Below are 72,089 nucleotides of genomic sequence, written 5' to 3'. Positions count from 1 at the left end.
TTCTCTTCCCCACACACATCCCTTGCAAATATATTCAGGTTGATTCTTGACAAAACAATTCCAAAGTAGCCCTCAGGTTCTAGTGACTATTTCAAACCTGAACTCAGACAAATGGGAGGGTTTTTTAATGGTCACAATCAAGGCCAGCCCACAGTATTTTGGCACATGAGGCGGGGAGCTCAAATGATGCCCCCATACCTCCTCGTTCGGGCCAAAACTTTGAAAGATCTCAATTCTGCCTTCTTCCTGTTCTACTCCTCTCATGGTACTGCTCTGCTACCTACCCCAATAAAGGAGAACTAACAACTTAAAATGCCTTGTTCAAAAATTTTAAGTAACACTTAACTTTCAAATGCCTGAACAACAAAGGCAACTTTTCTTGTCTGCATAGTAAACACTGGCATTTTTATCTGTCTCAATAATCAAAGTGGTGTTCTCTGTGTCTTCTTGGTTGCAAAGATTTGAACTGCTTTCTGCTGAAGGTCCACAGTCTAGGCCAGCTCATGCTCTGTTGAGATGGCTGCAAGGCCGGTCAGCCTCGCCTGTGTCATTGTGGAACGTAGATGTGTTTTTATTAACTTCAGCTTGGAGAAGCTGTGTTCTCCACTGACAACTGTTACCGGAAGTGTTAGAAGTATGCACAGAGCAACAAAAGCGTTTGGAAAGAGGGTGGTCATCTTATTTATGCACATATATTCCAGAACAGCCTTTGGAGTTAATCCTGCTGAAATGTATCTTGAAAGGGCTTTCAGTTCATCACCTAAATCGTTTGCATCAATATTGCACCTGTCATCATGTGTAAATACTGTCTCTAATGCCCTGCATTGCTGGTGTAGGTCTTCTTCAGTTATAGTGAGGTGTTTTGGAATATCATACATCATCCCAAATATACTGCTGTGTTCTTTGAGCTGCATGAAATGTTCTTCAACTGACTGTATTGCACAATCTAGCACCTGGTTAAAGAATTCAACTTTGAATTGTTGTTTAGGGTCTCTTATGGGATTATCCCGAGCCTCGCAATCAAAATGTCTTCTTCTTTGGTGACTCTTGTATTCTTGAATGGGTGGGAAAATAGCTTTAGTGTGAAGTTCCTCTGCCAACTTCTGTGCACTCTTCAGAACATTCTGAAATCCCTCATCTGAACAGTATGTCATGCCACACAGAAATTTGAAATTATGTATGTTTCCGGTGATTCCATTTCCCTCTGCCCCTGTTCTCCCATTAACAGCTCCTGTCATAGCATTATCCTCCAAAATGGCAATTATGGCATCATCTATCTTCCCAATTAGGCTTTATCGCCTCCACTCAACTTTCTGATCATGTGGCACTCAATAGTTCCAATGTCAGAGAGGATGTTCCCTGATGTTGCTTCAAAATTTGCCATTGATGAGTTGATGCAGAGAAAAATACATAGATGCTTTTGAATTACATTACACTAGAAACTGATGCTGCATCAGTGATCACCAAGTTCAATGAATGAGAACTGTATGGGACAAAAAAAGCTCGAAAGTTTAACTCTCGGATCCGTGTCTGCACTCTTTTTCTCTTTCCTCTCATGTTGGCACCATTATCATAGCCCTGACCTCTCACGATAGATATCGCAATTCCCGTATCTTCCAGCTTTTTAAGAAGCATGTTTGTCATACAAGCTCCTGTAGTATCATCAATGCAATAAATTCTAAAAAATGCTTTCTGACAGTCATCATTGCAGGGACATTTTCACTAGGTTCTGTTGTTACAAAACGCACCATTAAAGTCATTTGTTTCATATGGCTGATGTCAGCTGTGCAATCGAGAATAACAGAGTAATATTTTGCTGACTTCAGATCTGTCACAATCTTCTGTTTGAGTTTTGTTGCCAGTAACTATATGACCTCATTTTGAATCGTTTTTCCAAGATAGTGGTGTGTGTACATTTCTTGGGTGGTGACTCTTCTTAGATGCTCCTAGAGCTCAGCATCAAACTCAGCCATCAGCTCCACAATTTTAAGGAAGTTTCCATTGTTTGGCACATACAGCTGATCTGAAATGCCACACAGTGCTAGATTTTGGGTAGCAAGCATTCTCACAATGGCAATGAGCCTTTCCAGAACATTTTGCCAGTGAAGAGACTCTGAAGCAATCTTCACTTAATGCTGATCATCTATGGTGGCCTTTAATCTTAGCCTCATCTCAAGCTCTTTCCACCTGTGGAATGCTCTCTGGTGATTTGCTGCCTTCTCATGGCATGCCAGATTTCTAGCCAGATTTTTCCAGTCCTTTGTTCTTGTAGAACCCAGTGTGGCTGGAGCATTAGACTGGAAGAGTTTGCAACAAAAACAGTATGCAGTATTCTGGGTTTTTGAGTACATAAGCCTTGGCCTTTCCACTTTGTCACCATTGGGGATTTCACGCCAGTAATGTGTTGGATAGAAACTTCTATTTTCATAGTCTTTGGAGAACATGAAGTTTTTCACATGATGTGGCCCATGCAGTACAAAGAAGTTCCTCAGGCTACTGCTCAAGTGGGTCCACAGTCCTGGATCTTCTCGATTTAAGGAACTGAACTCAGCAGCAGCTGTTTCTTGCAGCTCTGCCACACTCTTCTCTGATCTACACTTTTCTTCAGGAATGTGCACGGTTACATCCATTTGAGATGGAGATATAGATCCTGCAGTACCTGCCAGGTCACCTGCACTCTGACTAATTGGAACAGGACCGCCCAGAGGATTCAGGGGGCCTGGGGTCTTCGGTGGAGAGGGGCCCCACCGCCAAATTACTCCCAAAGACCTGGCACTTCGGCACTTCGGCAGTGGGTCCAGGGGCAGAAGGACCGCCCGCTGTGGGTCTTGGGGGCACTTTGGCAGTGGGTCCCAGTGTGCCGCCAAATTGCCACAGAAGACCTGGAGTGGAAGAAGCTCCGGGGGCCCAGGCCCCGTGACAGTTTTCCAGGGCCCCCAGAGCGAGTGAAGGACCCTGCTCCAGGGGCCCTGAAAAACTCTTGTGGGGGCCCCTGTGGGGCCCAGGGCAAATTGCCCCACTTGCCCCTGCCTCTGGGTGGCCCTGAACTGGAAGATCAAGCATCTCCTCCCCACTCACAGCCTCACTGGGGCCGGAAGGCTCACTGTGAACATTTGTCTCTATGTATCACAGGAGAGCTCCTTCCTGCTTAGATAGAAAAGCTTCCTTTACTTTCTTTCTTTTTCTGAATGCTGCCCCAGAGGGGCATTTTCTCCTTTCACTCATGACTGCTGTTCTGTGCCAGCTATAGTGGCTCTCAACACTCAGTTGAAGGGGACAAAGAAACAGGCTGGTAGCAGGGCCTGAGTGAGGGAAGATATCAGCTTTTTAAGGGCCTAACTGGCTCCTACTACTTCAGTTGACTGCCTGTTCTCCTCAAGTGGGTTCAGGGAAGCAGCAGGAAACAGGAAGCTCCCTGAGAAGCTGATGTTAATCGGTCCAGGCTCATGGGGGTGCTAGAGAGGTGCATAAGAGGCTCCTCCTCCTCCTCTCTCTCCCTGCAGCTCCTGCTGCTTTCGGTTATTCCCTCTCACCTTTTCTCCTGCCTGCCTGTTATGTCTCTTGTGCCCTCCTTCCCCCAGCGCAGCACTCCACCATCTCTGTGTCTGCTGCTGGTGCATATGTATTGTCTCTGCTATAGATGCAGAATTTTCTACACTTTGGGTCCTAGTGCCCCCCGCCCCCCCCAACACACACACAGAGTCTAGCACCTGAGGCAGCTGCCTCAGTTTGCCTCCTGATAAGGCCAGCCCTGGTCACAATTAAAAACAACCAAACAACAAAGGAAGGTACTTGCTTAGAATTCTGTCTGATGAGAGGTGATGAGGAAGCTGGATTTGGATAATTTAAATTTATGAAAGAAATCAGTAGATTGTCTTTTAAACATGTCAGCAGGCTGTCACAAATCATTCTGGGTAAAATAGCCCTTTGCAGAAGGCCTGTGACCAATCTTGGTTATCTTTAAACTCTGTAGTGAGGATTTAAATGATGCATGGCCCTTTTACTGGGGTAAGGCTTTTCTTTTTTTCCTCCTTCCCTATTTCTCTCTCCCTCCCCAACTTCTATGTCATGCTACTGGATGTCACCAGATGATGGTGCTATAAATTCTGATAACCTGAATGTTTAGCCAGGTGCTGTTGATTAAATGGTTATTGTTAGTTTTGATTTTAGTTTTTTTTCAATGCAGAGCATAGTGTAAGTAAAGCTATAGGTTCCGTATCTGAATCGCTCTGCCTTATTCCCCCACGTTTTAGGTGTAGATGTTGCCTACGGGCTTTGCCTACAAATAAAACCATGTTGCAAGCATGTTACAAAATGAAATCCCACCCACCAGGCTAAGTCCAGGTCGAGGGTTATATTGTGGGTCCACACAGATGCAGGGGGCTGGCCACAAGGCACCTGTTGTAGGACTGGGCTCTGCATATGTCTCTTAATCAACACTGCATAGGGAGTTAATTCCCTGCTTAGTTCTTGCCAGTCTGTACAGGGTGGCGTTACCAGGGAAGGTTGGAGACTGAAGACCCAGTCAGGAGACAAGGAAACATAAATAGCTCCCTGGGAAGCAACAGAGAGAAGTTGCTGGAGTGTTGAGCCTGAGTTGGAGTTGTCCCCATTTTTAAGTCTCTGCTTGTATAAAGCTTTTGTCTTTTATTGCAGTATGTGCATACAAGTGTCATGAATTGAGGCTTGGACACAACAGTACTTGATGTTCTGTTGCAGTTGTTGATCTGATTGGCCTATTCCAATACTTCACACGTGGATCATCTGTTCCTCTAAGGCACAGATTTTTTTTCCACGAGTTCTTAAAGAGCTGGGTGTGATATGGAAAGGTTGGACTCAGTTCCTTGAGTCTGGGTATGTGCAGGCCACAGGAGTGTGTACAAAAATGACAAGATCTTTTTCTCATCTCTTGTGCTTCCTGGAGCACTCATGGATTTGAGGTGTGCCTTGAACAAAGCTGAACTATGACATCCTTACGAAGCAGGGATTGACCAAAGGCTTTATCTAATATCTTAAGACAATGCTGACAGGAAAAGTACCTGTTGACTTTGGCACGAAAGCTATCACCTGCATCGGTGCAGATTCAGAGGATGGTGGGGACAGTGTAATGGTTAATAGTGAAGGTTTCACTGCTTCTCTCACTTTTAGAGGAAGGATGGTCCGGGGCTAGGGCACTAACCTAGAACTCGAGAGATCTAGGTTCACTTCCTTGGTTGCCACAAGCTTCCTGTGTGACTGTGGATAAGTCACTTAACTTCTCTGTTTCTCACTTCCCCTTCTGCAAAATAGGGGAGAGCTATTAGCCTAATCTCAGATGAGCACTGTGAGGAGAAATACTTTAAAGATTGTGAAGTGCTTTGAGATGTTGTGATGAATACAAATGCCATAGAGTGGCAGACCAGGTGGTATAAAAGTGGGGGGACGTTCAAGGGAGAAAGTGTACAGCTGGTTTCCACTCATCCTAGTGTCAATTGAGAATAGCTCTATTTATTTAGGTCAATGGAGAATTGGGCTCCATCTCTCCTGAGCTACAGCCATGGGCTGGGTGAACTAGCCACTTTCTCGCCCTTGTGTAAAAGTGCAGTCATAGGATGGGAGAACCTCACAAGCTACAAATCAGCTGATTGGGGTTGTGCCTGCCAGACACTCCTGAGTGTACAATAAAACCCAAATCTACAGCAGTATGTGGTGGTTGACTATCTACTTCAGCATTCAGCAGAAGCTGATGAGACTGTCGAGATAATGCCCTGAGAAATCTAATTGGCCAATACACAGCGGCATTAATTCCCTGCAAATACTCACTGAAAGTGCGTCACCCATTTAAACAAAATCAATAGTGTATTTATTTTATAGTTGTCTGATAATAGCAATAATGATCTCAGTTGAGGGTGTTTTTGGAGCACTAATGGCCAGTGAGGGTTAATAGCCCCTAGCTGAACCTCAGGATGTCAGTCCCTCCAAGTCAGCCATTAATCCCCATGAAAAGCCTTGTGCCTTGATTGTTTACTGCTCGAGTCTAAAAGTAATTGGACCTATCAATGACTTCTAATAAATTAGCTCTAGTCTTCCGTCATCCCCAAACTGCCTTCCTTTGATGTGGCAACACGTAATTTTCACACAAATTCATTTCCTCTCTGCTTTAGTATAGTTGAACAGTCTGTCTTCCACACTTGCAGGGGTTAATCCTAAGGGGAAAGTGCCAGTCCTCTTCCTCTGATAATAGCAGAGGGTTAGCTGGCTTTCTGTCTCTGGGTTAGATAAGCTGAGCTCCTTTGCAGCTCCCTCTTCTGTTTCAATCCACTTGAATAACAGCAATAGAAGCAAATGGTAAGTGCCTGGCTTATCAGATTGGAGACACGATTCTACTTGCTCATGTTGCTTTTCCATTGGGGCAGCTCCACTGCCTCTATGGAGTCTCTCTCTTGATTTGCTGCAGTGCTCAAAGGAGCAGAATCAGGCCCAGTAAGCAGAGATGTAAATAATACAGACCTAACATTAATGAAAGCAGCATTTTTGCAGCAATGCTAGTCATTGTTAATGAATTTGTTTTTGTTTTTAAGGCTTGACTAGGATTTTGAACTGACCAAGGAAAACTGGCACAAGGAATTAAGAATCTGAGCTTTTCATAACATACTATCTCAACATATTCCTGGTGTTGCTATTGGGATGTTTTAGCTGGGGCCAGACACTTATCAGACAAATATCTCTTAATACACAGACATCAGCTAGTCACTTGCTAAGCCCTGTAACTGAAGAGTAAACAAAACTCAATGCAAAATAAAACAACGTCCTGCACAAGCAAAGGATCTATTTGATACTGTTTCCTAGCCCGACACAGTGTCTCCATTAAGGTTCCAATGACAGCAGATGGAAGACTGGAAGCAGGGAGGCCTCTAAGAAGGCTTCTTCGAGGCAGTGCTAAAGGTGCTTTTAGCTGCAATTACAAACTCAATTAGAAAGTCATTTTGGCACTAATGATACAACGAATGGCCGATGGTTAATGGACTTGGCAGGCCAGCCAGCCAGTACTGAACACAGCCAAACAAAAAACAAATCAAAAGTTACAGGAGGTCAACAGTATCAGTTCTGCAGTCTCATCTGGTGGGCACAAATGTGAAATACGGCCATTCAAAATGAGCAAACCCTCTCAGCCAAAGGCCTGTCCTTAGGATCAAACCAAAGATGGGGTGCTGGGTGGAAAATTCAGCTCTAGATCACCATCTGGATTTTACATGCCTCGAAGTCTGGGCGTGTTCATACGTAGGGTTGTGGTTTGGCTCACCACAGTTTGAAATCAGGACCTGAGATTTCAGTTTAGAGCTATCTCCAGGTAGGAATGCATTTGCCTTCTGGGAGGTGAGGACGAGGGAAGCATATAGCATATTTTTAGTTATCTATACCAGAGAGAAGCCAATACATTAGCCTCTTGTCTGGCCCCCTCCCCTCTCTGGATTTAAAAGCTGTGTTGATATGTGGTAGAATCCCGGTAGTGTTTTTTCCCTACAAATTGAGTCCCAGATTAGATTAGAAATTCTCTCCTCTGCTTGAGAACCCCTGGGGATTCAGACTAAGTCATGTTGATGAGATAGGAAGGGGGTGACTGGGTTCATTCAGAAGAAGGAAATCTCAAATTTCAGTTGCATGCTGGGAGTCTCTTCCTTCAACGTACAGTACAAAAGCCTCTTGCCAGACTCACAGAACTAAGCTACTATATGCTTTTGTACCTTAACTCTCTAGTATCAGCTGAGACAGGAAACACCAAATCAAGCTGGATCTCTATTTGCACTGCATAATCTACATTAAGATGGTCTCCTGACGCATAATACTCAAATATTTTGCATGTGAGCATCATGACTGCAGATACAGAAAGGGGGAAATAATACAATAGTTCTCAAACTTTTGTACTGGTGACCCCTTTCACATAGCAAACCTCTGAGTGTGACACCCCCCCCTTATAGATTAAAAACACTTTTAAATATATTTAACACCATTATAAATGCTGGATGCAAAGCAGGGTTTGGGATGGATGCTGACAGGTCACGACCCCTCCCATGTAATAACCTTGTGACCCCCTGAGTGGTCCTGACCCCCAGTTTGAGAATCCCTGAGATAATATGCTTTATTATAATCTAGCAGGGTTTTGTTTACTTCTTACCAGGACTTTCCTTGGCTTTTCCAATATTGCCGGTGAAACACTATTACCCAGCAGCCCTTTTTGCTGGCAAAATGAAAGCTTCAGGATTTCTTTTCATTTCCAGTGTAAAATACCCAGGGCCAGATCAAGATCAATTACACTGGTGTAAATCCAGAGTATTTCCACTGAATATGATAAATGTACTTTTCTTTTATTATGAGCCAGAGGTGCTGGTATAATTTTTCTATTACACTAGTGCTTAGGGGGCAGGATCAGAGGTCAGAATTCCATTATTCTAGGCCTTGGATACACATTAAAAAGACAACACTCTCTCTAAAGAGCTCCGTCTATACACTTTAAACATCTTTAGTGGCTTCAGTCTGAGGTTCTCAAAGGGCATTGTAAATATGAATTAACACTTGTATTGAACAACACGCTCGTGAGGTAGGTGGGTATTTTACTTATGGGAAAACTGAGGCACAAAGCTGGATTGTCTTACTCGATGATATGTTCAGTATCAGAGTTGTAAATAGCATGTAGATATGCTAGCTAGAAGTGCTGTGCTCTCAGACCATGCTCTCCTTCATCAGCATAGGGCAGCCTGCATTCTGGAACTCTGTGACCAAAGACCTAGCTTTTAAATGAAAAGACTTAGACTAGGGTTGCTAACTCTGAGGTATAAAAGCCCTGAATGTAGATAATAAAACATCTTCCTTCCTCTTAGAGCACGTGACCCTGAATTTTTCATAACATGCTTGGCCTGTCTCCAGAGAGACTGCTGTAAAATATGTGTGCTGATTCCATCTCCAGCTCACCCATGCTAATTAAACACCTTTGGTTCATCCCTCTTTTAAAAAAAACAAAAAATTGGCTGGTTCCAAGAGGATATTATTTTTAGCTCCAGAGAGTTAACGGGGAAGGGAATTGTGCCAGATTCAGGTTGTTAGGAGATGGGGGTAGAGGAAGAAACTCAGAGGGGGATCTGTAATGATTAAAATTCCATTTAATAATAAGACGGAGCCCCTGTGCATGGGCCTGGCCTAAATTAAGCGCTTGAGTTGGGAGCTCTTTCCAAAACTCCTCTCTAGATGATTTAATTAGGTGACAGCTATTTCCGGACCCACACGGCTCCACTCGACAATCAATAAAGGCTCAAGAATTTACCCTAGAATCTGATGAAGAAAACAAAGATATTCAGCATGAGACAAATGGCGCAGTGCGGGACTGACCTGGCTAAGCACTCAGCTGGCATGCTTTCTGCTTAGCAGCCTGACCCACACCCAGCCATTGTAATAAATGGTGTACTAGCACAATTCCGATTAGGAGGCCAGGAGGTTAATCTCCAGGTCTCTGTCTGATAAAGTCCATATCCAGACATCATACTCTGCGGTCTATTGATAATCTCAGGCTTGCCATTATTTAATGTCAGTGCTGGATTGAGGTGTACAGTCTGGGCCTGACTCAAGCCATGCAATCAATCTAAGTCAGTTTTGCTCTTTTCTTATTCTGCTTCTCTCCACAGGCCCCTCCTCCCTCTCTGTTCCAGTGATTAAAGATGCAGGATCCCTAGCTGTTTACTGACAGTGCTGAATGTTGTCGGAGGCAAGGAAAGTCTGTCATGTTAGGCAGTCTGGAGGAGAAACGTGGGAGAACGTTCCCACCAACCACTAAACTCTTTAGTCTTAATTCACACAGAACAAAATGAGGCACCTTAATTTTATGGCTCAGCTTTTTATGGAGTTAATAGAGCTGTCTACTTTTCCCCACAGGAGAAACCAAAACTTTGTGTTGCTGTGAGCCCCATAGCAATGGGTTCATGCAGCAACTTCATCTGAAATCCTCCTCTGGTTTTATTTTGGGTGTGATAGATGGTGTGGCCGGAGTTGCAGAGATTATAGCTACCTTGGACAGGAGTGAGTCAAAAACCCCGGGATCCCTCCCATCTCACTGCTTCCTCCCAACCCCCCAGGTTCCATGATCCACTTCCCTGTCCTCACCCCCTTAGCTTTTCTCCTCCTCCCCTTCCTCTACTAGCCTTTGGATAGAATGTTAAGTGTCTGCTGCTGTGTTAGGCTCTGTTGGAGCAACTACCCTGGATCACAAGGATATTCTTTAAGTCAACCCCATTGCTGGAAAGTGGGCTTTCCAAGCAGGGTGGCCCAGAGGATTCAGGGGGGCTGGGGCAAAGCTGGGGAACTGCGGTGCTTGTACTCACCCGGCAGCAGTTCAGGTCTCCGGCAGCATTTCGGTGGCTGGGGGCCCTTCAGTCGCTCTGCATCTTCAGCAGCATTGAAGGGCCTCCTGCTGCCAAAATGCTGCCCAAAATCTGCACTGCCGCCAGGCCAGGACTTGTCGGGCCCCTGCGGGGCTCAGGGCCTGAGGCAAATTGCCCCACTCCCCCCTCTTCTGGTCAGCCCTTTTTCCAAGGGAGCTTCAGGGAGTGAGGGACCTTCCTTCACTGAATTTCAATGGGGGTAATGTGCTTAAATCCATTAGGTGCCTCTGAACACGCCAGCAGGAGGCTAAAATTAAGGAACCTCTAAGATTTGGGTGCCCATCTTCAGATACATAGGGCTTGTTTTTTGTTTTTTTTCCCCAGAGGTGCTGAGGAGCCACAACTCCAATTTAGTCCCTTAAAATCAGTGGACACTTTGAAAATGTTGGTTTAACTAAATAACCAGCTGATCAATAACACCCCTGTAAAGATCACTTGCTTGTTAGATAACTAACCATTAACTGTGATTGCCAATAATCCTTGTTTATTACAAAGCAGCATTATAGACTGATTTGAGCATGTGGCCAGGAGTTCTCAGTTCTACAGCTGGCTCTACTACTGATTTATTAAGTTACCTTGACCAAGTTACCTTGATCCATCAAGGAACTAAGCCACTCCCACTAACTTCAGTGGGGATTTGAGTGGTCAGCACTTCACAGCAGGATTGAATTCATGTGTGCTACAGACTCCTTTGCTTGTCCATCAAAGCAGGAAGATTGGTTTTTATTATTGTTTGTATGAACTTGAAATCCTCAAGAGTGTATATTCTTATTAAATATATAATAATTGACTAAATCTGATGGGAACCATCTAGTTATCACACTGCTAATTAAATATCACTTGAGTGTTTTAAAAATACTTACTGAGGTTTTCCAGTGATATAAAATGTGGATCCATTATTGGATACTTGTTAATCCTCAAATTGCATTTAACAGTGGGTAAGTAGTTAATATTTAACAAAGATTTATTAACTAAATTATAATCAGGTCTATTAGAGAGTAGAAGAATTCACTGGAAGTAGCAAATGTCTAATTGCTGGTCATTTTAAAATTGGACTGACCAAAGCAAGATAACATAGGGCTCATTCCTTCTTGCATTAAATTCAGTAGCACTGTTTGCCACTGACTTCATTGGAACAGTCTTGTTACGTGCCATAGTTTAGGAAACCATTTTGTGCTGGCAGCAGGATACGCTACATTGGGTTTCTGAAACTTCATTGCACTGCAACCCGCTTCTGATCACAAAAATTAATACTCAACCCGGGGAAGAGGGATTGAAGCCTGAGCCCTGCTACCCTGGCAGGGCCCGAAGCCCAAGCTGCTTCAGCACTGGGTTGGGGGAGAGGGGCTGTAACCCTGAGCCCTGCTGCCCAAGACTGAAGCCCTTAGGGATCGGCTTCAGCCCTGGGCAATGGGGCTCAGACTCTGGCTTGAGCCCTGGGCCCCAGCAAGTCTAATGCCCTGGAGACCCTACTAAAATGAGGTCGTGACCCACTTTGAGGTCCCAACCTACAGTTTGAGAACCGCTGGAAGGGAGTTTTCCAATCTATGCTACTGTGGAATTAAGCTACTCTTATTTGAATTACTCAGGGTGACATTTTTAAAGAGGTCATAGCTTACCTTCCAATGTTGTGGGTCCAAAACTGTTGTGGTAATTGATGGGTACAAATGCTACAGTAGCATTTAGAGAGAGACAGTGGGTGAGGTAATATCTTCTGTTGGTGAGAGAGACAAGCTTTTGAGCCACCCAGAACTTTTCACTAATAGAAGTTGGTCCAATAAAAGATACAGCCTCAGCCATCTGGTACATCTAACAGCCTGGGGCCGACATGGCTACAACAACACTGAATACATCAGCAGCATTTACACATTTAAATACCTGATTTGCAGCCACAGTGAAGTAGTTAGAAATCTAGGCCCTGATCTTACAGTGATGTCCTCAGAAGCAAACCAGTGGCATTTGTGCTACTATGAATTGTGCTTACAATTAAAATTGGGTGCAAAGTTAGGGGTCAGTTTAAAAAAAAAAATCAAGTCCTTCATCCGATGGGTGTTTTTTACTCAAACTCATTAGAAATATTTGTAATGCTTTGAATAAATGTGTCTACAAGGGAAACATGGAGGTCTTGTATCTATATAGCCAAGAGTTTAAAATGCTATTTGGAGCAGTTGCTAAGTCTGAGAGTCAAAGGTGGAAAACCCCAGCACTGAGGATGTATTTAATACTCTGCTATGGACTTTAAAATCGCTGCCAGAAAAAGAGTGGGAAGACAAGGAGAGGAAGGGAGAGAGAGAGAAAAAAGAGCTCAGCTCTCACTTACCTGACTTCCAGCTTCATTCCACTGTGTTCACCATATGCATCCAAGTGCTGGGTTTCCCCTGGTGCTGCCAATCTGGAGAGCTAAATATGAAGACATGAGGAGAAAAAAAATCCCAATGAATTCTGTCCATTAATTGCTGGGATTTTTTATTTGGTTTCTGTCTAGCACAATATCTTCCATCTGAGAAAGTCATTAGTGTGGGGAAGACGGGCTCTGAATAAGCATTTAACTGGAAATGGGACATGTTTGCTTTCTTTGGAAAGTGAAGGACTGGAAGAAATAAAATCTGACAAAAGGGTGAAACTGCAAAAATAGAGCATGTGTTCCTCACCATAAAACCTTCTTCAAGGATTTTCATGTATACATACCCCATACATCTAACAGCTGCCTCAAAATGCCACAATTGGGGTATAATGTTACCTGTGCCTGGCCTCTGAGAATTTTCCATATGCTTTTATCATATTGTTTATACTGCTAAATTTGGATTTCATGTAAAGTTAAGCCTAATAGAAGTTGAACTATACTGCCTATAGCGCCCCAGACTTGGGTGATGTGCAATTTTCTCAATACAGCTCTCCCAAGCACCTCTTCAACCCTTTCAGTGCTATTGCAACATGTTTCTGGGAGTAGCCCTTTTGTCTTGCCCTGGGTAAGTACTGTGGGGAAAAACTATCCCTTGCAAACTCATGTTCATATTCAAGTGAAACATGGTTCTACGCTCGTGTCCCTTTTTCATCATTGCTTTCTGCAACCATTTGGGCTAATCAGGTTTCACTGCTATGGGAGCTGATGATGACAAACATTAAGGCTATGCATGCACACAGTATAGTTTGCACTGGTTTTTGACCTTAGCCACAGTTCCTGAGAAAGGGGTGGTATGGAAGCTGCAGCCACTGAGGAATGGCCATGGATGGCATTTTGCTTCATACACCCTTTGGAGGGCCAGTTCCTCCCCTACTTCTTCCTCTCCATGTGGGGCAGGAATTTACCTCTGAGTACAGAGGTGGACCCAGGACTCCAACTACCCCCTGCCCACCTTCTTCTGTGTGCCAGTGCCTAAAGTTGAGGTAACCTACATCAGATGTACGGGAGCTTCTTACTCCTTGTGTAAGTCTGTAGCCTCTGCCAGAATCTAGCCCTTTGGGTCAAACGATGAGAGAAAGCAAAACAGAAACTCTGCACCCAATTAAGAAATAAGTTGCCTAATTTTTGCAAGAAGATGGTCCAAAGAAAAGGTACAAAACTCTCTAAAACTCCTTTATCCTATTTATCTGCTCCTTCTCCCTGAGAGATCCAATGCCCCAGGGCTTTCTTCCAGTCCTCTTCTGGATTACAAGAACAATATCCAATCACAGAACAGAAATTATACCATGTGATTTTCAGCCAGGTGCTAGCCAAGACAGACTGAATTTTGATTTTTTAATTTTAAATCCACACAGTGGATCATGAGCAACCTTACTTTTTTTTTTAAAATAAGGAGAGGGGAAAAATTAAAAAAAAACAGTGAATTTGAATAACTGATACATTTGAGGAAAGTGCAATCAGTCAGTGGAACATTCTGCAAACAAACAAGAGACTTAATCAATTGATTAAATTATTTGTGGCAAATGTCTCACTCGGCTGTGATCCTGTATTCATTCCTGCAGCGGGCCCCTACACAGCTCTGGCAGTATACATTAAGTCTGACCTGCAATATTCTTTGCTTTTCCAGGTCGTTCTTTATCCAAGACACTCTGCTCAGTTTAAACTTTTTTTTTTTATTGGTAGGCAAACGATCGTTCGGGAGTAGGCTGAGACTATATAAATCTTATTTTCACTTGCAAACAAAGTAGGTCTTCAGCGGCAATAGGCTAATGCATTTAACCCTGTGCATCACCTGGTTTCTCCAACCCACCCTCCACCACCCAATATGTTTTCCATAACTATTGGCTGTTAGTTTCTATTTTCTGCCTGCTTTGAAAGTACTAGTAACATCCTAATCTACTAAGTTTAACCTACTGAGAGCCAGATACAGAGGGAGAGTTTTGGGAGAAAATTAGAAATGGGAATGTCTCTCTGAACAAGAATAGTATTAAATATTGGTACTCACTGAGTCAGAGCCTACTTTCCCCAGAATTTGTCAAGGTAATCACTATGGATCTTCTCAAGTTGCCTCTTAGGCCGGAAAGTACCTGCCATTCTACTCACCAACTTGATTGTATTGGCCAAGGTAGTCATCAAATTGAAATTGTTTTCTGTTATTTCAGTACTTCACAATTCAACTAAAAGCTCATCAGAAGGAAGAAAGGAAGAGAGCATGTCCTACTATTCTGCACTCCCTTACATTGCAGCTAGATCCTCTCTGTTTTAAATTTGCTCCAGAAAATCTTGTTCAATTGCTGGAAAAGCATCAGGACCCATATTTGGCCATTCCACATGCCCCGCTTCTCCATTTGCAATCCAGCTGAAGGGAGAGGCTCAATAAGGCTTTCTGGAGCTCTGTCATGCCTGCCTGCAGCAGCTGTCAGTTGTAATCCTCACCATGCAAGTGCCTGGCCAGTTCAGCAATTCACTTATTATGCAAAGCATTCCCAGGGCCTGATCCTGAGATCTTTACTCATTCCTCACTCTGATTTTTAAAGGCATTTTTCCTGAGTGAGGACTTCAGGATTTGATCTATAGACTGTGATGGCTTTCACACTGTGGGTGTATGTATGGTGGGGTAGGATGAGACTAAATTGCACAGAAAAAAGATAGGAAGAAAGTCTTCACTGGAAAAAAAAAAAACATGCCAGGACCACTGCCCTCATCTCGTTTGTGCAGGGAGCAGTAGAGATGCTTCTGTAAAAGCAAGCAGCACATCCACATCTGTTGTGCCCTGTTGGAAGGAAAGCTGATCCTGAGTTCTCTGTAGTAGAGGATGAGGAAATAGACAAAAAGGAGAACTCAGGAACTTAATGTCAACTCAAGAACATATTCAGTTCAAATATGCACCTTGCGTCTATCCTGTATACTTCTCACTTACCTCTCCACTTGCCTTTTTGAGCCAAAAAGGGAACAATAACTCCCTCTTGGAATGCACAGGGTTGGTTTGATTTGGTTCACTGAGCTGCTGAGCCTCAGAGTGTGAATTATGGGCAGTTTTGTGTAAACCACTTCAGGTGAAGAAGGAGGCGGTTGTGACTGATGCCAAGAACTTACTGAGCTGAGGTGAAAACTGTTTGCATAACTCAATGTGGTGTGACATATCAGCCCTTCATGTTGGAAGGTGCTAGCTAGTACAACTCCAGCAGAAGGGCTATTCTTTCATAGTGTTGACCTACGATCTGAAAGTTTCATCCTCACCTAGAATGTTTTTGCCCTGAATTTTCATTACATCCTCTTACCCAGGCCTCTCTCCTCCAGCATGGAATGCAAAATGATGGCAAAAGGCTAAACCCATCCCAGTGAATTGACCTTGACACTAGTAAGTGATTCTGCAATACAGACCTGGCTACACACAACAGCTGGATCATTGACAGTGCCTGTCCTGGGCCATCATTCTACAGCGATTTATGCACGCTTAACTTAAGCTCATGAGTGGTCCCATAGGGTTTCAGGGCTACAGTCGTTAGTTTTTTGCTGAGTCATCACCGGCAATGGATACAGGCAGAGGTAGGTCAGTCTTCAGATGGATTTGGGTCTACAACCTGGTCCTGACTCTTGCAGTAGGACTCATCCCTTGGGAATGTCTCTAACAAAGCTTGGAAGAAAGACATCACATGCAGACACTGAACCTGCCCTTTCCAACTCTGAAACCTGAAGAGACAATAACTAAAAAGCCATGTATTTGTGTTGTATCAGCATAACAGCAAAAGCTGATACTGTCTTTTTGAATACCCAGAACAAGGGGCAGAAGATATACATGCAAAATAGGAATGGCTCAAAGGGATAGATGTCTGAGGCACATCAGCCTTCAAATGGATGTTTTGGAAGAAAACCTTGCATTTGGGAACAAACAACTCTATAGCAAGAAAACACAGACTGAAGTGCAGAGCATTCAAGTCAGGAATACAAAAGGTTACAAGACAATACCAGAGTTTACTTACAGATTTTATTGAGAATAAAAATAACTCTTAACCAGAATGCCTGCTGTACTGATGTCCAACATCTGCCTTAGAAATATAATGCAGTAAGTACACACTAAAATCTCTGTTTGAAGACTTCTATTAACCAAAGTGATCATCAAGGCTTTTAACATTCTTTAAGGCTGAGTCTAAGCCAGTGTTTCTCAATCTGGGGTAGTCGCTTGTGTAAGGAAAGCCCCTGGCGGGCCAGGCCAGTTTGTTTACCTGCCTCGTTCACAGGTCCGGCCGATCGCGGCTCCCACGGGCTGCGGTTTGCCGGTGCAGGCCAATGGGAGTTGCTGGAAGCGGCAGCCAGTATGTCCCTCAGCCCACGCCGCTTGCAGCAGCCCCCATTGACCCAGGGCAGTGAATTGCAGCCAGTGAGAGCCACAATCAGCTGGACCTGTGGACGGGGCAGGTAAACAAACCGGCCCAGCCCACCAGGGGCTTTCCCTACACAAGCAGCAACCACACTTTGAGAAACACTGGTCTAAGCCATGAAATTCAGATAGCGAATCAGAGCAAGGTCTCAAATTCCCCAGATTTCCAGGGGTTCCTCTTTAGCTCCATCCTGTAGAGATACACCTGTGTAGTAAGGTTAGGATCTAAAATTTGAAATGTCCTAGAGTTCAATAGGGTTCTGATTTACTCTTCTAGTTTGGGCATATCTCCAAAAATTAATTACGGGTGGAAATGATTGTGTTTGTCTTACATAAAAATACTGCCTCTGATGTGACTAAAGCTTTGCTTCCTCAAACTCTGTTTAAACTGTTAGTAACATTAGTTTAGCTTTCGTAAGACATAACCTCAGCTGTTTCCATAATTCAGTGAACAGGTGTGAATGACATACTTCTACCAACTCTTCAGTATTAACTGTGAAAAATTTCCAGTTTGGGGATTCACCAGCATGGGTACAGACAGGCACATGGCAATATTTCTGATGACAATTGACAGGTTTGGGGTCTTCATGAGGGTTGTTAACAAAGCACTGTGTCATGTCTTCATCGGACTGCGCTTATTAAATATTATTAATATTATTACTATTCATATCATTTATATAATACTGAAAAGGGCTAGGAGCTTAAGAGATGTAGGAAGATAGGACTGTATCTGGATAGTTTGCAGTTTAAATAAACATACAGATTTCCTTCCTTGGGTGTTTTGGTTTTTACCCTTTATGATTTATTTTTGTATAATAAACATATGCATTCTGTATCAGCCCAGAGTCACCCAAGCTGGTGCACAGATGTGTAAGGCTGCAGCTCTCTGGGAGCTCTGAGCCTATTGAAAGATTGAATATGAGTCTGTCACTGCCCATCTTTGGGATTTACGTACAAGGAAGGCAGCTTTGATTTAAGGTACATCCTTTGGCTCTGCCCTGAGTGCATGTAGTGGTTACAGAAGAGGGCCCCTAGTGGTGATTATGGGTATGCTACAGGGTGCTGGAGTGGGGCCTCCTAGTCTCCCACACATTTGTGGAAAGCTTCTTGAATAGCATTGCTCAGTTCTCCTCCCCTAGAGAACTCTCTAGAAATGAGACCCTTCTCATCCACATTCTCTGTTACTTGGAATCTGGAATTCCTCAGTGCTTTACTATCAAATATTCTATATAGGCGACAGTGGGTTTCCCTTCTTGCTTTCCTTTCTTCACAGGACACTACAATATGAATGCTGCTGTTTGTCATCTCTTGTATGCACTTCCAACGACCTCAGTCTTGAGACTGTCCCCTCTATGCAGCATTAGCCAGCGGTTCACGTTCTTGAGGCACAGACTATGATACCAGTACAAAACACATTCTTAACATCACTCTTAACTTCTCTTATTACACATGTGATCTTGTATAGACAGTTTTCTGAGCACAAGATCTTGCCTTTGAGAATATAGTTGGAAAACTAAAAAGCTCTTCGGGAGCCTGCTTGACTATCTTGTGATGTTAGTACAACTCTACATGAGAAAAGAAATGTCTGGTGTCTTTTTTGTTTTGTTTAAACATAGCAAGAAGATCATGGTGGTTTTCTGTTGTCAGTTGCTCCACAAATGACAGGTGAGCAGAATGATTAGTACATAGTTACATTTATACTGTTCAATGAGCATGTATGCCACTCAGAAATCTGTTTCTATCTAAAACATTTCTATAAAGACAGTACTTATTTTTAGGAAGGGGATAAATCCACTAACAAAATCAAGCAGAAAAGGGAAACAGAACTATTCACTGATTCAGGTAATTTGATTCATACCAGCATTGAGAAAAAAAGTCCGTTTTCAGCCAAGTTTAATTTGTGAAGTCAGAAATATAAATGTAAAGAATCTATTACAGAAATTAAAACCCATACTCTATCAGCATTATAGCTCACCTTTGTTAAGACAGTTTGAGGCCAGTTCATATGAAAGACAGGATACGGCACATAAATAAGTAAAAATAAAGCATGAAATATTAGAATATTAATTTACGTTCTTCTAGAAAGCTATTCTACAACAGCTATATTCACAAACTGTCAGGGTATTTCTCCAATGTGCAATTCTTGACCCACTTCAATAATAAATTACTCTCCAAGGTGAATGTGTCCCAAAACATCCAGTTATGAGGCCTAATTCTATTCTCTTTTGAACTAATATAGATCTGGAGTATGATAACGCCACTGAAATTAATAGTTATATTGATGTAACAGTAGTGTGAGATCAGAATCTGGCTCTGTGTAGGCTGACAAAATAATCAACATACAAATTGTTTTACAGAAAACTGAACTACCCCCCAGAAAGAAGAAAACAATCTGAAAAACAATCCAGCATAGCTAAGATGTTAAAAGAACTTTCCCCTGATATGCAATTTGGGAACTCTGAATACATGAATGTATGAATGGCCAGACAAGAACTCCTCAGACTAATAGGAGCTAGAGGTCACATCATAAGTAACTGGAAAAGTAATTTCCCCTAGATTTGCAATATGGCCTTGAATTTGACCTCTGATCTCTCAGTTGACCTCAGGTGATCCGACTTCAGCTTCTTCTACACTATTAGGAGTTTAATGTCATACCTTGTCCTTCCACATTTCCAAGATCAAGTGTTATTATAGCCCACTTTGTAAATCTACAGAAAATTACCTATTGAACAACATTGCTTGACCATAAACTCACAATTGTTTGTGATTCCAGAGTAATCTATAGGCAAACCTCCAGTGGTTTTGTTTGCTGAGGATTTATTAATTTACAGCCATGGAATGAATCAGTATAGTATAGTTCATTAATTTCAGAAAATATTGCATTTACCGGGTGTTGAAAAAGCTTGCTCTTCATATGATTGTCTCCACAAGTCAGGCTCTAATTAATGAAGATGGGCTTTGGTCATGATATTCTGAACATACATATTATCCAGAATGTTTAGACTCAAGGTTTTTGGACAGGTCCATTACAGAGATAGACTCCTGGTGCAAGGATCAGCACAAGGGGCCTGATCCAAAGCTCATTGAAGTACATCAGAGTCTTTTTATCAGTTTAATGAACATTGCATCGGGTCCAGGATTCAAATCCATCTTTTCCCAAAGTTCAAGGAGGATTCAGGCATAGGAGAGGCAAATCTGGGACTTTGTCTAGAGTGATAAAACTTCTGGCCCAAACCACCTCTATGCTCAGTTATAATGCATCATGTCTTTTCAGCAATTTGTTAATGAAGAAATTCTAGCCTCTTATCAGCAATCACCAGTTTGGTGCTATAATCTATAGTATAATTTCTCCAACAGATTTGGTGCTGCACTTCAGGTATTTAAACACTCTAGCTACAACTAGCAAATTGGAAATTTAGTTAATAATTCAGTATAAACTATAGTCATTAGATGTGAAAGAGAGATTTTCAGGGTGTGGCTCTAAAGAGGCTTTGAAGTCAATTGAGTTGCCTTTGTCTACACCAGGGCTGAATATGATCCACAAAGTGGATTGGGCAGGACACATGCAGGGCCTGTTCTGGTCTCAGTTATGCTTATGAGAATCAAAAGTAACTCTGTTAAAGCCTATGTACAGGTATCTCTGTGAGCAGAATTTTACATGGAGATCAGCGTTTCTCAAAGTGGGGTCCCCAGACCCCTGGGGCTCTCTGAGGGACTCCAGGTGATCTGCAGGTCCGGCTGATCAACTCCTCCCCATCCCTCTCATTGCCTCCTGCACACCAAGGAACAGCTGTTCAGCAGTGGGCAGGAGGGGTTTAGAGAGATGGAGAGGAGTGTGGATATGGGGGAGGAGAGGGGACAGGGTACACTCAATGGAGGGGGTGGAAAGAGGTGGAGAAGAGGAGGGGCAGGGGTGGAATGTGGGTGGGCAGAGCTGGGGCAGGGTTGTGGCCTGGAGGGAAGGGGTGGGGGTGAGGCCTGTGACTGAGCGGGGAGGTTGGGGGTCCAGGAAAATTTTTAAATCAAAATGGGGGTCTTCAGGTTGTTAAATTTTGATAACTGCTGCTATAGATAAATATATATTTGCCATATTTCTAGGAAGCCATCCTCAAACCTGCCAGGATTAAAATTCATTACAGGGACTAGTAGTAGAAGCACATACTGACCATGATTTTTAAAAATGGCTAGTGATTCTGAGTGCCTCTGTTTTTGGGGGTCCAACATGAGAAGCCTTAAATGGCGCTGATTTTTTTGAGGTTGTGTGTTGAGCGTATTCTGAAAATCAAACTCTCATATGATGTCTCAAATGAGGTCTCCAAAAATCAAAGCATTCAAAATCACTATTTCCTTTTAAAAATCTCAGCCATAATGCTTATGTTATTCCCTTGAATAACATGCTATCCCATCTTTTTTCTTTCACTTATTTATTGTTCTCTAACTACTCCTCGAAAAAACACCCTGAATCAAGAAAATGAAAGTTACTTGAGTCTCCTTGTCCCCCAGATGAGGCTTTTCCAATATCACACTTTCCTGAAAGAGCATTGCTGGATGCTAAAAATGCACATGAGTAGCAAGCATGCCGTGTCTGTCCCTCCTTGTGACTTGTGACTAATACTGAAGGGCAACAAATCAAAGGACTTCTGCTGGCAGATGTGAAAATACAAGGGAGGGGGGAAATGAGAGGCAGGTTTTAGTGCTGAGTTTGTGGACTATGTTGCTTCATTGTTGCTCATGGGTCACCAATTGATGACTCAGCATCATAAGGGGAAACGATGATGCTGCAGTTCTGGCAACCCCTGTCTGGCAGACCTTCCTTTCCACATGAGACGTGGGTTTTTTTGCAGTTGTAGCCAGTTTGACACCCAGCTTTGATACTCCCTGATGTGGTGCTCACATTGGTTGTTAGTATTTATTATTTGGACTGTGCAAGTGCCTAGAGCAGGGATTCTCAGGACAAAATTTTTAGTGGCCTCAGAGTGCGGCCACCAACTCTTGCTGGTGGCCGCTCTCACACTTTTTCCTAAAATACTTAATTCACTTTCGGAAAACCAAATTAATATGCACATATATGCATCCAAATCACTATAATTTATTTATTGTTAGCTAGTAAGTTGGTTGCGAAAAGTGATATTAACAAACATAGAAGTATCACTTTTCACACTGGGCTTAATCAGCCCTGCCAAGCCTGGGGACAAATTAAGCCCTGGATGGAGGGTTGGGGAGACATTGGGGGCCAGGGGAGATGGGGCTTGGGGAGGCAGTAGGGGGGGGAGCCTGAAGCCCCACAGCCGGAGGACGGGGTCCAGGGATGGATCCTGAAGCTGTGTGGATGGAGCCTGGGGCCTGCCTTTGCACAGCCAGAGCCCAGGGCTGAAGCCCAAAGCCCGACAGCCAGAGCTTGCTGTCCCGCCACTCCAAGGCTAAAGCCCAAACCCTGAGCCCCACTGTCCATGGGAATGTGGTGAACTCACTGGCTGCCTGCTTCTACAGCGTTGTGCCCCAGGTGACTCCTGAGGGGGGCAGGACCCAACCCCTGCTGCTAGCCCCAGCAACTGACACCAGGACAGTGTATACAGGAGCAACACGGATGGGGAGGGGGCTCTAGTTTGCCTACCCCCTCCACCCCAACACCATCACAGCCCAGGAGGCTATGGCCACAAGAAAAAACATTGGTGGCTGCATGCGAGAAACGCTGGCCTAGAGGCTCCATGGTGCTGGGACCTGTACAGACAAACACATAGCAATAGAGGTAAGTCCTGCCTTGAAACTTTACAATCTAAGTAAGACAAAACCCAGCTATATCCTGGGGTGTGCTGAGATTGCTGTCTGCTGTGCTGCCCGCAGTAGTTGACCATAAAGTCAGTGTAACTAGACCTGGGGGAGCCAGTCAGTGTGAGGAAATGCTATGGTGGCATAGATCCATCAAGGTGAGCACTCCGTCTTCTTCCCTCCCTGTCCCCAGTGTCAGGAGCATGGCCACAGGCAGGGGTAGGGGATGCCCCTGGGCTGCATTTAAAGTGAAACAAGTGCATATGTGCTTTATGGAATCAAGCCTCAAGAAGGGGAAAATGTCATGCAAGTTAGGACTCTACTCATTGTGCCATTCCTGGTGCAAGGTCTGAAGTATTTATTTGCTGATTATACCATGCACTATAGTTACAATTTGAGCCAGATCTTGACCTGCTCTATTGTCCTGTGTCACACATATTCTACATTAATGATAGCCTCAAACAAAAGATCTCTGCAGCAACATCCGTAAACCAGTCCATTCAAAACAGGCTCAGAAATGAAACAGATGGGGATGCACCACTAGGCTCTGCTCTAGGGGACATATGGAGTAGAGGCCTCAAGCCACTAGTGTCCTATCAGCTCCTGTTGCCCTGTGTATGCTTCCCCCATAGCACAGACGGCTTCCCTTTCTGAGACACGTGGCCTCCGTTGTGTTGTTATCTTTCCCATGCCTATCCCTCTCATACACTTGTTGAACTTCCCTAGGGAGACAACTACCCCCAGGAGATAAATTCCTCTTGTGAGACTCATGTCCTTCCTCAGTCACACTGGCCCTGTGTGCCGTTGCACTCAGGATACATGGAAATGAGAAGTGGCCTGGTTGAAGAAAGGAAATGGGGCTCATCTCCCTACACACAGTGAAGAGGAGAAATGGAGGCTTCTCCTGGCCTGATCCTTCCTCCTCTATGAAGAAGAGTAATGGGAGAGCTCACCTCTTCCTGCCCCTGAAGAGGAATAGGAAGGGGCAGCCTCTCTCCACCTAGCCCTTATAGCCACCTTGAAGAACCAAGTCACTTCCAGTTCTCCGCTGTTCTCCTATTGAGGGAGAAAGAAAGGAGGGAGGCCTGGCAGGTGTTTCCTACTTGAAAGACAGAGGGGGAACTGAGGCACAGCTCATGTCAAAGTCAAGGTAAGATGATCATGAGAAACAATTGTTTTTGTTTGTTTTTAAAAGGACTATTTTGCATGAGTAGGTGGAAGAACACCAACATAACAAGGATCTCCAACTGTCACAGTGTAAACCATCTAGCAAAGAGTGTAACAGTAACCCAGGCCTGGCTACTGCAGCACAAGCATGACACACTAGTATGAGGCAAGCAGGTTGGTTCCTGCATGTGACAGCTGCCATCTTTGCCAACCCACTAGGGATTCAAATGGGGACCTCTGGAGCTGAAAGCATTAGTCTCTGCTCCTTGAGCTCATGAGCCAGACTCTTTCTGATGCTTGAACAGATTCACATCCATTGTGGATTAGGCACAAAGGAAAACACACTGACCAGTGGGTTACATGTGCTTGGTATGAGTCCAGCTCATAAGCCCCAGACAAGTATAGGAAATGAAGGTTTTTGCTACAGGATCATGAAAATGGAGGAAAAAGAGAGAAGAGATTATTGGCAGAGCCAAAGCTTGCAAATTTATACCAGTGATTAAAGCATTTTACATTGTCTACAGGCTTCAGCAGATTTCACTGACAAAAGATTTCTCTCTCTCTCTCTCTCTCACACACACACACAAAGAATGAAATAAGCCATTAAGAAATATTTCCGCATAATGCAATTATTACAGCTGTATAATTGAATGGGGAAACCATTGATCTGTAGTAGAAAGGAAATTGCTCTTTTCATTGTGTTCCTATGAATATGTGAACATTAATCTCAATCTATAATCAACGTTCATTTCAAATCTGATTGCGTGCCACTAAACACCCGTAGCTATGCTAACATTATGTTAATATGGTTCAACATCATAGCTCCCAGCTTCACAGCCCAAATATTTTTCTTTGGCAATCAATAGTAATTTCAGCTGAGTGGATGGAAGTCACGTTTTAATAGTAATCTTTCCTCCAAGCCTCCAGTGGAAACTCGACTGGTGCCTTAACACGTCTGCAGTGTGTTGCATGTAATCAGATAAGTTAACCTAAAAGAGAGAGAGAGTGAAAAAAACACAGATCAGAAATATAAAGCAGTGCCAAGAAGCTCTACATTTTCCTGATAGATTAAAGTGCTCATTACCATGAGAGAGAGAGAGGATTTCAAGAGAAAGTTGAATTCCTTTGGCTCTGAGCCACGGCTGTACAACAGGCAGGTCATACAGTGGTGAATGCAGTATAGAGTAGGAAACTGGGACTATTCTGTAAGGAATGGGATGCCAGAAAAATCAGGCAGAGTTAATGATAATTCAGCTTCCTAGGGTTGTGGTCTCCAAGGGGAAGGATAGCCTAGTGGCTAGAATTCTAGTCTGGGAATCAGGGGACAAAGGTTAAATCACCTGCTGTGTCACAGGCTTTTGGTGTGACCTTGGGCACATCACTTCATTTCTCTGTGCCTCATCTGTACAATGGAGAAACAGCTCTTCCCTACCTGATGGGGGAAGGGAGGGTAAATATATAAGCGATTATAAGGTGTTCAGATACTATGGTAATAGGGCCATATAAATACCTTAACTAGACACATATCTGTTGGTTTTGCTCTTTCATGAAGGTGATGTAGGACCTCTTAGTCTGTACATTGTTGCTTCAAACAAGTTTTTTGGGGGGGGATTGTTTTTAAGGCCTCCTAACCCCTTTTGTTTGATTTGAGAGACTGTGGAGAAATGGACTGGAATCAGGAGACATGGACTGGACTCAGCAGGCTTGGTTTCGAGTTGTATGTCTATCACTGGCCTGCTGGGTGATGTTGGGCAAATCACTTCCCTGCTCTGTAAAACAGGGATAATGATACTGAATTTTTTTCATAGTGTGTTGAGGTCTGTGGATGCCACATGCTCTCTAAGATACAAATACCAGATTTACACAAGGTGTTTAGGTGCCTAAAGATGTAGAGAGGAGATTTTCAAAAACTTTGTGTGTTAGGTGCCTAAATCACCTAGTTGCTCATGTAAAACTTCCTAGGGGCCTATATACAGCTTTAGCTGCCAAAATACCTGTGTGAGTTATTATTTTATTGTTCTATTAAAATTCAACTTGTAAATCAGGATGGGCAAATCAGCTCACACTGGAAAAAATACACCCCCCCCCGCCACACACACACACAAATCCTTCAGGAACATTCACCTGCTTTTATAACCAGATTCAAACCAACTCTTTTTTGAAGATCTGAAATGTATCTAACTTTTCTTTGGTATTCACTGCCATGAACCTTTTTACCACCATCTTCTTGTTAGGACTGGATCTGATGAAGTAATATTTGAAAGTAATATTTTCTCACGGTTCAGTATGTTTGGCTGGGACCACAGGCAGAAGTGCTGGAAAACTCACATATACAAAAGTGTTCTTATACACTTTCTAGCTCACTGTTGCAGATTCAAGAAGTCAGGTGCTTATCTGAACCAAGATCTAACTCTGCACAATTCTGAAGTTTGCATAACTACTTTGAAGTCTTTCTGGAAGTTCTTGATGGTCCAATCCCTGTACATTCCTTCTCTGTCACATAGACTACTGGTCCCAGCCAGAATGCAGTTCTCCATCTTGAACTAAGCAGTTTGCAAAACCCAGTGGCCAGAATCCATGTTACCCATTTGCCATCTTTGTGCAGGTATCCTAAGAACACCTGACTGACGTATTTAATACTGTAAAGAATCAACCTCAGAAAAGTGGTATTGGTCTTCATGACCTCACCAGTTCACTATGACTGATGCAGCAATGTCCTTATCAGAAGTAATACCGTCAAAGACTAAAATTCTGGGAGTATGTGCCAGGAAAATGGTTGTTTTTTCTCAGAATGACAACTCGGGAATTGCTCGTTTGTCCCTGGTTGTGGGGAGTTCCTCCAATCAAAGCAATGAGTCATAATAATGAGATGCATTACTTTGGGCATTTTTTGATTTTGTCAAGTTTTTCAAAAGTAGCCAGTGGTTTGGGGGGGACTTTAATTTAAGGGTGACTAAATTGAGACACCTTAAAGGAACCCAAATTTCAAAAGTTTTCAGTACCTCCCCTTGAAAACCAGGCCCCTGTATTGTTACTCAGCACCCAAAAATGGAGGTTCCCAGAATCCCTGGTCACTTCTGAAAATCTGCCACCATCATTCACCTGACACTGATTAAAGTCCTGTCCCAATATTCATTAAGCTCAACCGTGAGAGATTCTCTAGGGGACGCCCTCTCTTTTGGATGTTCTAAAGTCCTAGTCAAGAAGCTGATGGAAGGTTCACAGAACATCAGGACAAGGGCAAAGTTCAAACCAGGAAAGGCCATCTCTACATTGGCTGTAACATTTAAGAGAACTAGTTCCACTTGTTGAACTGAAGCACTTTTTGTAGAGTATAACATTTATCTCTCCTATATAGCACAAACAAGCTTATTTGCGTCCAATGATAGCCTCAGGTTTATTTGTGAGCATGCTTGAAGAGGCTGGAAGGCTCAGCTCATAGAAGTGCCAGAAGCTTGGATCTTTATCAAAACTCTCAAAACCTCTTGATCTGCAAACTGAACAGGAATTAGAGGCAGCACTACAATTAAAAACATAATTGTTTTTAAATGCTTTCTTCCATATGAGTTCGCTTGACCCTAGTTCTGTGCCCCCTGTTTGCTGGAGATGAAATGTTAAACTGAATTAGAAAATGGTTTTGCTAATACAATTTAGCTGTTTAGTGAAACTGCATTTAATTCAAAACTCAACACATCCTCACTTCCTGACTGGAAGGCATGCTAGCCACAGCACAGGTCCGAGATGGACAGTGAACTAAGTCAAGTCAGAACTGGGTGTAAGATATGTGACACATCTAGAAGGTCTGGCATATGATTCAGGGACATGACTGTAGCTGGATTAGCATGAAACAGTTTATAAACCAAAGTTTACATGATTTTAAATGGTTTTGTTGTATTGTTATCCAGCATACAAAGCAATTGGCCATTCTCACTTTGCCATCAGGGATGAATATACCTCAATATTTATCATACTGTAGACATGCAATAGGATCTGGACTAACAGTGTATGTAGTGCCTGACTCTACAATCACACAAGTGTGAAACAGGAGTAACTCTACTGACCTCAATGGAAATATCCTGCTACAAATCTGGAATAAGTGAGACTGGAATAAGTCCCATGGAGTGAACTGTGAAAAAAAGTAGCAGGCCATGCTCTTCATCCTCCTATGGCCTCTCAGGGCCACCCAGAGGATTCAGGGGGCCTGGGGTCTTCGGCAGTGGGGGGGCCCCCGCTTCATTGGCTATTCGGGGGGTCCTTCCGCTCTGGGACCCGCAACTGAAGTGCCTCGAAGACCTGCAGCGGGGGGTCCTTCCACTCCGGGACCCGCAGCCGAAGTGCCCCAAAGACCCATGGCGGGGCCCTCTGCCGCCAAATTGCCGCCAAAGACCCGGCAATTCAGTAGCGGGTCCTGGGGTGGAAGGACCCCCCGCTGCAGGTCTTCGAGGCACTTCAGTTGCGGGTCCCAGAGCGGAAGGACTCCCCGCCACCGAATTGCCACCAAAGACCTGGAGCAGAAGAAGCTCTGGGAGCCCAGGCCCCGCGAGAGTTTTCTGGGGCCCTGGGAGCAAGTGAAGGACCCCACTTCAGGGGCCCCAAAAAACTCTCATGGGGGCCCCTGCAGGGCCCAGGGCCTGGGGAAAATTGCTCCACTTGCCCCCCCAGGCAGCCTGTGGCCTCTTTGTTCTAATTGGGCATTGCAAAGGGGCTGTAAAGCTGGTATAAAGCCAGGCTACCTGGGGATTCTCCTTGCATAGGGGAAATCCACAGCTACTGTATACTACCACCCTCTTGAAATCTTGGTGTAAGAGAGATTCCCAGGTGAAATGGGCCACAGCTGGGCAATCTGTAAAACTTAATGGCCTGTGATATACGGGAGGTCAGACTAGATGATTTAATGGTCCTTTCTGGTTTTAAACTCTATAAATTGTATTAAGCCTTTATCATTGGGTCATCCCTGGATACCAAAAAAAAAAAAAAAAAAAAAAAAAACCAACCTGGAGCCATAGACAGCCAGGTGTAACTTGGAGCAACCCCAGTGCTATTCTAAATTGTGCAAAGGGATGAACTGGTCCCTAATGTTCCTCTGCAAAGCTGGTCAAAAGCCACCATGGTCACTGTCACCTATTCAAATCCCATGCTCTGCACAGTTCAGATGGAACAGACGATCTCATCCATAACCTCCTGCCACTAATAATGTAGAGTCAGATGTATATATGACTACAATATGATCAGAACAGAAAGCGTAGTGTGTACACATGTAATACTCGGAAGCTGCTCTCAGTGCATGTAGAAATGGAGAATGACTTTCTCTCATCTACTGCGGATCTCCCAGGATTTCTAATTAATGAGCTAGATCCCTAGCTGGTACATACTCACTTAGCTCTTCTAACTTCAATGGAGCTACCTTGATTTATAGCAATTAGAGCTCTGGCTCACTGTCTTTGAGCACAGGTAGGATAATAAGATGTTGCAGTATTACAATTAAATACCTCTCTATTCTGGGTATGATAATCCACATCAATCCCTGGCGCTTGTGATTTCAGTAAAATTGTCTCAAGATTATGAGCCTCAGATGTTTATAGCAATTTTGACTGGATCAGAGGTTATAGCCTCTGCTTTTTAACATTCCATTTTTATTTGCAGGCTATGAAGTGTAATAGTTCACCATTTTGGTTTAAGTATCGTAATAAAAGTCAGTGAGATGGAACAAGCAATAAGCAGCCGTTTTACATCAGTGCTGCTGAGACGGAGTGCTTAAGTCTTCATTAACCTATGGAGGAAGGAGTTACAGAAAAGACACTTGACGTAATATGGCAGGAATGGGGCTTAGATCTCTTCTGGAATTGTGCTGGCAGGCACATTTGTTTGTGTGTATGTGCGTGAGTGGGTCTGTGTGTGTTTCTGTGCTGTTGGGCAAAAACGGTGGAAAGGCTGGAGAGTTCAGAATTATAATAACAGGTGCACTAGTCTCTGGCATCATCTCTGGGGACAGAATGCAAATAGGTCTGGGTTTAGGTGGGCGTACATCACTCAGGCCATGACACACCATTTTAATATCCTGGGGACAACGCTTCTTATGATGCATTGGCAAGATCTTTGTTCTTCACCAGGATTTTTACTATAGTTAGCACAGTGATAGCTCTTTCTTTTTTGCCCTTTGACTGCATTCTGATCTATGTGGATCTAATGGCAGGCATATATTGGCAGTTTATGTGTATACTCCAGGAGGGGGCAGTGAATATATAAGTATATAAGCAAATTTCAGACTGTGAGCTTCCAACACAACTTACAATAACGGTGATATCAATTATATTAGTTACTACTTTTGATCTTTTCACTAACATAGTGTTTTTCATTTATTTAGTGCTTTGCAGATGTGTGTCCACTAAACTTAACACCATCCATGTGAGGGAACCAAGTATTATCATCACAATTTACAAACAGGGAAGCAGGCACAGAGAGGTTATGCAATTTGTTGAAGGCTGGTGGGGGCAGGGAGAGATTTTCAGTTCCACTCAGTGTTGACCTAACTCTTCTCTCATTGAAGTTCAGTAGTGACATTCCCATTGACTTCAGTGGGAGCAGAGTTAGGCGAACAGTGAGTCCTTTTGAAAATCCTACTTCTACATCTGAGGAGTAGCACAGCAAGGAATAGAGTGCCCCACACTTGACACCAAGTCCTCCATCTGGACCACGAGACAGAAATCCCTTCCACTTCTTACAAGCCAAGAAAAGTTAGGCCAGTTTTTTCAGAACTGTATCTGCATAATTTGCATGCATAACTACTACAGTTTTTACACACAGTTACTGCACCTGCAAATGGCTCATTTGATAACAGCATAAACTAATAATGCGCAACATGTGCCTAAGTAGTTTCCTGAATTGGGCCTTAGCTAGGCTGTTACTGAAGAAAGTTTGCTACAGGCAGCTAAGAGAGTCAGGGCCCATTCTACAGACTAGTCTACAAAGGAGTCAATGGCCTATTACAAGCTCCAACTACTACCATTGCAAAGAGCAAACAGAGTCACTTATTTAATTTACTCCAGCAGCACTCAGGGAATCCTCAGCCAACTGGGAGAGAATTCCCCTTGCACTGCGCCATTGTAAGTGATGTTACACTGCCCCTCTCATCCCTCTTCCCTGGCAAGCCCCCAGCATAGTAGGACTGAGAGCAAACCCCAGGTCCGAGGGTGGGGCTGAAGATGGGATGTATGTGTCATGGTGATCTCTGTAGCACTTACCGTTACAGATATTCTGGGCTGCTTTGGGCTGCAGGGTACTCAGTGTTCAGCCTTTAGGAGGCAAACATAAATAAGAGCAGTCTCTGCAGGCTCTAGTTTATGCTGCAGGTCTTACCAGCCAGGAATCAGGAGAGCACAAGGTTGACTTAAAGCCACCTTTGCTTGCCCTCTTTCTGGGCTATGCCTGAAGCACAGAATCCCAGTCCTGTGCTTTACGTGGTGTGTTAGCAGGGTGACCAAATGTCCCAATTTTATAGGGACAGTCTTGATTTTTGGGTCTTTTTCTTATATAGGCTCCTATTACACCCCACCCCTCTTCCGATTTTTCACATTTGCTGTCTGGTCACCCTATGTGTTAGGCCATAGTGTTTCTGTTTTTTAAAGGTTTCAGTGAGATTGCTTCTGTTTACTTTTAAGCATAATGAAGATTGTTTCCCTTGCCTGGGAGTAGCACAAAGCAGAAATGCTGAAAATTCACTGTTCTGGCTTAATGCTTAAAGATTTTGTTGTCCAGAGAGCAGCGCTTACCCACTCGGCAACCGTTATGTCTTCTGGTACTCGCCTGGGCCTGGATCTGTGTTTTGCAATGCAGTATCTTTTTCAGTCTGTGCAGGATGTCTCTGCCTGCTGGATTTCTGTTCAGAATCCACTGCTGCTATTAAAAACTTCCCAAACAATGTACTTTTGCTTCTCTTGTGACTCACTTTTCCCCATTTCAAACCTAAATTGCCCAAGTTTTCTACGACAGTAAATCCCTCCCTCCTGCATACCAGGTAAAGAACACAGAATATGTTTGTTTCCTGATTAAAAACCTGGAATGAAACAGTGGGTGAGGAAAACATGTTCTTTCAGGACACAAAGAGCTACTTGTCTTCCCCTATATCTGCTGCAAGGCAATATAGCTAGAAAGAGTACGTATAGGGAGGGAGATAAGGACAGAAGAACGCAACTTTTGGAGATGTGTTGAATTCCCCAGATCTGCCTCACAATTTTGTGTGTGACCTTGGATAAATCACTCTTTCTTTCAACCTCAGTTTCCCATCTGTAAAATGGGGATAATAGCACTTGCTATTTCACAGGGGTATTGTGAGGATAAATACATTAGATTGTCCAGTGCTCAGATATTATGGTGACCAGGGCAATATGTAAAGGAGGATAAAATTAGGTTAAAATAAATCTATAAAACAATAAAGTTTCAAACTAGGCTAGAACCCAGTATTTCATCTTTGCCTTTGATTTGACTACACACCTATGGACATCAGAGGCAAACTCCATAGAGGCCACTGATTTAGGTCACAAGAAAAGTTAATCATTATACCTCAGGGAAATTCAGTTAAATATCCCTGATGTAATCCCACAGGCACATACAACAATCAGGGCAACATCGTCCACAGCCCTTTAAAGGACTTTTACTTTCATGATTAGAGCATACCCTCTCTTTTGCTCCATGATCATTCAGGAGCCAAGATGTACAGTGCTTCTTGGCATGCAGTGTATTTGCATAGCGCACACGCTTACATAGTGCAGAATTGCAAAAGCTGTCTCAAAATAACATTAAGGACAGTGTTGGATGTTAGCCAGTACTGAGACCCAGCAGTTGAAGAAAGAGTCACAGCGCCTCTCAGAATAAATGAAAGTGGGTCCCTTTGCCATTAGCAGCTGACTCCCAGCTCTGGTTAAAGATCATGAGACCCCAAAAGGCAGGAAATTCCAAGTCCAAGCTGAAACTCTATCTTCATTCCCTCCTGTTGTGCTTACTGTATATATAATGGTGATGTGAGAGTAGCACACAGTTTTACTGTACTGTATATACCATATGTGTTGAATTACAAAAGCAAGAATACAGTGGACAAAGCTTTACCCTTAACTCTGTACTTCCTGGTTTAAGTGGGTTTGTCTAAGTGACCCTCCTCTGAACTGTATTATTGTTCTTTATGCTTTGATTTATTTCATTTTTTATTTTTTTTTAATTATTGAAGGGAATGAATAAAAAAGAAATTCTTATCCCAAACTCAAAGTGTTTGAGCACCAAGAGAACAGATTTAAACACAGCCTTTGCAGCTGTTATGGCTGATCATTGGAATATGGAGTAAGATTATTTTGTTTAACTTTTTCAGTATTTCTTAGGGCGCTAGTGTTGGTGAGTGGTGCCAAGTTGAGAGCCGGAAACTCAGAGGTGATATTTCCAGCAGGGCCGCCCAGAGGATTCAGTGGGCCTGGGGTAAAGCAATTTTGGGGGCCCCTTCCGTAAAAAAAGTTGCAAAACTATAGAATATTATATACTCATGGGGGCCCCTGCAGGGCCTGGGGCCTAGGGCAAATTACCCCATTTGCCCCCACCCCCCGGGCGGCCCTGATTTCCAGAATCTCTTAGCGCTGGCCTAACTCTGAGCCACTGAAGTCAAAGTTAGAACTCCCACTAACTTCAGGAGGAGAAGAGTTAGGCCAATGCTAAATTTATTTTAGAAAAAAATCCCACCCTAGAGACTTGTTTAACCATAGCACAAGTACTGAGCTTTCCCAGCCCAGCCTTGCCTTACACCTTAGACTCAAAGTACATTGCAGCCGCAGGAGTGAATGGCAGCTTGTATAGACTTATATGTGCTAGCTATACTCTAGGTAGCTCACTAAAAAAAGACACTGCAGTGCAGGCTACACTCCTCTGGATATATATGTGCTTGTGGAGCCCATGCTGTGGCATCCTCGCTTCTACTTGTAGTGAGCTAGCTAGAGTGGATACATTTACATGCACTGCACTCACAACCCTGGCTGCAATGTAGACATATCTTCAGTCTTCAGGGCCGTTCAGTCCACAGCTAAGACAGGAAAGGGAGTGAGACCACTAACTGATTTCACATTGCTCTTTGGCAGCCAATCAGAAATTAAAACCTTTTGATCGTTCACTGTTAGCCCAGACTGAACTGGAACCCGTGCATCAGTGGTGAAAGGTACCCTATTGTATTCAATTGCCAGCCACCTGAGCTATCCGATTTCTAGACACTTTATAAACTTTGTATTAGTTTTTTTAAAAATGGCAGAGCTCCACCTCTGAAACTGGCTGAGGGAAGTGTGCTTTGGGTGTGTATTTAGCTGGGTATAGAAATTCACATGATACACTCAATGAATCATGAGGGTTCTCTCTTCTAAATATTGACATTAGACAATTTGGGCCTCTAAAATCACCCCTGTCTGTAACTGTTTGTACACGCCAAACCCGCCAGTCGGTACTTCGGTACCTGACTGATCTAAGGCTGTGCGTGCAATTATTTGTGTCTGCATATTTTTGAGTGCAAAAAGGAGGTAGCTTTTGAATATCTGGCTAAAGAGGCACTGGACAAAGTCTTAAATATTATTCAGAGGAGGCCTTGAAGGCTAAGTGTAAAACTGAACTGTATTTTTTTTTAAACCTCAGCCGCAAACCCGTGTCAGAAAGAGGTTTGGGGGAAGGAGGAGGGAGAGTAAGGTTGATGAGCCCTTAACTATAGAATCAAAATACAGGGGAAAAACCATCAGGGGTCTGTGGACTTTGATGGCTTCTCCTCTTTTGCCCTGATTTATGTATTTCTTAGACCGCTATAAATCTCAGTGTTCTTTCCCCACTCCCTGGCTCTGCTAACAGTAAGTAAGTGAGCAGCAGCTCACCCAGACATCCCACCCCAGGGAGAGAGGAAAAAAGCTAAAATAATCCTTCCCCCCTCAACCCATTTACTCTCTTTCCCCACATTCACACACATGCAATTCCAAGACATGTCAGCACATGCCAGGGATTTATCTGATGCCTTTTTACATTGCTGCTACTTGGTTGCAGGACTTAAGCAAGTGAGAATTTTATAACTGACTGATCAAGGATAATGGAGAGTGGTAGTATTCACATCCCAGTGTCTGAATAGTACTCTCTCTTTTTTCCCTTGGCATCTATTTTATCCTATTAGGCCCTTACAAAAAAACAATCAACCAACCAACCAAAAAAAACCCCCTATATTCATTAGATATGCCCAGCCTCTCTGAGTTGGCAGGCCCGACTCCAGCTTTTTATCACCCCAAGTGGTGAAGAAAAACAAAATAAAATGATTGAGCTGCTGCTGAATTGCTGCTGAAGAAGAAGAGAGGGAGTGAGGGATCCACTGCCAAATTGCTGCCGAAGACCCGACCATGCCGCCCCAACAATGGACGGACTGCTGCCCCTTTCTATTGGCCACCTCAGGTACCTGCTTCCTTCGCTGGTGCCTGGAGCCGGCCCTGTGAGTTGGCACCATACAGCAGATGTTTTGACAGAGTGACAGCTTCTGGGTTGACTTCACTTGCTTCTTGAGATACAAGACTGACAGGCAAGTCCTCTTTGGAGATAGTAGGAGCTGGAGAGCATGGTTATGGCAGTCTGTGTGTGCCAAGGGCATTAGGCCATCTTGCTAACAATCTGACCAATTCCACCACCTTCCTGTTATTTATCCCCAGGCAAATTTTCATTCAGCTCGACTATTTATCAGATGTTCAGCCACATAAAGAACGAAAATGCAGGAGTCCTGCAGCCAGGCTAAAACGGACAAGGGTATGGTAGTGTTGGTTAAGGCAGCATGTTCAGCCTCTTCTTCCCCCTCCCCCTATCTCTTCAGTAATTCCATCCTTCAAGATCAATAGATGTACATTCTTGGGTAACCTTCTATAACAGTGAGCAAACCTCAAAGAGTCAGATCCTCAGATACGGGGAATCCATGTAGCTCCATTGAAATCAATGGAATTACATTGATTCACTCCACCTGAGGATCTGGCCCAGGATGTTTTTCTGTAGTGTCAGACGTGTCAGTTCTGAAAATCTGGGATGAACAGTCTCACAAGAATAGGCTGTCATGAAATCACTGGTACAACCTGCTTCTGAGGGGCAGTGGGGAACAAGGACAAATGTTCTTGTGGTATTTCAGTACTTCTGGGACCAGCAGCTAAAGATATCAGCATCTTTTTTTGAACCTCAAAATTAATCACTTGGTTTGTGTAGCTTTTTGTTGTGGCAGGGTAGGACATTTGTATTTTCTCTGCAACAGTTTGATCCTGATTGTCTCTGCTCCTCAGTTTTAGATATTGGCTTCTGGATTCAGATAATATTCAGCATGGCAGTCTGAACAGAGTAATAAAGCCCCTGAATGTGAATACTATCCATAGCTGAATAACATCTTGAGACATCACCCCTTTGCAAAGGAGCCCCTCACTTCCACCATCTGCCTTCCTTTTATCTGATGTTTCCTCACATCTCCTAAGGGTGGCTCCTGACTTGGTTTGTAGGGTTTCCTCATGCTCCACTCAGCAGTGACCACAGCCAGGGTAACTGCAGCGCCTCCTCTTCTTAAAGCATCTTACCTTTGATCACAAGTGCCATATTCAGTACTTTTAGGCTTCTCTGCCTCTCACCCAGGGGCAGATGTAGCTTTCTGGTTCAATGGGTGCACTATACTAAACTGTCAAGGGGGTACTGACCACCCACAGCAGTACCCTCTGCCTCAGCACTGCAACCCTAATCTTGGCATGGTGAGGAGGGGAGGCCCAAAAAGGGGCTGGAGAGAGAGGCTGCATTCACCCACTGTGGTTACTCCTGCCCATTGGGGATGGGCCTTGGCTCCTCGCTCTGGGCATTGTGACCTGGTGCATAGGGTCACAGCACCATTCAGGTTTGGCCTAGCTGCCCCTTGCCACTCATTCAAATTTGGTTTGTCCGTCTCTCTGTCATGATGGAGGGGCAGCCAGATCAAACCTGAGAGGAAAGCTGTGCACAATTGCACCCAGTGAATATTGCTTGATCTAGGCCTAATTTCTGTGGGTGCAGCTGCACCCATGGCACCTGGGTAAAGCCCCCCTTGCTCTCACCAGAGTTCATTTTCCTCATCTTGGGCATCACTCAGAGTAATTGACCCCAGTAAGTCAATAAATCCAAATTATCTTAAATAAAGCCAGGTTTATTTAACACACTGGAGCAAATAGAAAATAGAAAGAAAATCCATATAAATACAATTTAAAGAGATCAGATTTGGCTGGGTCTAGAGACTATGCAAAAAGCCTTTCTAGCTTGCCAGGCTGAAAATCTTCAGTTTAAAAGCACTATGTGAAATATACAGTATGCCTATAAAGATTCTCCCATTGACCCCCTGAATGTGCCCATTATTAGGGTGCCATTATTGTCTGGGCATGAGCTCCCTTCCTTTATGCAGTCACACTGACTGTCTACTAACCTCTACACACTTATACCTTCTCCACCCTTCCTAGCTCATGGATGCATAATCATTTGAGCCGGTTGCAAGTAGGCTATTCCATTCTGCAGAAAATTTCAACATAAATGGTTTTCATCCAAAATAATTTCAAAATTTCCAATGAAAAAAATCTTGAAAAAAAAAAAAGTTTGATCAATTTTTTTTCCAATTTTAACTTTAAAAAAGAATTCAGAATGAAAAATTAAAACTCTTCATTCCAATAGTGTTGAAATAGAACATTTCAACATTCTGTAAACACTTAGTTTTGGGGGAGGGGGAGTTCAAAATAAATTTTCACTGAAATCAACACATTCCTGTGAAACATTTAGGCTTTGGTGAAATGGCATTTTCTGACGGAAAAAAATGTTCCGTCAGAAAATTTCCAACCTCTAATAATGATCATTCTTTTGACCCAGCTGCTATTGACTTTTAAATCATTCTATCTGGACCTCCTTTTGATTTCAGTGGGAGTTGGATCAGGTTCAAACAGAAAGCTTTTGGCGTTAGATTGCCTTACAGTAGCTGAAGAAAATGGACTACAACTCTTTTTTTTTTTTCATTTCCCTTTTCCTTAGAGATAGGTTCATGAGGGTTCCAATTTCAAAATGGCATTTTCTTGGGAACTGTTAGGCTCATGTTTATTAGGCAGCATGGCGATAGAACTGCCTCTTTTAGAGAAGTTGGTAAGGCTCCATTTCTCTAGCCGATTAAAAGTTTAGGTTTACAATTGATCTGTACAGTTCACTCTTTGCTTACTGTAACTTAATATGCTTTTATAATTCTATAGATGGGATTTCTATCTTCCTGGACCTCTGCTTCAATTGCTCTTCACCCTTGGATGTTCTTTTATTTAGTCTTGTTTAATTCTTCTGTATAAAGTGCTGTGAGAGCCAGCATCACACAGACATTTAAAAGTGATTATAATTTTTTCCGCGTAGGTTAGATGTGTGTAGGCAAATTTTCAAAGCGTTATATGTTAGGTAATAGTCCTATGATACCATCATCCGAATAAAGTCAGTTGGAGTCATAGGGCTAAATCACTACATAGACTGTTTTGAAGATTATGGGGCTACTTCATTTAAAAAGCAGGCTTCAGACTCTCCATTGTCTTTTATTGTAGCTAAACTCACTACCAAAAATGCTAGCCATTACTATCAAAATCAACAGCTTTAAAAAAAATCAAAACTGTTCTTATTTCATTCCTGCTTGCATGCCAATATTTATAATGAATCATTCCCTCTGATTTGCTTATGTCACTGAATGTAGTATTGTGATAAATTATGAAATGTGGAGTTATGCAAAAAGGACACAATAGATCCAAATAACCCCCCCTCTTAAACATTTAGTTTGGATAGATTAATTGTGCTGTGTTAAATGTGTGTTTTTGGAATCTGTGGGCAGCTTTCAATTCTCCACGAATGCATTTCTGCTCACGCCTGACCCCTGCTTTTTACATCATGTTAAGTGAAGATATTCCCAGTGCATTTCAACAACATATTTAGCATGCCATTAATTTTTCCCCTCTCAAATCTCATTCCTCTGATGCCCTGGCAGCTCAGAATATGACTAGTTCCTTCTCATTACCAGTCCTTTAGGAGAGAAGAAGGGGAAGAAAAACAGTTTTACATCTTGCAGATTTACTTGCTTCTTTCTGCATCATTTTGAATTTCAGAGTTTGTCAAACATAACCAGTGATTACCATGTATAGTGCCACATCCCAACGAGAGAAATAAAATAATAATTAAAATCACTTAAATTGAATCAGGAGCTCAGACAGTATGTTATATAGAACTGCAGCATTTTCATGGACTTATAGTCTGCAGCATCTGTTTGCACCCAACTGGCAAAATCCACCGCTGGCTTAGATGGGTGCTGCTCCAGGTGCCACACAGGGATGGCTCCAGGTACCAGCGCACCAGTGCAGGGGGCGGCCTGCTGGTTTGGTGGGACCGGCAGACCACCTGCAGAAATGCCACCGAATCCACGTCCCCAGCGGACTGCCCACAGTGATGCCACCAAAGGCCGCCTGACTGCCTTGCTTGGGACTGCAAAACATAGAGCAGCCCTTGGTGCCACATATGCTAGTGGTGAATTTAACCCAATAAATATTTTAACCATTTTCTGCATTTATTCAGATGGAAAATCATTAAAGGCCCCAGTTCAGCAAAGCACATAAGCACATGCTTAGTTTCAGTGAAAATTAAGAACATGCTTAAGTGCCTTGCTGAGTCAAGGCCTATGTGCGTTGATGATATGGGGCTTTAAACGCATGCTGAAGTGTTTTACTGACCAGGGGTTGTTTCAAGATGCATTTAATATTCTCATTGTATTCCTCTGTGTGTGTGTGTGTGTGTGCGTGCGCGCGCGTGCATGCCTTGTGCTTGAATCTCATGTCTCAGTTAATTTCTGGTCTATAATGGCCCAGTTGCTACTATAGGAAGGGTAAGGAGACTATGGTTAGAAAGTGTCAGCACAAGGCTGCAATGAGTCTTCTATTTACTGAAATTCTTTGTGCACAGATGCTGGGCCAAATCTTCCTCTCAATAATACTGGTGCAATTCCAGTGGTAGCAATGAAATTGCACCATTGTACATGAAAAAGGACAATGGCCCTTTAGCGTCCTTTCCCTTGTACTGGTTTTGTACTGTTTGACATTCCTTAAAAGCAGAGCTGCGATGAATGGATTCAAAGTTTGTCTCATTATAGCTTTTTGAGCTTACCCTGTCTCCTGTGCTGAAATGCTGTTTTGTAGCTCCTTATAACATCCCTCAGTGGATTGCTATCTGTTTCTTAAATAGAAAGTAGATTAGGAGCCAGATTTTGCTCTCACTAATGGGGGTGGAAATCTGAAGTAAATCCATTTATATAAGTAGTCTTTTCTGGGTTTACAGCTGTAAGAATTATTATTATTAATAATAATTATTATTAATCATTGTTATTTATGTAGTGTAATAGATGCAGATGGCACTTTACAGTAATGACAATATGTAAGTGGAAAAACAAACTCTTGATCCTTGCCCCAAGGAGCTTACAACCACGAAATATGAAGAGTTTAGTTAACACAGATAGTGGCTAGGGCCCTAGTGAGGACCGTACTTAAGTGTTTTGTTGAAGTCCCATTGAAGTCAGTCTTAAGCACATTAAAGATATGCACAGGCTTAAAGTTAATAATGTACAACCTCTGAAGACCAAACAAAGTAATCCAGAAGCAAAAGGCATCGCAGTAACCCCCATTAAACTTCTCCTCAACTATGCAGTTTCCCTACACAGATTAATTGCTTCTTCTTTATGAAAAGATAATGGTGCAGAAAAACAAAGTAGGTGCAGAATAAGAATGTTGGGCAACACACACCCTTCAAAGTGCATATGCAGCTTTCACCAACATCAATAAAGTTTGTGCACAGGGACCAAAGATGATATGTGGCCTTGTGTCTTTACGTGGCTTTGGTTGTGGACTCCTGCTCCTGATGTAAGTTACTTTATAGGAATATGGGGATAGCAATTGCCTAAAACTAAATTGCATTCCTACCATGCTCTCTCCCCAGCTCATACATTATGTGAATGGTATTAATAAGGATTAATGTAGGTTTGAAAGAATTAAAACACTGGCCAATATGTCATCCCTTCAGGAAAGCCATGTCTTACATTTGTCATGTTAAAATAATAATAATTAAAAAAATCTTTCTGCAAAGTTAAAACTGCTCTCAGAAGATTGCAAGTTCAAGGAGGAAAAGAGGTGGAGAACTCCATAGGAGAGAGAGAGAGAGGCAGAGGACAGAGGGGCATCTCTGCAGCACTCCAGGAGCTAAGGATGTGTGAGCTTCAGATACAGAAGAAGTTGGCTTAACCCTCCCCCCGCCCCCGCGCTCCAGTGCTTTTCAAGAGAACTAAAGTTCTGTAAGTGTGAATCTAAAAGAAATAAAACTGTAAAAAGACATCATCATACTGAAGATAACTACTCTCAATTACCCTACTGTAAATCCAGAGTCACTCCATGAAAATCAGTGGAGTTGTACCGGCTTTACATGAGAGTAACTATGAGCAGACTTTGACTCCGTATGTGCATGGAGGGTCACGTTTGATTGCTATCATGACAGACTAATTTTCATTCTATTTAGCACCCCAGAGCCAATACAGCACTGGGAGAGTGAGTTGGATTATAAACTGGTTCATGCATCATAAACAGAATTGTTGGGTTATGTGCAGCTGCAGGGCCAAACTGAGGGCAGCATTTGAAGACAATGTGTTTGTGAGCATGTAATTAAGGGTAGAATCTGATCTGTAGGATCCAGTGATTAATGATCAGGAAATAACACAGCCTGACTTTCAGATACCAGGAGAGTTTGGAGAGTTGGGGGTGTGTGTCTGAATTGAGCATATTTAATTTGGAATTATAGTGACACAATAAACATGCCCTCCCACCCCCCACCCCCATGTTTAAAGAGAACCTAAGTAGCAAAAAAAGAGTATTAAAAGCACAGCCCTGAGCAGGGGCGGCTCCAGGCCCCAGCACACCAATAGTGTGCCTGTGGCGGCAAGCTGTGGAGGGCGCTCTGCCGGTCGCTGCGACGGCGGCAGGCAGGTTGCCTTTGGTGGCATGCCTGCGGAGGGTCCGCTGGTCCTGCAGCTTCAGTGGACCTCCTGCAGGCAAGCCGCCGAATCCGTGGGACCAGGGACCTCCTGCAGGCAAGCCGTCGAAGGCAGTCTGCCTGCCATACTTGAGGTGGCAAAATACCTAGAGCCGCCCCTGGCCCTGAGTTGGTTGGGATGTGAGGGGGACATGTTGGGGCAATGCGGAGATGCTGGTGGATTTAAAATATCTATAACCCGCTTGTTTTGGAGGGCTGGATGATTTTACACTGTCGGGGCTGGGTTTTTTGTTTTTTGTTTTTTTGAAAGGTGCAATTTTGGACCCTGTCTCAATGTCCTAGGAAACCTTTTCAAATCAGGAAAGTTTTGCCCCCAATCCTCACTTTTTTCTAAACTCTCACAAAAGTAACTTCAGCAACACTAACTCCAGGTAAGTTTATTCAACTCTAAGCTGCCCTACTCTTGCACTGGGCCTTTGACTTTTGTAGTGGATGAATGACAAGTTGTCTGTCACAAAAAGAGGGCCTCTTTGGTCACTGTGCTTTCATTTCTGATTTACATCCACAGGCAGCTACAGATATCCCTCATTTTTGCTCCCAAGGGGGAATTTTTTCATACATTCATCACTAAAGAGACTAAGCCGGTCCATCAAATGCAGAAGAACTTGGGGGGAAAAAGACCTAGCCCCACATCTTTAGATTCTAATTTTGATTCGGTAATGTTAAGAAAGATCATCTGCTATGGAACAAGGTCAATGCAACAGTAGCAGCCTGGCCAGCAGAGAGTTTCCATATGCCTAGCTATTAATCATCCCATTTCTCGAAATGTACTGACCAACCTAGCTCTGGAAATATCATTAGCAAGTTGCTAAGTGTTAAATTGCCAGGCATTTCCAGAATAAGGAGGGAAAGGAAAGGGAAGAAGAACAAAAAAAGGAAAGTTTCAAACTTTTTACACTCCAGTCAGATGGAATTAGGGCAATTGTTCTGTTGCAAATACTGTGGAGATCAATGAGGTGCACAGGCAGAGCCATGAGAAAATAGAAATGCAAAGAAGTGCAGTTTCTAGAAATACAGCCACCACAATGCCAGGGGGACAGATCATTTCGTACCCCTAGCAGGCATGACAGCCTAACTCTCATAGGCATTAAAAATTGCAGGGTCAAACTTTAAAAATCTTAGACCACCTCCATTCTAGGATGCCCAAGTTCTCCATCCAAAGGGGTTATGTGCCTTGATTCAGCCAGCACTTAAGCACATGCTTAGTTTGTCCAGTTTCAGAGATCCTGAGTGAAGCAGTATGTCTGTAATTTAAAGTGTTAGCAAGTTTTGCCCTGTTGTGGATATTATACATACATGTCTTTGGCAAGTTCATTTTGATATATATTGATTCTTGTGGTGTTAACATATGGTGTTATCTCTCGTTTTATGATAAAGACTCAGGCATAGGCATGCTGGGAGGCTGTATAGTCCAGTGGCTGGAGTATGGAACTGGGGACTAAAGGTATGTCTACACTGCAAGTGAAGGTGGGATTGTAGCATGGGTAGGCATATGCATATTAGCTTAAATCTGGCTAGCATAGGTAACAACAGTAGTATAGACTAGTATGAGTTAAGAGTGGGCTAGTGGTCCCAATAGAAGCCAGCCAGGATCCTGGGTATATACTTTGGTTGCTAGAGGGTGTTGAAGTCCGTGCTTCCATATCTTCACTGCTGCTGTTACCTGCACTAACTAAATTAAGGTTATCGTGGGTATGCCTACCCACTGTAAAATCACATCTTCACTTGCCATGTAGACATACTCAAGATTCCTAGGATGAAATCTTGGCCTCACTGAAGTAAATGGGACTTTTGTCATTGATTTCAATGGAGCCAGGTGTCAACAGTTCGAGGCAACTGCACCTGTATTTCCCTCTGCATGGTTCCTTTAGGGCTTCCACCTTAGGATCCTGGTTCCACAGCCCTCACCTCTCTTGGGCAGTGTAGCGAGGCGGTGTGCTCCCCTCCTCCCCAGGGAGAGTTGAGCCCCGCCAGACACCTAAGGGGGCAGGGCCACAGGGCCGTGAACCCACCCCTCAGAGGGTCAGGAGGCGACCCGGAAGTATAAAAGCCAGCCGGCAGCGCTCAGTTGAAGCCCAGCCGCTGTTGGGAGCAGACCTGCCAGAGGGTGCTCGTGACTGGGAAGCTGCTGGGGCCCAGGGCAGTTGCCCTGACTGGCTGGAGCTTCCCTGCGCCCGCTATGACGAGGAGCGGCCAGAGCCTCCCCGTCTCTGCTGCTACCCCGAGGAACCCTGGGAGCAAGCCTGGCTGGACTTCCCAGAGGAACTGCCAGACCTGCCGCCCAGCCCTGGCTGTGAGGAACCTATGGTGCTGGACTTCCCAGGAGCTGACACCACGGACCAGGTAGGCTCGGAGGGGGATATTGGAAGTAGACCGGGGGCAGCCAACCCTAGTCAGGCTGCAGATTCACCTATACCTATGGCAGTGTGTTGCAGTCAGGATCCCCACTGACCACCCGCAGCAGTGACAACCGCTCCTAGGGCTCCGGGCTGGAACGCAGTGGAGTGGGTGGGCCTGCGTTCCCCTGCCACCCATCCTCGGGTAGCAGAATCCCCCTCTCCCCGGCCTGAGGAGGCCATTAAGTCTAGTGTTTGTTTGCTCAGCACTGAGTCAAGAGGGTCTGAGCCCCCTGTAACTTTGTGTTTGGTGCCCCGCCCGAACCAAGGGCTGGGCCCCTTCAAACTGTACCCCTGCTCAGTCCTGCACCAAAGGGCTTGAGCTGCCTGAACTGTTGTCCGCTCAGCCCTGAGTCAAGAGGGTCTGAGCCCCTGTAACTTTGTGTTTAGTGCCCCGCCCGAACCAAGGGCTGGGCCCCTTTAGACTGTCCCGCTGCTCAGCTCTGCACCAGAGGGCCTGAGCTCCCTGAACATTGTGGGCCCTCAGCCCCGAGACCGAGGGCCTGAGGTCCCGAACTGACTTTATTGTTGCTCCGCCCTGCAGCCGAAGGCCAGAGCCCCCAAGCGACTGTGCTGCTTCGCTCAGCCCTGAAGAAAAGGGCCAACTCAGACTACATGTAGCGAGGCCGGTGTGGCTCCCCTCCACCCTCAGGGAGGGTCAAGCCCTGACTGCGCCCATTACAGGCAGATACACACATCTCTCTCCTTCCTGACCAGTTTTCCAGGCTCCACAATTCCCTGTCTACACTGTGATACCCCCAGCAAGTTGGACTGCCTAACCAGACCAGCATCTGCACTTTGCTTTCTCTTAGAAGGTTATGAACAGCTGTAATTGCCCTCAGTTACAAGTTACTGCACAGCTCTTTTAAGCAAGCACAGTTATTCTTAAGGTGAAAGTATTACAGAGGTAATGCACACAAATTCCTATACACATGCTAAAAGCTTACCAGAGGTCACCCATCAATCTTACAGGGCCTCAGTAGGCCCAAATCCTTCCAACCCTTTTCAAGTAGTATTGGGGCTTCCCTAGGACAGAAGGTCCTATCTGGATCAGAAAGCAGGCCCTGAGTCAGTTTAAACTCAGGCTATTTATCCAAAAATCCTTTCTTTGTCTGTTGCTTTCTGGAGAACCCAGTTTGAACTGTATGTGAGCCTCTCCAGGTGCAGGTATTTCTCTGGAGGTCTTACCACCTTACTGAATGTTCCTAATTATGCAGCACTGTTACTAGCTCTTGGAGGAGCTGTGGTCACCCTCCCCCATGGCATTACATGGAATCTCCAGCCCACAATGATACATAAAACTTAATACAGTAAAATCTCCCACAAAGATTGCAGGAAACTGTGGTATCTGTCACACCAGAATTTCACCCCTAGATTTTATTCCTGACTCTGCCACTATCTTTGGGGAGGTGTGTAAATCATTCAACCACACACTGTGTCTCCGCTTCTCCACCTCTAAATTGGGGATAATTGTACTGTATCTCTCAAGGGACTGGAAAGCACTTTCTCAGCTGCAAATAGAAGACGTGCAAAATACAGCATTATGAGGGTGATATCACTCAATATTGTCTTGCCCAAAGAGGGTAGAGACACTCAGCTTTCAACCTAGTGAACACAACTCAGCCTAGGTGTGGTATATTAGGAAGCAATTGTCACTCCCTGATGTGTCATATTGTGTGTTAAGCCACTGATTTGTAACTAACTCTGGAAAGGAGTTACCCTGGTTGTGAAAAAAATGCCCAAAGCCATACTCTCTAGGATACTCCTTGGTCAATATGTATCTGTGTTGCAGAATTTACCATCACGGCAAGAGAGGTTTGAAACAAACTCTAAAAAAACCAGTTTAGTTCAATGAAATTCAATATTCCTTACCCCAGACTTTTAAGAGCAGCAAATACAATTTCAACTGTTGTTCTCGGGTTGTAGGTGTGATCCTGACCTTGCTGTATTCAATGGACTGTGTGTGGGGAAGGTGGTGGAATTGGGGGAGGGGAAGGGAGGTGTCAGAAACCAGCTACTGAAAAGTTTCAACACTTAGCGGCTGGAACACTTAAACAGTCAGTTTAAATGACTTTTGTGTTTTATCTGCTTTTGCCACCACACACTGACTTGTCATTTTAAGTCTACATTTGCTAATGTTCTGTTCCATAACTGTAGGGTATACAGTTGGAGCCACAGAAGTGTAATATTCTGACAGCTGTTTCCTTTGCTAGCAGTTTATTTAAGTACATTATTTGGTGAAATTTAGATCTCATTCAGATCTGCTTCAGGAACTTAAGACTCTTATTCCTCCAAATGCTTGTCTGTCTGTCTGACACCACCTCTCACAGCATTTTTCAACCACTAGTTAATCAGACTCAAAAAGAAAAAGAGTAGTTTGTTGAGCTAGATTTAACCCTTCTGTGGGTGTCAGGAAATCTTTGGACACAAACGATGAGAAGCAGATACTGCTGTTGAGAACAGCATGAAAAATGTGTCATTTCCATTTATAAGGTTGTTCCAGAACGTGGATTAAATGGAACAAATTAACTGGTTTGATTGGGAAATGATGCAATTTAAAAACTACATGGAAATTCCCCTTCTCTACAAAACTGCTGTATTATCTGGGATCTAGGAATTTTGGGTATGTCTACAGTGCAACTAAAAACTCACAGCTGTCTCATACCCACTGACTCAGGTTCTCTGGGCTTGGACTAATGGGTTATTTAATTGTGCCGTAGATGTTCGGGCTGGAGCTGCAGCCTGAGCTCTGGGATCCTCCCACTTTGCAGGGTCCCATAGCCTGGGCTCCAGACTAAACCTGAATGTCTACACTGCAGTTAAACAGCCCATTAGCCCGAGCCTTGCAAGCCCACGTCAGCTAGCACAAGGCAGCCATGGGTTTTTAATTGCACTGTAAACATAGCTCTGCATAGTCTCTATGGCTATGTGCTGTTAGGAGGGTAGATGGAGAGGGGACAGATTGTCCCTAGCCCTTAAGTGAGTTTGCAGGATGGGAGCATATAAGGGGCTTTATCCCCTGCCTTGCACACCCTATGCAAGTGTCAGGGATAATTATGATCCCAGCACACTCTCCTGTTACCTCCAGACCACACATCATCCCAAAAGGGGTGAGGAGGAGGCAGCACCTAACTGACCCTACTGCAGATTCTTGTATTTTATCGATATTTGTAGAGTTACAGGCAAGCTGGTCTGAATGAAGATAAGAACCAATCTGGATTCAAATGGAGCCTTCGTTGAGGTCTGAACAAGTTTAGTAGCAAGCTAGTCTGAACTCTTCTGCGGGCGCTAAAATGAATCCCCTGTCTATTGTGCATGGAGTCTTTTGGATGACGCTAATGCTCAAACCGAGCATGCAGAGGTGGGTGTGATTGGAATGAGGATCACAGGCATCATGCTTTTTTCCTTCATCTGAGCATTGGATGAGAGTTAGAAGAGCAGGGCTGTGCCTGGGAATCATCTTCCCATCTGATTTACTCAACTCTGACAAAACCCAAAAATCCTGCCCATTCTCATCACAATAAACTCTTGCACCCTGTGACCGAGTTGGTGATATTGTCTGCGCCGGTGATCTTGTCCAAACCTGTGTATGCAGCAGGAGTGGCTGACATTAAGGAATCGCAGTGTGGCTCAGCAGTAAGAGACATCAGTCTCCCAGAAGTAATTAAATTAATCAGGTTTACATAGGCAATTGCCACATGCTTTGGCTTCTCAAATATGCTTCCAAGCTCTCTGGCTGACTTAAGATGTAGGGGAGAAAAATAGGTCTGGAGATGATTGTCCCAGGAAGAAAGCCCAGCAGATGACTCTACCCTGAGGCCTTGGCTACTCTGGCACTTTACAGCGCTGCAACTTTCTCACTTAGAGTTGTGAAAAAACATCCCCCTGAGCACAGCAAGTTACAGTGCTGTAAAGCGCCAGTGTAAACAGTGCCCGTTCCCAGCGCTGTAAGCTAATCCCCATGGGGAGGTGGAGTACCTGCAGTGCTGGGAGAGCTCTCTCCCAGCGCTGGCACCACGACCACACTCGCACGTCAAAGCGCTGCCGTGGGAGCGCTCCCGTGGCAGCGCTGTACAGCTGCAAGTGTAGCCATACCCTAAGTCAAAGTGGTGTCGGCACCTCTCTAGCAGTTAGAGATGATGACACAGTTCTGAGCACCGGCATTCAGGGAGGTGTGAGTGTGACTACAGATCTCTGGACAATCCTTGAATGGGACACAAGTCCTTAACAAGCCTTTTCAAGACACAAATCACGGTCACCTGGTTGAAATAGGGGAATTTTTGTAAGGGAATAGTAAAAGGACCCTGTTCGTGCTGAGCTGTTTGCATTTGGCTTAAAGGGATCATTCCTGAGAATAGCCCCATGGTGGGGGAAGGGGTGAAGGCATCATCCCAGAGAATAGCCATGCAGTAGGGTGGGAGGAGGGGCGTGCTGCACATATATCCAAAAACCACAGCCCCTCCTTTTAAATGGCAAACCCAACCAGCAATGCTTGCTATGGGAAAGAAGGGCACTCCTGTTTGAAATCATTCCCACATGTTATGAAGATGGAAGAAGCCAACCCAGCATACCCTTTGGCTTACCATGGCTGCCTGGAAACCGAATTCTGTTGCCCAGCCATGTGTGATGTGTCACCATACTGGCAGGCGCTCAATATAGAAGGCAAAATGCGACCTTGTACCTAAAGCACATGTGCTGTCTGCTGTGATTTGCTTGATTCACTGTGAAAGAGTCTCCCTTTTGTTCTCAGAAATGTATCATCTTAAATTTTACTCTCCCTTTTTATCCCCCTACAGGTGCAAATGTTCCTATGCTCCCCCTATCATCTCTGTCCCTGAGGTTATTGCAGACTAGAAGGTGAAAAAAACTCACTCCCGATGACACATTTTCCGAGCTCATGCAGTCCTCCCCCACTGATAGGGCACAGCTGAATGCATGGAGGCATACAGTGACAGAGGCCAGGAAAGCATTAAGTGAGAGCGATCAGAAGATGCAGGAGGCGATGCTGATGCTAATGGGGAAGCAAACGGACATGATCAGGCATCTTGTGGAGCTGCAGGAAAGGCAACAAGAGCACAGACCGCCGCTGCATCCACTGTATAACCACCTGCCCACCTCCCCAAGTTCCATATCCTCCTCACCCAGATGCCCAAGAATGCAGGGGGCCTCCGGGCTCCCAGCCACTCCACTCCAGGGGATGGCCCAAGCAACAGAAGGTTGTCATTCAAACAGTTTTGATTTGTAATGTGGCTACAATAAGCAATGTGGGCTTGTCCTTCCCTCCTCCCCCACCCTACCCAGGCTACCTTGTCAGTTATCTCACTTTTTAAAAAATTAATAAATAAATAATGCATGGTTTCAAAACAATAGTGACTTTATTTCCTTTGCCAGCTGTGATCAAAAGGGAGGGGGGCTGGCTTACAGGGAATTAAAATAAAAAAGGGGGCAGGTTTGCATCCAGGAGAAACACACACAACTGTCACACCATAGCCTGGCCAGTCATGAAACCGGTTTTCAAAGCCTCTCTGATGCACAGCGTGCCTTGCTGTGCTCTTCTAATTGCCCTGGTGTCCGGCTGCTCAAAATCGGCCACCAGACAATTTGCCTCAAACTCCCTCCCCACCATAAACATCTTCCCCTTACTCTCACAGATATTATGGAGCACATAGCAAGCAACAATAACAATGGGAATATTGGTTGTGCTGAGGTCTAATCTAGTCAGAAAACAGCATCAGCTTTTAAACATCCAAAGGCACTTTCTACCACCATTCTGCACTTGCTCAGCCTATAGTTGAACTGCTTCTTACTACTGTCCAGGCTGCCTGTGTATGGCTTCATGAATCAGGGCATTAAGGGGTAGGCTGGGTCTCCAAGGATAACTATTGGCATTTCAACATCCCCAATGGTAATTTTCTGGTCTGGAAAGCAAGTCCCATCTTGCAGCTGCTTGAAGAGCCCAGAGTTCCTAAAGATGCGAGCGTCATGCACCTTTCCCGACCATCACATATCGATGGCAGTGAAACGTCCCTTGTGATCCACCAGTGCTTGCAGCACTACTGAGAAATACCCCTTGAGGTTTACATACTGGTTGGCAAGGTGGTCCAGAGGGCCCTGCACCCCAACTCCGAAGTCAGACATGACTCACAGCCAGCCACTAAAACAGAAGGTTTATTAGACGATAGGAACACAGTCTGAAACAGAGCTTGTAGGTACAGAAACAGGACCCCTAAGTCAAGTCCATCTTGGGGCCAGGGAAGCCAGACTGGGCAGGGAGTCTGGGCCGCCCTCTCTTTCTACAGCCAGCTCCAAACTCTTCAGCCCCTCCTCTGGCCTTTGTCTCTTTCCTGGGCCAGGAGGCCACCTGATCTCTTTGTTCTCCAACACTTTCATATTGCACTTGCAGGGGAGGGGCCCAGGCCATCAGTTGCCAGGAGACAGAGTGTCGGCCATTCTCTGCGCAGATAGTATCACACTGGCCCTCACACTGGCTCTGAAACAATCACACACCCTTATCCCACCACCTAGATATGTAAGAAAAGCATAGGAGAAACTGAGGCACTCACACAGTATTTAGAGAAAACATTGAGAACATTCTCACTTCATCACAGTTTCACCTGGTCAAAAATAGGCAAAGTTTCCCCCACAATAATTTCTTGGTGAACATTTTAGCCAACTCTAGTGCAAGAATGAGTTTCACAGGAACATGTGCAAAACAATACTGTTACGTTCCTTAGTTATCAGAGCAGTGGGTAAGCAAAACCAACGAAGTAAGGAGGATAGAATGCTGGTCCAAGAAAGCTGAGCCCATTTCCAGTTCTGACAGTAACCTGCTGTGAGCTAGGCCGCTCTCATTTCAAGTCTCTGTGCCTCTGGTTCCCTGGCCTTAGTCTGTCTTGTCTATTTATATTGTAAGCTCCTCAGAGCAGGTCTATCTGGTCTCTCTCTGTGATTGTGTTTGTAAAGGGCCTAACCGGAGAGGGAAGCAAAAACTCAAACTAGAATCAAAAATAAGTAGAACAGATATTGTGCACATTGGTTTAGTGTCACTAGTGCAAAGGTCTGCACCGTTTATAGTATTCTGAACATGACCTTATCAGAGAACCACAAATAAATTACACCCCCAAAATGATAGTAGAGTGTATGAATTTGAGCTATTTTTTCTGACACCCCAACCTCCTCGTAACCCACCCCTAATATTTTGTCTAGGGATTCCCCTTTCTCCCCAGAATAGCAGATTAAAAAAAAACCACATTTTATTTTAAAGTCTAAAGGGTTGAAAACAAGCCATTAAAAAAAATCCTAAGTGTTTATGCCAAGTCTATGAATTACTAATAACAGACACGCTGGCTCTGAGAAAGCCTTGTTTGGCAAACTTTTACTGGTATCTTCTCAGCAGTGTTTAGATACCATCAAAGCTCTTGGACAGGGTTATCCCTTTATTGGAAGAGGTCTCTGTTCATGTTCAAAGGACTAGAGGTGTATTTGTCCTTTGTGATGGGGGTGGGGGGAGAAGGTGCTCTTCCTTCTGAGTAACTTCTTCCCTCTTCACCTTGAATATAAAAGGATTGAGAGAAGTAGACACAGACAATGATTGTCTCTCCTCTTCCTGGAGCTACCAGCTGGCTCCATCCTGCTCCCACTGAAGTCAATGGGCACTTTGCTTTTAACTTCAGTGGCCGCAGGCTTGGACCCCTGGGTTTATTCCTGCACAATATAACTATAACCAATATAGGACTTGATTCACCTCTGTATCAGTGACAGCTACTGCACCCCAGGCAAAGGGCAGCTGAGATTTTGCAAAGGGAGAGCAGCTTTAAACTGCAGACAGGACTCCATAGGCGCCTCACTTGAATCAGCATATGCCCTACCTGCACTGGGGTAGAAATTTCTCCAGCCAAGGATGTTTTGCTAGGGATTGTGCTGGGTGGCTCCTGGCCGTCATACCTTAAATTTCCTCCAAGCAGGCACTCTATTGCCAGGGCTCTGCGCCCTGGGATATGCCAGCAAAAGCTAATGCACCACAGGATTTAATCAAACCTTTTCTTTCTGTCTTTGTTTTTCTTTCTCGAAATACAGATACAAGTGACAGCTTTGTCATTAATGACATACTTGTATAATTGCTAGAGCAGTCAAAGAAATTTTGATAGAACCATATTCCATTTGGATATGACGTTCTATTGAAATTGAAACATTTCAGGAAATCGGGCAGATTTTGCTAGATTTCAGCTTTGTTAGAAAACCAGAGGAAAAAAAAGTTCTCACAATGTTGAAATGTCACAACTTTTTGTTCTTGCTCTTTAAAAAATGTATAATATAATATAAATTAGTATTTTGAAAAAAAATTGAAACAGAACATTTCAAACAACTCAAAACAATTTTTAAAATTTTTCCTTCACAGAGTATTTTGAAATGTTCAGGTTTTGTTCCCATTCTCAACAATGCCACATTTCCAATTCTTGAAATCCTTTGCAAAATGAAAATTCTGTCAGCTGCACAGCTCTAATAATTGTACAGTGGAACAAGCAAAGGTGTAGGAAATAACCATTCCAGGCAGGCAGATTTTGAGAGATCCTAAAGGGAATGAGGAAGTTCTCTATTATGTATATATGTCATTTGCTACAAAGAGAGATCTGACATCATAGAACACACTGTTAATATACAAAATATGAACCTTTAATCAAAGGGTCACCACTGTATACCCCAGTGCTTGCAGTGTTACAAGTCTTCTCATGAATAAACTTCCAGAGCTACATGAAACCCCTGTGAGATTTCACTTCCTGATTAGTTTAGTAACAATGAAAAACAAAAAACAAACAAAAAAAATAACTTGTATGCAATATAAGCAAATTTGTAACATTTGCAACTTGATACACATGATCTAGAATGATGAGTTTTCAGGAATGACACTATTAATGATAATAAGCACAGACACATCCCATGTTGATCTCAAATTGTTTCCCTGGGGAGTCTTATTAAATAGTAGTAGATCTCATATCATTTTTACTAAGAACTGACTAATTGGACCAAAGAAATATTGCATCATCAGAGACGGAACAAGCAAAATACTGATGACAGGCAACAATGCTGTGAGTGATCTGGCAAATCTTAAAAAGGTAATGATTCTGCTGAATGGCAAGTCAGAGGAATTCCCAGATGTATGACTGTGTTTGTTTCACATTTTGTTGACCAGTTCTAATAAATAGAGCAAGATATCATGTGACTTAGGTGACAAAACACATAGCTTCAGGGACAACTTTTGAAGCAATTCTCTGAGCAGATCAAAACCATTGGCCGCAATTTGTTTCCATTAGTTATTCATTGAACAAATATGAATAATGGACAAATTTGTAAAAATTATGGGTTGTTCACATACAGGTTATGAACCAAGCAAAACAGATGAATTCAGTGAATACATTGTTCATAATGAATAATTGAGCCTGCTGTACTAGTTACTGCAAGTCCCTGGGTTGGGAAATGTTGAGTTTATAATGGTGGGTAGCATACAGGACTTATTAAAACTTTGTTACAATGCAAGGATAAATGCATTTAGTAAAACTAGTTAATTTCTACAATGCAACTTATACTGCAAAAGCACTTAAGCACATTCTTAATGTTCAGTACATCAGTATTAACATCAAAGTCATTGATGTTCATGTGTTTAAAGCTAAGCATGTGCTTAAATGATTGGCTAGATCAAGTCCTTGCCCCTTGTACAAGCAGTTGAATTAGTATAAGCAATACCTAAACAGCTGAGAGAACATAAATTAAAAAAAAACAAAACCTAAATTAGTTAGAATTTGACTTGAGTATCCACATATTACTCATCATAACTTTTTCTACATCAAAGAGATTCTATCTGAGGCCTTGGAGGTTGTATTTTTCTCAGGGGGCCATTGTGTGTGTGATCCACAAAGCTGTCTCATCAAATAATTGAGCGCCATGCTGCCGCTGGGATGTGTCAAGTTACACAAAGAAAATTATGCGTTTTTAATGTCTCTAAAATAAGAGTTCAAGGGGGCTTTTTAACTTAGGAAGCATAACCACAAGGAAAAAAATCTCTCTCAAAATGTGCAGATAAAGAAAAAAGTCCCCCCACCCCCGACTTCCTTCTCCATAAATAATAATGCCAGGGATCAGAAGCAGGAGGTGAATGCTGAGCAGGGAGGAAGAAGAACTTCAATGCACAACTCCTGGAACAGACAAAGAGTAACCACCAGTGAAACATGACATCAGTAAAATGGCTTTTACTGCTAAAGAAAATGAGACTTGGGAATGCTGTATGATCATATATTCCCCGCCTGGTCTCAGCTGAACTCACAATATGGAGAGGTGTAAAAGGTTTCTCAGATCAGCACCGTGACCCAAATTCAGCATAAAGCCCACGTTCAAGTCCTATTGATATTGATGGGACATAAGTATGTGCTTCAAGATAAATGTGCTTAAGTGCTTGGCTGAATTGGGGCCTGCCTGAGGACTGTTACTAGTTCATGAAATGTAATGATTGTTTAAGGAGATGATTTTTTTAACATTGCTATTAATATACGGCGAGGTGGAAAGCCTCCCGTGGTTTAGCCCACTGTGTAGTGTACATAGGTAGCCTATGGAACTGTGTGGTCTTGTTACGGTTACTCTGACTCATCCCACTTTCCATTTAATGTGTTACACACATTTCCTCTTGTCCTAAGTTAGATCATAAGCTCTTGGGGGCAGGTATCTTGTCTTATTATATGTTTTGAACAGCTCCTAGCACAATGTGGACCTAAAGGTGAGATTATTAGAAGTATGCAGCTCTGGCCTAACTTGGCTCCTGGGAGTTTTACCATTGACATCATGGGGAGCAGAGTTAGGACAACTGCTTTTGAAATCCCTCCCTCCAGTCCAAATGACTCAGCAGCAAGTGTTTAGCACCTGTCTGGCTGTGGCCCATAGGCTCCAGTAGTGCTTCCATTTAAGTTAATGGGCATTTTGTCATTAACTTCCACTGGGACCTAGATCAGGCCCCTGATTTTTAAAGTCTGAGATTTTGAACTGCTGTGAGTCTCAGGAACTCAGGACGAGTTTCTTTACTCCAGAGGACGTATGTAATCCCCTGTTCAGTGTGCGTTACGTATCCCCCATGTGCCTGGTCCATGGATGATAGGAGTTTGTTCTTGGTTTGAGAACCTTAATCCAGTCCTGAACTCAAACTGTAGACACTCATAGTTCTGGAGGTCACTGATTCAATTGCTGGTGCCAGTAAGTGGGTTGCCTGCCCATCATGACAGTGCTCAAAATTAGAACTGGGCGCATACTCTACAAATATTCATGGACATTTCTTTAATAAACCCCATACATTTATTTGTAATTGCGCCCACACCACTTTTTTGTTGTTGTGTTGTTTTTTGCTTTATGCAAGCATTTGTATAAGTAATATTTGTTTAGGCTGCAGCTGAAATGTTCACTTGGCCATTTTGAAAGTTCTTTGTGGGCTTGGGAGTCATTCAGTTATTAAAGAGACAAAACTACGCAGTGTGACTTAGATGACCAATCACACAGACTTGTTTTGAAATTTTGGAATGCTGGAGAATTATTTTAATGGGGCAAAAAATCTGTGTTTCAATCAGCTTTAGTAATACTCAAAGCAATACTTGTAGCAAATAATGGGCAAGTAATTCTTAGGCTGAAATGCAGTTCTATAAACCATGTGAGGAAGGATGGCCTATGACACTGATACTCAGGAGACCTGAGTTCAGTTCCAGACACAGTCACTGAGTATACTTAGACAAGATATTTACAATATTCCCAATGCCAAGAATTCAAGAACTGTGTCAGTCCCTCCCGAAGTCATGAGATTGGCTTAAAAATGATGAGAAAATAATGGATGCAGGGTTCTCTCTCTTTGACTTCTAGTTTCTGAGCCACATATTGAGAGACTTGTGATAAAATTGCAAGAGTTGGCAACACAGCATTTAATCTCTCAGTGCCTAAGTTCCCCATTTGTAAAATGGGGATGGTGCTTCCCTAATTCAGAGGGGTCCATTAATAACTGTGAGGTGTTCAGACACTACTGGGGTATATATACAGAGAGAGAAAGAGAGACTGCAGCATTTCCTTGTTCTTGTGTAGATCCACAGTAACCAGGATCCAATAGGTTCTGTTTGTTGGTTGGAACTTTGGTTTCCTCTGAAGGATGACCACAATGAGAATGTAGCTGCATTATACCTGTCTACAGTGGGCAGGGCTATATAAGCATGTAGGTAGATAGATCGAAACATTTACTAAATAATGGAAAAATTCATTGAATTGTTAGCCTGTTTGTGAACCATTTGCACACAGAATAAAGGGGCAGAATTTGTAAAATTGGCTTTTCTGCTAATAGTCTGCCCAGTTCTAATGTCCAATACGTAGATGAGATTTTTGTAGCCTTTTGTAGACTCCCATGACAATCACCACTCAGACATGTCCTTTAATGCAACCCAGCATGCTTGCTTTCCCTATTATTGCTGGGCTTTGAGATGATGGATTCTTTCTGCTGTCACTCTACATCCTTTTTTTGATCACTGTCCATATGTCCATTCAAAAAAAAAAATCCATTTTGCTCTATGTTGACCCAATCCTTATGGTTTTTGTCCTGGTGCCCTTGAATGAAGGCTCCCTCTTCTTTGCTGTTCACTAACATCCTCTGTTTTGTGTCATCTAATAACATGCACACTTCGCTTCCCATTTCCTTCACCCAAAGGTTACTGATGCATGAACAAGCCTGGGCTCCAGACTTCTCCCCGTACTGCGCGTTTCACCTCTCACTATTACCCCATCTGTATCCATTTACCATCAGTTTCTAACTTGTCTAACCTCACTTACCAAGTCATTTTTTTAATTCAATTGAGAATTTCACTATCCATGCCAGACTTATTAGCCTTAAGTCTTTTATGCAATACAGTATCAAAAAAGCCTTGCGGAAGTCCAAGTCAATTATGTCGGCTACTTCACCCCTGTCAACTCTCATTGTCACCTCTCCTCCAGGAAGTTAATCATACTTGTTAAGGATGACCCCCTCTTTATAAATGGATGCTGCTGACTGTTCTTAAATAGCCTACCTGTCCAAGAGCTCTTCTGTTTTGTCTCTGGTATCCTTCCAAATATTAGGCTGATATGTACACCTCTACCTCAATATAACGCTGTCCTTGGGGGCCAAAAAATCTTACCGCATTATAAGTGAAACCGTGTTATATTGAACTTGCTTTGATCCACCGGAGTGTGCAGCCCTGTCCCCCTGGAGCACTGATTTACCGCATTATATCCAAATTCATGTTATATCGGGTGGCTTTATATCGAGGTAGCGGTGTATATATATTTTTGTCCCAGACTCGCCTTACTCTTATTGCTGTCTATCTACCCTATATTTCTTTTTCTGTCTGTGAGGAGCTGATTATTATTATTTTATTTATTCATCTTGCACCTAGAGGCTTCAACCATCCCCAGGTCCTATTGTGCTAGGCATTGGACTATCCCAATGTGAGAGACATTTCTGCCTGTGGAGCTTACCTAGCCAGACAAGGAGTGGGAAGGGAATTACACGCAGAGACAGGGGAAATGACTTGCAATAAGCCAAACAGCAGATTACGATTCAAAGCAGAGATATGAACAGAACCCTGATTTTCTGATGCCCTCCCCAATGTCCTGTGCATAGACCATCTCTCACCTAATTAACATCTCTTCAGCTGGCTCCTGTTTTTTTTTCCACAAAAAGCAAGCAATGTCTTTGCAATGGGATCCCACTAAGAAAGGGAAAAGCTCCAAGCTTTGTGCACAGTGTTCCTATGTAACCATGAGCCAAGGCTACTCAGATTGCAGCTCAGAACAGCAAAGCTAGCACATGGGATGCAGAGCCGAATGTGAACTTGGGGATCAAAAATAGTCTGGGTAGTGTATCAGCCACAAATAAGAATGTTATGAAATTCATAACAAAACAGTAAGGACTAACAGTGAGGGACTAAGTGACTGATTTTCAGCAGTGCTGATCACAGTTGCTTCAGAAATTGGGCTATGATAGCACAAGTAAGAGCTTTACTTCACACAGTTCTATCAAAATGTCTCAGTGGTGACCTGCAACCGACTCTACTATTCAAGTTATAGGCTTCTTTTTGGAAGCACCACTAATCATGGGTCAGCTTGTCTTTCATGTAGACAAATGCCCTGTAAGGGCTACCTAATTCATTTCCATTGTACAATACAGCCTAAGCCATGATTTGAACCCAACATCCCAATATGAGATAAACCATTTAGCTCCTTATAATGTCTGAGGTTTTCATTCAGATGATCTGCTAGTCTGAAACTGATATTTTAATCCCAGTGTATCTCAAATTCTTACCCAGGAAATGTTCTTTGTTAAAACTATGGATTTTGAACCACAGACACGGGGGAAAACCCAGGTATCTCTAGTTGCTGCCTTGAACATCTGATAAGCACCAAAAATGATGAATTTCTTCCCACTCCCCCATAATTAGAATTGAACAAAGCATAAAAACTTGAATACTCTCCCATTTTATACACAAGCATGAGGTGTTTGCAGGCTCTGAGCTCATTCCAAGACCCTCTGCTCTAGGACATGTCTTGTGTAATATGCTGTACAGATAGACTATATGAATGTGTTGCAGACTGTCAGAGCACAAATACAGGTAGCAGTCAGAGCTGTTTGAAAAGTTTTGCCAATCAAATGAAATTGAGCTTTCCTGAAGAAAAGGTTGAAGAAAGTCAACCGCAATCACAACCCTGGCAGTGAGGATTTATACATATTTGCCGTCAACAGAAAGCATTTTTTCATCAAAACAGTCATTTTGCTGAAAAGGACTATTAAGTGTCACTTCTCTCTTGCCTTAGTTAGCCATGAAATTGTCCCTAATATGCCCAACTATTTCAAGTATCACATAACTGTCACTCCTCCGTGGCAACTTCTCTATGTATATCTAGGTCTAAATCAAGATGTTGCATATTATGATGGGCAAAGTAATATGAGTTCTGTCTTCTCTGCAAAGTGAGGAAAGGCCATCATAACTCAAGAAATGTGAGGCAATAGCAACATCTGCTTATAAGTTTGTTTATAGGAGCATAGATAAACTCATTACATGTTAACTACGAGCCTAACCCTGCATAGCCCATCAGGCTAGTAGTGAGCTATTCTCACTGGCTTCAGTGGAAATATTTATATGGCTAAGGAATACTGGTGTGAGTGAATGTTTGGGTTGTTTTGGGCTATCCTCTCAACAACAGAACCAACCACCAACTAACCACAACTTCTTTCTATCTATCAATCAATCAGTCTATCCTGCATATAGTTATAACTAGATATAGGAGCCATACAGAGTCAGCTTCTTCCATGTTTCAGCAGCAGACAGTTATTGCAAGAGAAGCTCCCATGAACTGGCAGAGACCATGCACTGCATTAGCATCTGAGCAGGCAGTGTAAAAAATCAGATCTGATTCTGCCTGTGGAAGATAAATGAGCCAGAGTCCCCAATGCCCAAGATTTGGTCATCTCTTTATGAGTTCTGAAGTACCTATTAGCAGCTTTGATGAGTGCTGGGAGAGATGAAGTCTACCTTGAACAATGTTAGAGAGCTGAATCAAATCACTTGAAATCTCCCAGAGGGAGAAACAGCCTGAGCTGGTTATATACACTGCATCCTTTTCCTCTATTGCCTATAAGGTTTATATGAACACTCTGTTGGGAAAAAAAATGTAAGCACTTTTTCAGCGAAATCTCCTTAGAATTTACTCATATATCTAATAGCTACTTCTCTGGCAATTTTATGTACATGGTTAGACAGTTTCTCTGTAGCTTTTATCTCTACTCTGCGTCTTTACTTTTATTTTATGAGGAGGTGCCACTTGCTAAAAGAGGCATGTGAAAGCAAACTTTCCATCATGTCCACCACTTGGCACTGGCCATGCAGTGTGCCATGTTAATAAGAACAATGTTTTCCCCAAGGGATTGTGTGCTGTGTAGCCTAGGAGTGCATTAGCCTTTCACCTCTGTGTCTTCTTGGTTGATTACATTACCAGAGAAAATAAGTTTGAGAGGACTCAGCCTAGTCCTCTAGTGGATGTTTATTTGCCTATACCACAAACCACCCTGCAGTTTTGACATAGCTGCCAACCTCTGCCCAGGAGAGACTTGGGATGATATGGGTTCGTGTTATGCAGTTTAGATCTAGAATTGGGTCCAAGTTTGGCAGTATTTGGATTTGGTGTTCTGGGCCAGCCTTTGGCTGGCTTATTTGTATTACAGCAGTGCATTATACCAGCTGAGATCAGGCAACATCCCCCCACATTTGTGCTAGGAGATGCACATAAACAGTGTAGCTCCTTCCTCAAAGATCCTATAGTCTACATAGGCAAGACAGAGAAAGAGTGGGAGAAAGTTGTCCCAATTTTATAGATGGGGAACTGACTAATGGAGGTTTGTGACTTGCCCAAGCTTACACAAGAAGTCTATAGGCAAGCCAGTAAAATGAATTCATATCATCTAAGACCCAGGACCACCTTTCCTCTTGTGCATTACAAGATTTCCTCCCACAATGTCTTGTACAATGTCTGATCACAATATGCCTGGCTCAATAAAAAGGAAAAAGAGTCTGACATCAATGGAACTGCACCCATTTACACCAGCTGGGGATCTGGCCCACTGATTTCAGTGGAGTTACTCTTGATTGATACTGGTGAGACCTGAATTCAGCTTATTTTCTCCAGCTGTAATACATTAACTCTTTCATCTGCATAGACAAAAGTACAAGGCATTTGGTTGCTGGAAGGATGAGTAGAGATCCAGCTGATCTCAGCTAGTTGTTTGAAATACATTTGGTGGATGCTTTGAAGCAGATTTTAATGCCAGTCATCCGTGCTGCTCTCACACACAAAAAACTCATGTCACTCCATGCCAGAGCTCAGAGCAGGATGACTCATGCCTTATATTGATGACTGGGTAGCAACTCTGGAGCCTTGCTCTTTCCATATCACCAGTGGATGCCGTTAGTACTTTTTTTCATCACAGGGAGCTTGGAACATAATATCCAGCACAATTTATAAGGAAAATGAATTAGATTTGAAGCAAGACTAACTTTTATACAGAAGCCAATGAAGTGATACCCAGAGCAATAGTAACAAGGAGTTGTTTGTAGTTCTGCACAAGGATAAGTGTGACTATCTTGATTAGTTTGAAGCCATTTGTTGTACCTAATGGGCAGTTTGGGCTTTGCTAAAAGGAGAGCTCCTGTGCAGATGGACCCAGAAACAGTCCATGATTGCGGTGTCACACAGCAGTGAAGTTGCCAGCAAATCACAGATGATTTTATGCCCTGCAAAGCCTGCTGCTTTTTACCTTCCTTCAATCAGGACTGTGTTCTTTCATTTTCTTTTCCTTATATTTCCTAGGATCGGGGTGGTAATTCATATAAAAGATACAAGGCTAGAGCCTTTGCTATGTACAGGCAACTTTGGGGCCACTCCACTGCCTGAAAGCCAAAGTAGCTGGCCAAGTGTTGCATAACAAGGATCCAAGGGTAGCCAAATGCTGTACCTTTTCTCTGTGACTAGTGCAGGAAATGTGTCCCAGGAGTCCTTGTGCACTACAATCTCTGGGTGTTGTAATGGTGCCTGAAGGCCAGGCTGTTTTAACTTATGGCAGGGAACTGGGTTACCTCACAGAGTCCTCCAGGTCTGGGGTGCCAGCTTTGCAGCTTGCCCTTGTCTCAGCTGCACTGAGCAGTTCTCAGCACTGCACCTCAGTGCTGTTGGGCAAAAAATTTAAAAGAAAAAACTTTTTTGATGTAAAATGCAGCTTCAGCAACAATGTCTGATTTCATCCCCACAGAATCTTAAACAGATATTACAGAAGTTATTCTATAGAATTTAATAGGGAAGGATGTTTTTCACGAAGAAACTAAGTGTGAATTCATGTCGATTGCCCCAAATTGTTCAGAAAAGAATTCCAAACAAAGGGAAATGTTTCATTTCAATCTTTTCCAAATGAAACATTATGATTTTTCATTTCAAAATGTCTTTTAATTTTTTAAAAAAATTTTTAAAATGGTCAAAATCAAAATGAAATGTTTTGTTTGACTCCAAACCATTTCCCCTCAACTTTATTTGCTGAACATGAAAAAGAATCAAAATTGCCAACAAACCAAAAAATCCATAATTCATGCGGTTCTGCTCCTCAGCTGGTGAACACCATGGAGAACAAAGCATTCAGAACCATACAAGGAATTCCAAGGACATAAATGACCCTGCCTTGAAGCCTATGGGATCCATATAGGGCTTCCTACATTACGAGAACAATAGGCTGTCCGAAGCACATGGGAAAGCCATAGAAGCAAGGTTAAGCCATGACCCTTAATGATTACTGAAGGAAACCAGTAAAACTAAAAGGGGAAACAAGTCCCAATGTAAACCTATCTACCTCACCTAATAAGGTTGGTCTGTGGGTTGTGGTTTTGAATGCCCACAAAATGCTCACCACCACCCTGCAAAGTCCACAGTACTACTCCAGGGAATACGTTGTCTTGCGATTTCCAGGGCTGTGGGACTGCTCACTGGGAAATGAATTTTCCCACGAAGGGCCATCTAGGGAAGAAGGCTGATCTCGCAGGTTCTCAGAGTTTTATAGTTCCCAGAGTTATAGAAGTCCCAGAAAGCCACAATCTTTTTATGGCACCTGATGACCACACAGGATGCTACTGTGAGGTCAGCTAATGACCAGTCAGTCCTATACGGCAGAAATCCTCTGAGGATGGTAACAAAGAGTCCTGTGACACTTTATAGACTAACAGATATGGTGTACCAGGGCAGCATGAAGAGTTTGAGGCCCATTCTGTTACTGAAACATAGTACAGTGTAGTGCTGGAAACCAAATATAACCTCTTGTCATTAACCATAGGAGCTGGAAACAAAAATTGATAGTAGTCAATCATGCCAGCAGATGATATTAGTTCCTAATGAGTTGAATAATTGTGAGATGCCTCTGAGCCAGTGTCCTCTTGCCCTCATTAATACAAAGGTATATGGACCAATGGCTGCTGAAATCATATGGGGCACGACAGTGCCTCAGGAACACATGGCACTAACAGGATGCACAGGAGATCAGAATACAGTGCATTGTGCCTCATGGCAACTATACTCAGTGTCATATTGCCCCTCCCCCCAATTCCTCCATGTGGTATACACCACACGCTGTAAGCTCATTCAACCTTCTCCATGGTTTGGCTAGGTGCACTATAGTATGTTACATGGATCTGACACCCATGCTGTTTGTGTGTCGGTTTAAGATTCCATAGGGATGAAATCAATCAGTTGTTACAGAAATTATTCTATAGAATTTAATACAGAAGGATATTCTTCACGTAGAGGGTTTATGCCAGCCAATAGGATTTTATAGCAGCCAATGGGAGTCTGTATTCTCTATTATATGCTGTAGAATTTTTCATGAAATGGCTGTTTGCTCTGCCTAGATGTTTAGGCCACCGAGAACAGTTTTTCATTACACTGCCTTTGCTCACTTTGCTAATGTGAACCCTTGAGAGCAGGCAGAGGGAAGGATTCAGGGAAGCTCCTATTTTTCAGCCCAGGTGCCCAGTGCTGCCATTGTTCATTGCCTATGTATGTATTGTTTCTAAAGCTCTGGGGTCCAGAGAACACTGTTCCAGGGGCTGTCACCACACTGTGTACTCTGCAATGATTTTCACTGAGACCTTTTCTCTCTGCTGCATAATGTTCTTCCGATGGGTTAATTGGGACCCTATATTTCATCTTCACACCTCCACTCCATACACATACACAGGCTCTGTCTCTCTCTTTCACACAAATCCCCCTTGATAAACACCCATAGCTCTTTAGGTACCTCACCCCCTGCGCCATCTGCATGATCACCTTAAAGGGAAGCACTGAAAGGTAAATGTTGCTAAATGTCAACAGAAAACTCCAGAGACTGTCAGAGTAAAAACCAGGGTGAACAAGCCCGTTTTATATATTGTGTTGGTAGTGGTGTCAGTAACTCCAAATGTGCATTATCCAGGCTTTCTAATGTAAGCACAATAAGAGGTGGTTAGGAAGCTAACACTGCAGGACTTTGTGGATATACGCTGCCTCGGCGTTATTCCAGCTGCAAGCAGACTGGGGTGAGGTAAAGTGATCAATCCTGTTAGAAACATCTCCACACAGGAGTTGCATGACTTCTGAACGGCTCAGATACAGTAAATTGAACTCTGCATCAGACTGTTAAATCTGGATCTTCATGAGCAAGCAAAGTAACAGCAGTAAATGCAACCCTCTCTAATACAGAGAGAGCTTTCTTGCCTTCAGCAACTCATAACTTTGGGTACAAGCAAACCTTCTACTTGGCAATGCTAACTGAAGCCCTGACTAATAGTGTTCTTTCTTTCTTCATATGCAGAAAGGGCAACAGCCCTAGAACAGTCACTGCATTGTCTTGGGACCTGCTTCAATCCACTGAAATCCCTGAGGAATACTAGAGCTGCATTAAGTGGGCTTCAAAGACAGAAGGCGGAATGAGGTGTGATAGGAAACCAGCTCTTACTAACTAGTTCACTTCAGGCTAGCTTTAAATAAATTGCAGCTCTGAGCTGCCCGGACATTGACAACAGGGCTGTGATATTTGTGGCTGTGATTCACAGAATTTCAGCCTTTTAAACCAGGAATGGGAGAATTTGAAAGGATTGAGAGTAAATCTGGAAGATTGTAAAACAGAAACAAAACAACCCTTTCAGTAAAGACTCCACTCAAATTTCCCCAGATAAGATTTCTTCATGAGAGAGACTAACTGGCTTTGAGCATAACATATGGCCACTTGTGCCTCACCTTTTTCCAATGGCAGTGGGCTCAGAAGACACTCTATGGCCAGAGTTTTCAAAACAGCTCAGATTGCTGGATACTAAACTCTTGAAAATCTGTCCATAAGCATTACAATGTGACTGCTGGGCCTGAATGCCATAGAAAATGTGGCCCCAGTTGTGGGTCCTGAGCTCTGTGGAAAATGTGGCCCTACTGCCTTAGAGAGTTTTCTGATTAGCATATTTTATGGGTGGAGTCAAGTCTTTTGATGTCCAAGGGGCTGATGTGCTAGCACAGATAATTCTGGGTGTAACTTTGCACCCAATTTTGGGGATGTAGAAACTCTGCTAGATGGGCTGAAATTTTGGCCCATGAAATCTATATTCACAAATGTGACTTACCCCATTCCTCCTCAGGTCAGAGACTGACTCTTTACCACTAACGATATTCCTGTCTTTCAGGTTTGGTCAATGTTTAGGTCTAAGATTGTTTCTGCTTTTCTCTTGGCTATTTTGTCCATCCCTAATTTGCGCTCTTATCTGCACTGCATTGTCAATATAGTTACTGGTTGTCACTATTATTGGGTGAAATCTTCAACTGGTGTAAATCAGTGTAGCTCCATTGACATCAATCACTTCATTGGAGCCCTTTATTTATATCAGCTGAGGATCTGGCCCATTTCTTAAAACAAAGGTGTCTTGCCTTGGAAAGCTCACAAAGCTATTCATAGTCTATTCTGCTGCATGCATCGTCACTGGTTGCTAGGGAAGATACTCAAAGCAGAGAACACAGCTCAGTTTCAGGACAGTGGGTTGAGTTTGCAGGGCTGGCTGCTGGAATAATCTTGTTTTGAGCAAACTTGATCTGGAAAGATGATGATGGAGACTAAGGATACTTTACACCACTCTGGCAGTGTATAGGGGCCTTAAAATAAGTGTAAATATAATCCATCTGTAGATGGTGAACAGCAAAATGTCATTTGTACAGTCAGTCATTTCTCCAACCAAAACCACTCTTCAATTTAGCTGTCCCTTTATAAATTAGAAGAGACCCACTCTAAACCAGCATGGTTAGAATTAAACCCTAGCAAACAAAGGCTTTGGGGGCAGTGCACAGCAAAAGGGAAGAAATCAGTAAACTAAACAAATACCATGGAAAAACACAAACCTTACAGCAAGAGTTCCCACCCGACCTTTCCCTGGGCATGGTGCTATGTAGCATACATCCGCTTCACTTCCCATCATGGCTTGACTCTCTCCAATATAGGCCTTTGTTAAAAGACTGTGACTCAAAAAGACCTTAAGTGATGTAAAGCCACAGAAGAGTTTGACCAAAACCCAGCAGGGGTTAGTGAAAACAGGGGTGTTGGCTAACCGAGCACCAGCATGCAAGCAAATCAAGCTTCCTGCCTGGAAAGACATTTTGTGTGAAAAGTTCAGAAGCTGAGAGTTTGGGCAGGATTCCTTTCTCTTATGGGAGCTGGGGGGGGGGGAAATATTTTGTGGGCGATGAAAAAACATGTTATTAGGGCTCTGTGGGCCATCGTCTCATGTTGAATCATAATTTGAGAACTGAATTCATTCATCCTGGGCAGCAGTATCCACAAACTCTAATACAGGCGATGAATGTCTTTAACAAAAGTATCTAGAGGAACTGCCATGATTCAGATATAGAATTAAGGTTCCCTTGTGAGCTTTTACATCTGTAACCCTTGTCTTCCCATACAGAATCTCATGCCCGTACCTTGCTATATCCTCGTCCCTGGCTGTGTTAAATCATCTTAAGGGAAAGGCTCCTGCTGGCCCAATGCACCCCCAGAGGTGAGTAAGAGTGTGAAAAGCACTCTCATCTTTACCTTGACCACACATTGTGGTACAAGGGAGAGAGCAGGCACGATGAGGCTACTTCTATTAACACCTGATATAAAGAGCTGCACAAGGAAGCAGTTTGGTGGATACAACAGAAAGTTTTATTGGTCCTACAAACTCAAAGAACTATGCTATATAGTCATGTGCACCATCTAGCACCTTGTCCATGAACTATATTTACATAGCGAGGGGGATGAATATTTTTTTTGAGTTCACTGGTAATTCTGAAAAACTGAAAACAAAATTGGTTGATGCTAAGGCAAATATTCTTGATGATTCAAAATGTCGATTTAAAAAAAATTCTTTTGGATCAAGCCAAACATTTTGTCTGAGCTGAAATGAAATGTTATATTTTGATGTCAAGTGTTTTTGAAAGAAACTGGATACACTGAAAGACATTTCAAAACTTCTTGTTTCAAATGGAGAAACCCAAACGTTTCCTTTAAAAAATGTTGAAACAAAACATTTGAGCTTTTTCAGAATTGTGGGGGGAGGGGGTTCACCCCAAACAATTCAGCAAAACTCACACAAAATGTCTTGATGTCACTGATCTGCATTTTTATTATTATTATTCTCGGTTCTGTTCCTAGTGGACAGGTGTCCACATTACAAACACCAATAACTGGTTAACTGGCCACCCTGTTGGCAGCATCAGCAGCTCTAAGGCTAAGAAGTCCTCTGGAGGTCAGGTCAGGGTTGAAGCATATTGGATGCAGGGAGACAAAGGAAGAACAGGGAAGCTTTCTGTGATGTAACTATTCAATAATTGGAGGATTTCATTTTTCAGCGTTGAAGTCTAGCATTGAAATCAATGGGAGTTTGGTCATTGACCTGAAGGAGAGCAGGATCAGGCCCAAAGTTCACTTAAAAATTAAGAAAGGGCAAAATGAAATAAAGAGCAAAGAATGAGAGAGAGAGAGAGAGAGAGAGAGAGAGAGAGAGAATGATGATGATGATCTGTGGGCTGGACATTTTCGGTATAGGTTTATCCTCATGCATCCACAAAGAAAATGGCACAGCCTCTGTTTTTTTCTCATCTCCAGTTTACTGCAAATGATTTCCCATCTGGATGTGTAGAATTATTAGTGAAGCCCTCAAAATGCATCTGGAAATGACACCTGAAGTTTTCCTTTATCCATTTTAACTCTGTCTTTATTAAAAGCAAGTCTGGAGAGGGGGCAGCCGTCCAGTGTCAGGTTTCAATTGTTTAGTTACTAATCTAATCAGTGACAATTTGTATGTTTCGATTTATGATTTTAACAAAAATTAAAAATATCCTGTTACGAAAGGCTATTCTAGGGAGGATAATGACACCAATGCAATCTGGGTTTATTATCTTTTTCTTTGTTATTGGGTTTTTTTTTACATTACACGTGTTCAGTGAAGCTGAAAATGATATTTTTAATAATGGGCACACAGTGTACATTTAAGAGGGCTGGATGACAATGTGAGACTTTGTTAAGGAAAAGAGGATGCAACAAATATCTAGAATAGGAATCATTAATGAAGGGAAAGCTTTTTCCCATGGAAGGCCACATCTTACTGCTTCTTGGGTTTCCTCCTCTCTTTGAAAGATGCTTTGGAGGTCAAATCTAAACTTAGGTCTTTCCTGATAAGATGTAATAAAACTCAGGCCATTAAACTCTTACATCCCTGTTCTTAAGAGTGGAGGGGTTTAGCCTCAATGCCCAGGTTAAACTCTGATTTGAGTAACTATTTCCTGCGTACCTAAAATGCAGTTTGTTCTAGATATGATCTTCATTTCGCATCCTAAAATACTTTGCAGTGTTGTTGCATGTTTTTAAACAGTTCCCCAAAGGTGGGTGCATTTCATTTTTGTGTATTATTTATTATCTGTATTGTGGTATTGCCTAGGACTCCTAGTAACGGGCTAGGTCCTCATTGTGCTAGATGCTCTACAAACACAGAACAAAAAAAGATGATCCCTGCTCAAAGGGCTCACAATTGAATGTAGAACCCCCATTATCTAAAATTCTCCTTTTCCCCAAAGCAGGGTCCGTGACTTAATTTAGACCCACTGTCTTTATGAGGGGGTTATGGGCTACAGAGCTGCCCCTGGGCAGGCATCTTGCAGGGTGAGAATTTTGTCACAAAGTGAGTCACTTACATGAGAACAATTTTCTCTTATTAGAATGTATTCAGACAACAAGGTTCTCTGTACCCCATTTGATTTAGATGAATGTGGTTCTAATAGAAATAGTTTGTTGAGTGCCTTGGGGTACTCTGGGATGAAGATGTTATCACTGTAAATTATTTCTTTTTATTAATTCATCTATTTATTTTGTTAATATAAAGCTACAAAAGGCCATATAAAAAGCAAAATCTAATTGATCGGCTCTGAGAAATGGAGAGTCAGCAGCAACATTAGCCTCATTTGGTTCCCCCACTTCCAAAATAAAAACAAATAACGTTTCCAGAAGTGTGTTTCTGTGTGAATTAAAAAAAGTTCAAACCTCTCACTACAGCTGAATTCACAGCAAATAAGTTGTTCTGTGAGTTTAGCTGCTTTTTCTGCTTGTGCAATATACACAATCAGCCCTTTCCTCAAATGGCTTCATTCATTCAAATCTACTCACAATTTTATGATGTTTTTGTACTCAATGGACTAATAGTGAACACATCGTTGTGAAAATTCATAGAGACATAATCACTGTGAAGATTTTGAAACTGACTAAGGTACAGTTCAGTTTTCTGATCCCTTTAAGGAACATGCACTGTGCAGTGCAGCCAACTCCTGCTGTCTTTTTGCAAGTCTCATAATATTTGATGGGTTTTTTCCCCATAAAGCTCCAGTTTCTGGAATCAAGTGATTGCATGAGGATCTCTGCTTTCGTTTTAAAAGAGATGTTTCTGAAGTTGTCATCAGGGGACACTACTATAAACAGTAGCTGTTTCTTGCCCTGGCTAGTCTCCCCCAACATCTGCACAACCCCAGTCATGTGGCATTCACACAGTGAAGCAGCTTTGGGATTGAGAGAAGGAGGATGGAAACATATTATGACATTTAGGCTCTTCTCCCCTTTCCCTGAGTGACAGCTGAATTTAGCTGTTATTTGCCCAAGCTGCACCCCTTTGGTGCCATGCAGTGGAGAGTTTAGATGACCTCATATCTGTGACGAAGTGAGCAAAACAAGAATGAAACAAAATTAATTTTTTCTAACTAAACAGCAGTAGATGGTGAAATTAACAGGTGAATGGGGAAGATAAAAGTTTAACTTTGTTCAATCACACAGTGAACAAAAATTCAAAACCCTTTCTCCTGTCTCCCCTCCCAATGCACATTGTAACTCCTCTTTACCAGACACACAGGAGGAAGCATTATAAAATAGATGGTTTACATTTCCCATTAGTCCATTAAAGCCTGGGGTCATCACTTCCACAAGCCTAAGGTCATTGTTCCAGAAAGTAAGCTCCCATTCTTGGCTTTCCTGCATAGCATCATGTGACATTATGGTTAAGTCAATGGCCTGATTCCCCAATCCAACAAATGTAGTAGGCCAAATTCTGGCCTCGATTACATGAATGTGACTCAGGAGCAGGGGCGACCCCAGAAATGATTCACATAGTGTGCACAACTGAACCATACTCACTTTAACTTAGCACAGTGCCACTCAGATTTGACCCAGATGTCCCTCTGTCATATGAAGTGTCTACCAGGCCAAATTTCAGTGAGTGGCAATGTGACCCAGTGCACCAGCTTGCCACACCACCAGGTTTGGGGGCCCAGGGAAAACTGCCTGTAGGGAAGCAGACTCACACCTGCATCTCCTCCTGCTGGTCTCTCAGGGAATTAGCTCTTTTTCCAGCCAGGAGCAGCCGCTGCAGGCAAGTGATCCGCCTGTCTTTCTGGCCCCCATGTCTCTCCCTGGACCCCAGTGCCCTTTTAACTGGGGTGCTGACCCCTCACAGTATCCCACCAATGTGGGTCTCCCCTCCCTGGGGAACCCCCAACCCGCTATCCCCACTTTGCCTCAGTTTTGGCTACTGCCCAGTCTCCATCTAGCCCCCATTCACTGGGGCAGACTGCAGTATCAGCCACTCATCATAGGCAAAGGGGTTTGGACCTGCTGCCTTTGCCTACCCCTTGGGCTGTCCCTTTGCAACCCCAGTACTCAGTTGGCCTTACTCTATGCCTGCAGCCTGGGGGGTTTCCAGGCCAGAGCTCCCCAGCTCCTCTTGCCTTCCCCCAGCCCTGCTCCACCTTAAGTAACCAGCTATGCTCCCTAGCAGCCAGGCCCTTTTCCCTCTAAAGGTAGAGAGAGATTGTCTGGGCTCTTGGCTTACTGCCTCTTATAGGGGCCAGCTGGTCCTGATTGGCATCTGGCCACAGCTGATCCTGCTTTCTCCCAATCAGTCCAGGCTTCTTGCCCCAGCCACAGCCCTCTCCTGGGCTGTTTTAAGCCCCAAAGGGCAGGAGCAGGTAACCACCCCGCTACACTGCCCCTTTCCGTCTCTCCCTCATCCCCACCCCGGGCAGCCCTGTCAATGATATGCATAATATGCATACAGTTGTGAGTGCCACTGATCAGCAGTTAAACCCATTGATTTCAAAGGAGTCACTCCAGATTTACATTGGTAAATCCCCCACCTCTCTGGTATCTTTAATTTCTATTTCCATTATATCGGTTAGCAGTAGTTCCAAATGCAAAAGAAACACAGAGAGATTAGTAGTAGTAGTGTTTGTACTATGCTAATGTCTAGGAGCTCCAGCCATGGAGCAGAATC

Source organism: Chelonoidis abingdonii, chromosome 14, assembly GCF_003597395.2.
Source record: "Chelonoidis abingdonii isolate Lonesome George chromosome 14, CheloAbing_2.0, whole genome shotgun sequence".
In the NCBI taxonomy this organism is placed as follows: Eukaryota; Metazoa; Chordata; order Testudines; family Testudinidae; genus Chelonoidis; species Chelonoidis abingdonii.
Note: the sequence above shows the minus strand (reverse complement) of the source record.